Here is a 72089-nt window from a genome sequence, read left to right on the forward strand (position 1 = left end):
GTTTGGATAAAAACAAAGGATTGGCGAAAGTTTGAAGCACCTAACTAAAAGATGGAGGACTATGTGTAGCGAAATGGCTGGCCGTGTGGATGAGAGATATCTTATCTTATCATTTATCAATGCTATGTTTCCAACCAACCTATTGTATATCCAAAGTTTCAGAGTCAAGAATACGATCACAATGACTGAATTGCGAGAACTTCAAGAAGAATATATTGCTCTAGATGAAAGGAAAAATGAAATGGAATCATACCCAGTTGCGAACACCAGTTCATAAGCAGCGAATGCAAGCTTATTACCCAAACTAATAAACATAGTTGCGAGCACTTCGCAAATACAACAAGAGAAGGTGACGGACAACAATCAACAGAAACTGGTGGCTATGGGAAGCCGAGATCAAGAGGAGTATGAATGAGAAAGAAATTTCTACAATCGTGGTGGAAATAACAAGATTCAACGACTCGATCAACCGCAAGAAACTTATGGAGGTCAAAGACAAAACTATAATAGCGGACAAGGAGGTCACAAGGTAGTATGGGAAGAAATCAAGATGCCACCTCTAAATGCAAGTGTGGAGAAAATATGGGAAGCTATAATTTTGATGGAGAATATACCAACACCATGGAACATGGGAACGGAACCACCTCCAAACCACAGAAGTCATGAGTTTTGTTCTTATCATCATTTTCATGGACACACTACAAATGATTGCAGAAATGTAAAAAGAATTATTCTGAGAATGATAGATCAAGGAAAACTAAAACACTTTTTGATAGGGAACCCACAATCTCAACCACTTCCACCACCACCAGAGCATCACAAAGTAAACACGATGAAAAAGAAGGAAACATTCTTTATAGAAGTTGGTACAAAAGCAAAGAATCTATTCTGTCACTCTATCGTACATTCATACAAGACAATTGAAGATTTTCATGACAATGTTTTGAGTAGAGTGTTCGCAAGAGATAATGATGGAAGAGAAATTATGAATATTACGAAAATCTCGCCACTAGAGGAATGGCAGAAACAGATTATTTCTTTTACCGCAGAAGAAATCCCCGAAGGTGAAGAGGTACATGATAATCCATTGGTAGTAAAATTAGAAATTAATCCAAAACCTAAAGAAGATGAGGATGATGAAGCTGAAGATTCATGGGCAATTAATAGGATTCTAATCGATACTAGAAGCTCCATGAACATCTTATTTTATCATACTTATAAAACCATGGGAGGAAGAGATGATGATCTTATACCATCAATATATAAGATATATGGTTTTAATGGTACTGCCAACAAGCCTAAAGGGGAGGTTACTATGATAATTCCATTGAAGGGAATATCTTCCGAAATCCTGTTCTATGTCGTTGACGTAGAATCACCCTACAACGCATTAATTGGTCGACCTTGGCTACATGGGATACTAGGTGTAGCTTCAACTTTCCATCAGTGCATCAAATTTCCTCACCCCAACGGTGTAGGAATCATAAAGGGAGATTGGGTTGAAGGAAAGAAGTGTTACAAAACTGAGGTAGAATCCTGCGAAGGAAGAGCAAACAAGAAGGAAAGTTGGCGACACAAAATCAAAGAGACACAAAGAAGTGACAAATTGATGGTGGATGCAATCGAACAAAAAGAAGAAGAGATGTTGCGAAACTAATGCTAGCTCAGAATAAAAAAAAATGGTGAACATACCACTACCAAGGAAGCAGTAGCAGAAAATAACAAAGAAGCTGAGGACGACAATGGTAATAAAAATAAGAAATGTATGAATGATTAATTTGTTGCGACACTCTCGCAATAAAAAAAATTCTCAAAAATACATTTTATTGAATGACAAAATTGAGATTGAGAAATGCAAATACGATATGATGATGTGCGAGAATCTCGCAGAAATAATGAATTCTACAAAAGACAATCAGAGAATAATGACAACAGAGAAAGGGGCGAACCTTTATGGCGTACACCCTAGTTCGCTAACAAAATTTCGCAAGAGGAAAATGTAAGACCTAAAGTACGTCATATAAGGGGGTACCTGTTGCATGGATCAGGGAAAGGCTACACCGCTACCGGAATCTGAGTCATGGAGATTCGGGGTCAATAAAGCCCATCCGGGAGAGGCACCTTGGATTCTCAGCTTAAGCATATGACTTAGGTTGGGCGACTAAGGTAATAAGGACTCTCCCAAGGAGTGTAGAATATGATCAAGGCTCCGAGGTACACGGTTGAGTCAAGAGTGCCAGGGGCGTCTGGAGCGTACCTTGCCATTCTTGACAAGTCTTGGCGTATACTGCACTCGGCCTGAAGAAAACCCCACTTAGGGTGCAGTCTCGTAACCATAAACCCTATAGGTAAAAGGGATAAGAGGCTGCGAAAACAACTGGTTGTTGTTAAGAATGGATGGGAGGAGCTAACCTTGTATGGTAGAAGTACGCCTCCTTGAAAGGGAAACCAGGGGGAGATAAGGGCGGAACCCTCCATTAGGGAGATGATAAGTGTCTTAAGACGCAAATGTCATGAGGCTTTTACTCGCAAGGGTATTAAGGCTTGTCAGATTTATGAGACAATCCTGAAGAGGCAATAATACAAAAGAAAAAGATAAGACGAGATCAATGGGTTTTCGCATGAAAGTGCGAAGACTTCCTGCGATTTCGTCGCAAGACGGCAATGTCATGGGGATTTATTTTTGCAAGAATATTTAGGCCTGCCATATTGTCGCAACATTCCTGAAGAGGCCATAATACAAAAGAAAAAGTTAAGGCAAGATCAAGGGGTTTTTGTATGAAAGTGCAAGAACGTCCTGCGATTTTGTCGCAATGACAAGAGGTGGCATAATAAGACCTTTAACTAGGAAGGCAAAATAAGACCACACAGGAATGAGATTTTGAAAAGAATCAAAGTTCACTTCGCATATGATTGCGAAAAATCTCTCATTTGGATACAAATAACAGAGGCAAGTAAGGGAATGAATGAAATTAGAAAATGTTAGTTGCCTCCATATGATAGATTTACGCAAAAATTCAGAAATTAATGATTATGTTGATTAACTGTATTGCAAGGAAGAATTGTTTTAATGAATGCAGGTCAAAATGAAAGAAACTCATATATTAAGGAATATGGGGAATCAAAAGAATTCTCAAATATACAGAAAGAAGGAATAAATGTACAAATATTACAGAAGATCAAAGAAAGAAACAAAGACTACTTCTTAGTTGATCCTTCATCATCTTCATCAGAATTGTTCCCTTCTTCGTCTGCATCAGAACTTTCATCACCATCAGAACCTTCATCACCATCAGATTCTTCATCATCAGCTTCGCTATCAGATATAGTTAGACTAGGAATGTTCTCTGGGATCTCCTCCAAGAGGCAAGGATAATCATAGTGAGGAATACTATGGTCATCACAAACCATTTGAATAGTTTGATTGCGAAAATGTAGAGCGTCGTTCTTAAAGTTCGCAACAATGATCTTGATTTGATTCTTTAATCTAGAATACTTGTCGTTGCGAGAAGAAAGATTCTTTGCGAGTTCCTCTTTTTCAGCTTCAAGTTCCTCAATTCTTTCATGATATTTACTTTCAGAATCTGCGAGCAAAAGGCAATCAATTAATAACTTGATGGAAATTCATAAGAAACAAAAGATTAGTGAAGAAGAACAGTTAATAACCTTTTCTGTCAGAAATTATATCTCTAATCACGGATGTATGCTCAACTTGGAGACTAAGATTTACACCTAAATATTTTCTGGCATCGTCTAAGATTTTCGCAGCCCAAGCGAATTCATCCTCATTACTTATAAGAAGACGAGAACGAATTTGGTTTTATCTTTCGTAGATCTCGATGTTCTTGCGGTTAGCTTCATCTAGTTCAAGTTGAACTTCAAGAAGGGTCTCTTGGAATTTCGCCAAAGCCTTAGCACCTTGATCAGAGATGCGATCCTTATCATCTATGAGACCGCTAATTTTGGTTCTTAACTCATTGATTTTCTCTTTAGAATTAAGAAGGAGACGGTTAAATCGGTTGGCTAAGCCTAAACTAGATCTATGGTCAATTTCTAAGAGGAGAAATTTGGATATTAGTTCATTCAGAGAAAGAGATGAAATTTTATCATTTGAGACACTATTTAAAGATTTATTAAGACGCTCAATAAGGGTATCATTATCCAAGGCATTAGGAAATGAACGAAGAATGGTAGCTTCATCAGAAAGACCATAAATGTCTGCAAAAAGGATCAATTAAATAAGATAAAACAACAGGATGAATGAATGAAGGGAAAGGAGAAAAGTAACATATCATAGAGTTGATTATTAGATTGCTGAAGACTAGAGATTTTGTTCTTATACGAAGAAGAATCAATTTCTAGTTGTTTGTTCTTCTCGCGAAGACATTTGACTTCAGCTTCCAGTTCCTCATTCTTTGTACGAAATTGAAGATTCTTCTTTTCAAGAATTTTGCGTCTACTCTCCAGATCTGAGGCAACAGCGAAAGAAGCTTTTCCAGACTGCGAGAAAATATAAACAGTATTAAAATACAAAGAGATTTTGAGTTACAATAATGAAGAAGTAAAAGGATGAAAGCATACCAGACTATTAAGAGAATGCAGGAAATTGGGAGTCACTGATCTAGAAACTCCACGAAGAGAATTATCACCATCCAATAAAGGAACATCGCAAATTGTAGCGAGAGATTTGCAGGTACGAATTGACTATCTCCCGTTCCTTGCAAAGAATCAGAAAAGAGGCCAGAGAGCTTAGCCATAGAAGATTCAGATGGAGAATCTTCATTTGGAGCAAGGTCATCATTATTCTCATCATCCTCGTCACTCTCAGAGTTTTCATGAGAAGAAATATTTGAAGGAGAGGAAGAACGGATTTTTCTCTTCTTTGAAGGAGGAGCAGTTGGTTTTTCCCTGCGAAGAGCACCTTTGCCTTTATCTCCAATCTTCGCAATATTGCCAGGCTCTTCTATTTCAGCAATAATCTACACACACAGATAGAAATAAGAAATAGAGGCAACAATATACTGTTTAAAATCATACGAGAATATTTCTTACCTCATCAGTGTATGAGCGAAGAGGTAACAAGGTACTAGCCTTCCCAGTCCCGTGATAGCTATTTTTCAGTTCTTGGATCTGTAGAATTTCGCAAGAATCAGCGAACAAAAGAATAAGGATAAATAAAGAAATGTAAAGTGAGCGAAACTAGAAGAAACATACCTCTTTCTCCTTCTCGGGCCAAGAGAATACCCAAGGTTGATAGGTAGCGCGATTCTCAAGAAGAACATTTGACCCAGCAATGTAAGGTCCTTTCAGCATCAAGGGAAAAACACACCATTTATCATCTTTGGATTGGCGAGGAGTTGTGTTCTTACCATAATTCCAATCAATGTATTGCATGAGTATTTTATCTTCATCAATATTATCTTTCCTTTTCAAGCGAATACCCCAGCGAGTATTCTCATTCTTCAAGGAGATCAATTCATAATTTTCAAAGAAACTCGCTACTGTGTATTTTTCAGCAATTATCTCCAAGTCTGCGAATTTAGGATCCCTAAGTTCTTTGGAGTAAAGAGATCCTTTACCAGCACCACGGTTAGCGAACTCTAGGATCAGACGGATGCAATCCCCACTCGATTGGAAGATAGCTCGCGAAAATCCTGAGTGAGCGAGAATTTCATAGAACATAGGAATATCTGGGTCATAAAGAGGAATGGGGAGACCTGCGAGAATTTGAGTTGATCATAGAAAAGTTTGATAGAAAGAATTGACTTGGCACTTTCACTAGGAATGGTAGAAAGTGTGAAACCTTTCTCAACAAGATCTTTTTGGACGTCTTTTAAGTTTTTCTCATGCTTGTGGCCACTTGGAGGCATATCTGAATATAGAGTATGGGAATGAATAAAAAGTAAGAAGATTGAAGAGGGAAGAATTACAGTAGCAGAACTTACGGAAGAACAATAGAGTTGCAGAGATGAGAGAATAAAAAGATAAGAGAAAGTAAAAAGAAAATGGAAAGAAGAGTAAGAAGATTTTTTTTACTCAAAGTGATAAACACCATTAATGTGAAAAGACGTGAGCGGTTGAAATGCACCGGTTATGGAAGACGTGTCAAGAAATGGATGGAAGAAAGAATAAATGCAGAATATGAAGAGATGAACAGCTGCGGCATTTCTCACATCATTCTATACTTCGCAGAAAAGATATGAGAAGAGGCAAGATGTAGGATCAGAATCTCACAGCAATAATGCCTCAGCGAAATTATCAGCAACACAACACAACAGCGTCGCAGAACAATTTCAGAAATGACATAATAAACGACGTCAGCTAAAATCATGAGAAAAATGTGACGGTCCTGCGAAAATTAGAGAGTTTGCGAGAATAACGTTTGTAAGGATGCGAGAATGTCGCAAGATATATCCGAAAATAAAGGACAGATTAGCTGTCATCCACTATGTAATTCCCTATAAATAGTCGCTCAGTTGTAAAGGAAAGGGAGAGATCTTTTTCTACGTGAGAAGCAAGTAAATAGGAGAGAGAAAATCTAAAGCAGTGGTTATTCTTGATTCCTTTATCTTTTCTTGTAAGATTGTTCAAAGATATATCAATAAAAATTAAGATTGTTAATCTAAAATGAGTTGAATGTTAATGAAATCTTATGAGGGGTGTAGTGTAGGATTTCCTGCAACTACACATATATTTTGTTATTGTGATTATAAAGTGAGTTTTGTTACCAAACAATTTATCCTTTACTGTTTGGAATACGATCCAAAGGAATCTTGTCTGACTGAGAGATTGAACCATTAAGAAGATATATTAGAGTTACTCCTAAAGAGAACATCTGTTCTCATAGGATATCTAATATCAAATATATATTGAGAACTTCAGTTCTGCTAGATATTATCAAAACTAATATCTATAGAGAACTTCGGTTCTGCTAGATATTATCAAAACTAATATCTATAGAGAACTTCGGTTCTGCTAGATATCGTTATAACAAGAATAGTGCTAAAGCTGAGTAACTAGGATTTTAGTCTACTTAGTATTGTCTACATGAAGATGCAGGTTTACTTTTGTAGCTTCTTAATTCAATTGAGTATTCAAAACTGGACTAGGTCCCGGGGTTTTTCTGCAGTTGCAGTTTTCCTCGTTAACAAAATTTTGGTGTGTGTGCTTTACTTTATTTCCGCATTATAATTGTTTTTATATTATAATTAAAGTAAATACACTTGTACATTAATTTGGCACTTGATATTTATCTTATAAGATTTCAGTTATCAAGTGAACACTTTGTTATTGTATTGTCTCGATTTCATATCCATAGACGATCACACAAAGTGTATTGGATTTCTCCACTTGACTTTGATATTCTTACTTTGTTAGGCCAGTCCGAACTAACCCTATTTCAAGTGGACACCGTGTTGAAATATTCATTGAGTGATTGTTGCTCCAAGAGGTTTATACACGTAGATATTGAATAGGTTGTGGTCAAATAAAAAGATTGTGGTGTATTTGGGTACCCTCGTCTTTTTAGAAACCCTAATTCTTTGATCATCACCAGAAAAACTTCAAAACTAAAATTAAACCTCAACCCTTGCTTCTTCGTCTACCCGTAACCCTATTTTTCGTCTTCTAGGTCTTCAAACAATTAATCAAAACTATAAACCCTAACTTCATGTTTCTCATCAATCCATCGTTTCTTTTCATTTAAAGCTAAACCAACTTCAACATCAACACCAGGAATCATCCCCTAATTTTTTCCCTAAGTTTCCGATCTCAGAATCTTCAAAGCCTCTCACAGAAACACGAACGATGAAGAACAGATAAAAAGAGGAAGAAATAAGAAGAACGAGAAAGAAAGAGAAAGAAGAAGGCTGAATGAGTTATCTGCTCTACTGGAGATGATAAGGCCAAAGACGAATGATAAGGGTACTCTACAAAATGATATGGGGAGCCCATGTCGGCTAAGATGCAAAATGACTATTCTGCCCTTCTCGTAATTTGATGATATCTTATTCGTACAGTATCCAATTGACACGTTCGAGCAGTCCATTCCGCATAACTTTCCGAGATCTATCCAATGGTACTAGTTTCGTGCCTAGATCGTTTTTAGATTAATTTCTATTAATTAATGTTCGTGTTAAACTAATCGAGTCATTATCGGCTAATACGTCTCTTGACTAGTCTAATAGCATTGACGAGCTTGAGGGTCCTTACACGCAATATCGGCGTGGAGTATGCTTCACTATGCGGATCCCACAGTGAATTTGCAGCTCAAGCTCATTCCAACAAGCGAAATCCTTACAAAATGGTTGTGGTTGTTTACATTATTATTTTATCATTAACTTCACATAATAAATATTTTACTAATCTCTCAATATAAACGTCTTAATAAGTATATTTTCATTAAATAAGTAATAAATTTGATAATAAACATTAGGGATGATCGTGGTGGTCGCTGTGATGGTGGTTCATGGAGCCGGTGACGATAATGCTGATGGTGGAAAAGGTAATGATGATGGGTGATTCTGGTGATGGTAGCGCAGGTGCTCAGTGTGTTAGTGGAAATTTTTATTCTATGTCGCTCGGACACAAGTAACATTATTAAGAAAGTTGGGGTTGATTTTTTTAATGTCAAAATAATATGGTTATTAATACAAAAGAAACAATTTATAGGCTGTCCACAATTTTTCCCAAAAAGAACTCGAGAAAAAATCAATGATGAATGGGATAGAAATTATTTTCAGTTGGTCCCACTACATGTTTCACCCGGTAGTTTTTTCGAGACAAATATTTAAGTCAACTTCCGGAAAAAAACATAGCAATTAAAAAACATGGAGAATAATTGTCATTTTATATAGAGCTAACAAAAAAATGACAAAGGTTAAAATTAACTTAACTTTTTTTATTTACTATGGAGGTCGTGCCGTAACGTTACGGCACGGGTGAAGTTCTAGTAATCTCATAACAAAAACCGGATACAATCGGGTATAAGTATAGCAATAATCTAGATTACCAAAATTATTACATGGACCCAAGGGAATGTTTTAAGTTATACAAAAATATTCTTACAATACCGACATTTTAACACTAATTTTATTATGTTTACCGGTGAAATCTCTTCTTGTATTCGAATTAGTCTCAGAAAAAGAAAGTAAGGAAAATTCTCTATGAAGGTACGTAATTTTAGCAGCTTATTTTGTACACAACATCTATCAACTGAAAAAGAAAGTAAGAAAAAGATATCGGACATCTGTTGTAACTTCGTTTTGTTCTCTTCTCATGACAAGATAATCCCTTCCCATGCTAACTGTGTTTTGTAAACTGAATACTGAGCTTAGGCGTAGCTGCGATTCCACAACATAAATTCAAGTTGGCTAAATTCTTCCCAATTAATTTTACCTAAGGCATAAGAGGAAAAGTCACGATTAAGCTTTGTTAGTTGTGGGCTTTACACACTTTATCATTGTCATTGCAGAGGTTACCTATCCGTCCTCATGAATTTCGGACCTTCGAGCCCCATGACTCCCTTTGTTTACACTTTATACTATTGTTTGATAGCTTGAAGATTAAGATTAATAAGTATAATGATCTACGCTTCAAAGCATTTGTTTTAGAGTTTGGGACGATGGAATTTCTAGAACAAAATCTTAAATCATGTATATTAAATAAGATACATAAAATTTGCAGAGAAAATGACATTGCTTTTGATATGCAGTTCCTTGGTATCAACGCTTTTTTGCCACAAATATGTACATATTCCCAACTGTGATATTGATCATTGTGCTTTGTCCTTAACTAGCATCAGGCTTGACAGTAAATTTCATTTTTTTGGGTTTCATTTGCAGAGGGCGCAGATTGTGGAGAGAGTAGTTGAGAGTCACAAATATGGAGCTACGGTTGTTTTGTCGAGAGCAATAATGGCTGCATTGTACACACTGTGTTCAGTATTTTACTGATGATCTCCTGCAAGCTTTGATGGTGGTGGTGGATGAACTTTGAGCAAGGAAATTGAGGTTAGAATCTCTTTGTCTCTAGATTTGTGCATCAGTTTGATTTCTTAGTTGCAGCCTTATAATTTAATTTCTTTGAATTCTAAGATCAGTTAAAGCTCAGTTTATAAGGATTTCCTTGAATTCTAAGATCAATTATAAGCTCAGTTTATAGGATTTTGTTTTCTCGATAATGCTTTGACTGCTCTCACTATATATGACTAATATGTTTCCTCAAATGCATAGCATCTAGCATTAAGAGACAAATTTGTGATGTTCCGAGAGATATCTTCTGACATAATACTGACAAATTTAGGATGTTAGTAGATCGGACATTTTTTTTGTGGCATCGCTGTTCCGTTTCAAAATCTCTAAGTAAGAAAAAGATACCCTGATCAATCACATTATTAGGGTTTACCCTAAGCCTGATAATGATTGATCTAAAATGCAGAATCATGCAAAAGGATTTTAAGGGTTTCTCATTTGATTTTTAGGTTTTCTATTTTGATTCTCTCTTTATATTGTTTGATTCATTTGAATGCAATTTTCAATTTCACTTGGGTGTTAGAAGGTAAAATTCCATGGTATTGCAACTCTCAGAGCAAGGAGATGGAAGATTAATTGGGGTGTTGCTTCCCCTGCTATAGGTGTGAAATTCAGTAGTAGCTTGGTTTATGTTGCTTCTTTAGATTTTTGTTTTGATTTTCTCATATGCAGTTTTGGGTTTTCTTAATTTAGACATATTCAAAGAAGAGGAAGATAATTCCGTGCTTCCATCTGTTTTGTGTTTTTTCTTTGATTTTTGCACTGAATGTTCAGTTTTCTTTCCGTTAAATCTGAAGGTGATGCAACCAAGTATGATTTGGGGGTTTTATGGATTAACTTGTAGTGAGTCTCTTGCTTTCTGGAAGGTCAAAACTCCAGTTCCCATCTCTTGCTAATGTTGTAATGCATTTCAATTATGTGGTGTTCTTTTTTAGGGCTACTAATATGTAGTGATGGTTGTATTCTGTTTTAGGGCTACTAATATAAACTGATAGATGTTTTTTTATGCGCAGACCTAACAACTTTTGAATTCTAATGAACACTCTTGAAGTTTTGGGTAATTGAATTTTAATTTTGTAGATTGATTAACAACTAACGACAATAAATATTTGGAACAAAAGAGTTTTTTGGAAGCTTTGCGATTTGTAAGAGCATCGGAATCCACAAGGAGGGGTAAACATGCTGAACGTGTTGAATCATTTAACCTTGAGGGTTTTTTCAACTAATTTTGTTTCTCAGTACATGTCTTATCTCACATGGACAACAGACTAATGGATAATTTCTGACCGCCCTTGTTTGTGCAGGAAATTTGTTAGTATAGGAGGTGCTCAAAGATATTGCTATTGAATGCTTACCAAGGAATTCAAGTTAGTTATTAACATGAGTAAGAAACATAGATTTCGAGTATATATACCAAAAACTATATCTTTTGTTTCTTGGTTTGAGGTCATCTCATCAGTTTGCTTCTAATTTTTGATCCGCACTATTTTTTTTTTTCTCTTTTTGGATCACCAAAACTGTAGCATTCTTATTTATTCTTATTTTGATGAATTATCAAATCAACGTTGGGCAAAGTTGTTGAAGTGTTCTATAATGCTACATCTATTACAGGTGGTCCAAAACCAAACTTAGTAGATATTTCTATGGGGGAGCACATCCGCTAAGGTAATTAGTATTCAATAATAAAAGGATAGCTTCAAGGCGTAGACTACTATCTGTGGTTGAAGGCATAAAGCCATAAACTACTGTCGGGAATTTTGGTTCAAGTTGAGTGCATAAATAACGTTTGGGTTTAATGATGTGCTCAAATGTTTGAGGATCAAAACGAAATAGAAGAAGTGATTTTTTTATCATGTTCATCCTGTTCCAAAATTTTGTTAAATGTATACATACTATATGCAGTTAATAATGATTCATCCAAAAATTAATGAAAGGCTAATTTTTTATCGAAGCAAATACAATGGGTTTTGGTATGAGCATTTGTAGTTCTGAAATAATTTACTAAAATTGGACCAAAAGCAGAAGAAACTAATACAAAATGCTCACCTAAAAATTGATCAAGGTTTATTCATTTAGACTGATGTATAACATGATTCTGGTTTTGATTGTTACCTACTCATCTGTACACGTAGTACACCGAAATCGAAAAACGCGACGGGGTGCGACGAACTGTGATCGGAAAGAGATAACAAACACCAAATTAAAAAATATATCGGGGCGAGGCGAAGCCGGGCCACACCAAATCAAAAATGTATGTTGAAGGGGTGAGGCGAAGTCTAGAGACACCAACTCAAAAATGCACGACCGGGCTAGCCGAAGTCATATCATACCAAATCAAAATTTTATGACTCTCTTTAGCCTCTAAATACCTATATAATGTGTTGAATAGAATCTTCTAGAGTAGCAAAACCGTAAACGAAATTTGAGTTATATTTCATAAAATGGATTTCTCGCGGTGTTACATGCACAGTCATATAACATGAATTTTCCAATGTCTGATTTTTTACACACCTGTGAGTGATATTCACCTGTTCTTCTCAAATCGGGGCGAGGCGAAGCCGAGCCATACCAAATCAAATCGGGACAGGGCGAGGCGAGGCCAAACCGAAGCCGATCTTTACCAAATAAAAAATATGGTTAAAAAAAAAGATGCCTAACAAATTAGTTGTTTAGGAAATAATAAAAAAGAAATGTGTGTGCATGTAGCTTTTTGACTTTAGAAAATAATTTCAATCGCATGATGGTGAATGGTGAATGATGTGCATAAATGTTTAGGAAATAATAAAGTCGGTTCATCAACTTTAAGATGATTGGGTTGTAGTTGGTTAGGTGGCCCTTAAATTGATGCGTCGGTGGATGTTGATACATCTGACACAGCAAGTTAATATGAAATTTACACATCCAGGGGTTAATGATTTAGAGAAATGAACTACTGTGTAATGAATTATAAGTTCTTAATCAACCCTAATAAGTTATGTTGTCCACGTTATCATTTATATGATTCACTCCCAAGTTCTTTCTGATTTCAATGTGTAGGAAAGGATGACGGTAGCTATTACTGGCATGTGAGTGATATTCATCTGTTCTTCTCAAAACGGGGTGAGGCGAAGTCGAGCCACACCAAATCAAATAGGGACGCGGCGAGGCGAAGCCGAGTTTTACCAAATCAAAATATAGTTAAAAAAAAAATGCCCTGGCGTAGCACGTGCATAAAATATAGTTAATAGTGTAAAAAGAATGATGCAATTCTTAATTTTTTCCTCTGTAGCTCTCTGAACTTCTCCCAACTCTCCGTAACTCCTCTTATCAACTCTACTACCCTATATATGTCACACAAGACCATAGTCGTGTGTAATAACTCCCCAAATCTTCACCATAAAGAAAATATTTTCTTTTCTTTTTTTGAGACCACAATCACGTGTAATAACTCCCCAAATCTTCACCATAACTCTGTCAGTAAAGAAAATATTTTCTTTTTTTTATTTTAAGACCACAATCAGCATAATAACTCCCCAAATCTTCACCATAATATTTTCTTTCCTTTCTTTTCTCTGCCACTGCAAATCAGTGGCTTAATTTCCTTTTCAATTTCTAAGTCCATCACGCGTTAACTAGTATCCCAACTCAGCAAACATGTGCAGTAAGAGCTTCTCCAATGGTGCTTGTGTGTATTTCCTAGGTGGCAACCCAAACAAGACATCTTCATTCCAATTTTTCCTTAAATTTAGGGGGGGAAACATTTCATCTCCAATGGTGTTGTTGGTGGTTTTTTATGAATTAAATGCATTTTTTTATTTTTAGTAAATTTTAGATTTTATTACACCTAAAGATGGTTATTTAATATATTGAAATTAATTTTAAGAAGCAAAAGCTTACTAGGATAGCTTGACATTGTCAAGGTGAATGTCTAAAACTTAACATTCACCTTGACAATGTCTAACAAAAATTAAGCCATGTCATCTTCACATTGATTTAAAAAGTTGGGTTTGAGAAGATTTTTAGGGAAAATGATGTCTATCCTATGTGGACTTTGACATTTATCTTCACATACATTCCATTGGAGAAACTCTAAACGTCCGAGATACTCGCTGTAATCCGTGAAAACAGAATATCCTTTGAATATCTCGGGCACGGATATTCTGTCCCAGAATTTACCTGTTTCTTTATCCCCGCCAATAAAAAATTGACATGTGTTTTAGTTGAAACTAACCAAATCAACTACTTCCCCTGTTTTAAAAGACCGTCCTCTATTCCATTTTTCGACAGTTTCAAAATTGTGTCCGGTTTCTGTTTATAATCATTTTTTCCTAACAAACTCTCTAATATATATTCATAAATTCATTTATGACGGGACCCAATTTAAATCAGAATTTCACAAACAAATTCTGTTATATTACATGAAAATGGAGGGGCCCACCATTTGACGCTAAAAGTTAAAACACTATCGTTCCCAAACGTGATAATTTACCTGGCGTCATTAGGGGCGACTCTGTTAGAATTAGGGGCGACACAAAAAGACAAAAAAGTTCATCCAAACCTAAAATCAAGCCACCCCTTATTAAATTCTTTTCGAAATGACAAAAATTCCCTCCATAATCGGTAGACAATACTACAAACGGTAGTTTATATTGATGTATGTTGGTTTGTGTTACGAAAATTATAACCGGTAGTTAAAATGGTAATCTCGTGATGTTAATTTTCTACCGATTATGGTAGTAGTCCCAAATTCAAATTTTTCAAAAATCAATGAAATTTTGAGTTTCTCTATTTTCACAATCGGTAGACTCGGGATGTCTATTGTCTACCGATTGTTCAATCGATAGTCTCGTGATGTTAATTTTCTACCGATTATACAATCGGTAGTCTCATGATGTTTTTTACCTACCGATTGTGCTAGTTTCCCAAAATTCAAAATTTTCAAAAACGAATGGAATTTTGAGTTTCTCTATTTTTACAATCGGTAGTCTCGTGATGTTAATTTTCTACCGATTATACAATCGATAGTCTCATGATGTTTATTACCTACCGATCGTGCTAGTAGCCCCAAATTCAAGATTTTCAAAAACGAATGGAATTTTGAGTTTCTATATTTTCACAATCGGTAGACTTGTGATGTTTATTATCTACCGATTGTACAATCGGTAGTCTTGTGATGTTCATTATCTACAAATTTTTCTAGTAGCCCCAAATTCAAAATTTTCAAAAACGAATGGAATTTTGAGTTTCTATATTTTCACAATCGGTAGACTCGGGATGTTTATTATCTACCGATTGTACAATCGATAGTCTTATGATGCTCATTATCTACCGATTGTGCTAGTAGCCCCAAATTCAAAATTTTCAAAAACCAATGGAATTTTGAGTTTCTCTATTTGCACAATCGGTAGTTTCGTGATGTTTACTTTTTTACCGTGATGTTATTTATCTACCGATTGTGGTAGTAGCCCTAAATTCAAAATTTCCAACATCAATGGAATTTTGGATTTCTCAAGGAAGAGAAGAACATAGTCATAATCGGTAGATAAGAAAGTCATCATACACTACCGATTATGAAGGGACATATAAGTATTTTCATGTTATTTTGTCTTATTGGTCGCCCCTAATTCTAATGGAGTCGCCCCTAATGACGCCAGGATAATTTACTAGCTGTGTGATTTAATGATGAACTACTAAATCACGGAACATGCCCAACAAATAAATTGAGTTTGTATACGCCCACCATTAATCTTCTATTGGACACTCAAAAGCGAACGAAAATGTTTGGTGTACCGCAGCTTATCACAGTGATGTGCACCGAGGTTTTGGTGTGAGAGAGAAAAAAGGTGGTGGACCCCACCATTAACCCCACCCCTGCAAATCTCCCCCAGGGATTCCCTAAGAGTCGTTGGATCATTTTGGGGTGTAGATCACGGTACATAACTGTTGTACGTGTATCATTGCTGAAAAGCGAATAGCCACGTATAACATCATGTTCCTATATGTTTGAAAATGGTTAGCCACTGGCATAGTTGGCATGAATCGCATTTGTAGAAATTGACGTTTAGTCCCAGAGTTGTTGGGCTTTGTACTGGTTAGTCCTCCTCTCTCAAGCCTGGTACATATTAGTCCATATTTTTCAAAAGCGGGGACAATTTAATCCTTTTTTGTACGATTTGGTCCAAATTTTCACCGATCCAATAATAACCGGTCTTTGTTATTACCCAAAATACCCCAATGATGTTTCTGTTTTTATCGAAAGTCAGAAGAGAGAAATAGTCTAAAATTTGTAGATCTGAGATTTTGACAAGAGGCAAACAAATTTTTGACCGAGAGAGATGCGATTTTTGGTTTTGATTCTTCATCAGAGATTTCTAGGTAAGGTTTTTGATCTTCTGTCATGTTTATTTCAGCAATATCTTCAATATTTTCTTCGATTTATTTTCTTTGATTTGGTCTGATTGGATTTATTTTTCAAAATGGAACCTGTTTCCATGTCTTCTTCACATGATAAGTTTATTTTTGGTTAAAATCAAACGCCAATTAATTGTCGAAATTCAATATGATTTTTCCACGTTGGTTAATTTTTGTTGTTGCTTCGTACTCATACAGACTTAAATCGTAGAAAAACATTTCACCCTTCCATAAATAGGAATATGTATTCTGGATATTGACTAGCAGTCATGATAAATAGTTAACTGGACTATGTTGCTTTGGGTATAATCTTTACAATTTTATTTACTAAGAAAGAATGTGTTGCTCAGTTTTATAATGATGGTGTTCTTAATAGACTTTATAGTTTATTTATGGTTAGTGGTGGAAATTATTGGCAGAACATATCATTTAGATTTTAGTAACATCTCAAACAATCTAATACTATTATTGCTTGTAGCCTAGTACAATACTAGCCACCTCATGATTTGGCTACTACTGCTATTACTACTCCTAAATTGAAATGATCAATCTCGCCTTTCAAATACATCTTTAGTTACAGATATATTTGCAACTAGTTATAGGGGTGCTATAAATTTAGGAACTAATTTTAGTTGGTTGAGTCCTTTTATGTGTGGTGTGGGTAAGGAAGCAGCTCAAGAATCATGCACCAAACTTACTTACACCACAAAATGGACAAGTCCAGTCCACCTTGAGATAGCGACCGTGCAAGTTGCAAGCACCAAATTTGGGTATAACTATATATTAGAATTTATGAACCATATACAATATCAGTAGCAATATTTGTCTTAGTTAAATTTAGCATATAATATCAGTTGCAGCTCCATTTGGGCAGAAAACGAAATATAATAATGGTATCTTTGGAAGATCTTTATGGGTCTATGTGCACGCAAGATGGAGAAGTTTGATGCTAAAGGAGGCAGTAAAGGAGAACTAGGCTTGCTGGATTATAACTATCGGATGGAATTTAAATATCCCTACATCAGATGGACATTTTAATATCCCTGGACTGGAGATAATTGATGAAGCTAGGATGGAATTCTCTTGTAGTTTCTAAAAATGGGATTGTCATCCCTTGCAGGTATTAAGCGCATGTTGTAGTCATAATTATCAAGTATGTATGTTGTTCCTGACATCTCTTTTGCAATCATAGGCTCGTTATTGTTGCGTCTGGAGCATCTTCGCGGAAGATTTTGGAGTGTGACGTAGGAAGGTCTCGTGTTTTGTACAGACATATTGCTTGGTGGTTGAGGTAAGATATTTTCTAAAGTTGTATTTGTTATCTGTTCATAAAGTTGTACTTATTTCATTTTGTCATTACAGTTTGTATGCTAAATTGAGTTATTTTCTGATGCACTCAAGTTGTTTTTTTTATCACAAGAGTGGTATATACTCTAATTGGTGATTCATCATTCAACACAAAACAAAATACTTGCATTTAGTGATGAAGTGTGCATGGTGTATTTGGCCGCAGGTAACAAACCAACAACTTCTCCCTTACTTGTTTTCTTTCAATAAGTATTTTATAGGCAACAAAGGTCTTAGTTAACGTATCTGGCATATATTTCGTAAGGGGTCTAAAAAAAGTTCTACTAGCCCGAGTTAAATAATTAAATCCCTCGTTCCAAATATCATTTATACTTTAAAGAGCTCTTCTTAGTCAAGTGTAAGATCCTCTATCATTTTTTCCTAATTGGAATCTGTAATATAGCTTTCGATGCTATAAAAATATATTGCGGTAATTAGAGGTGGGTTCAATACTAAAACAAGATAGGTGTATTTTCTTGTACACCAGTTATATACGGTGCACATAAAGGTGCACAGTTTTTTCTTTTTATATATATGGAACTTCATAGTTGGCATTCCTAATAAGAGGATTTGATGGCACTTCATGGTTGTCGGCTATGGATTGCTATTCACCTTCTAGTGAAATATGATATTTCCTGGAAAATGAACTTAGTCCGTTCATATGCTGCAGCTTCAGCACTAAATGGTGAAATCTATGTATTCGGCAGTGGAGATGGTACTTCGTGGTATGATACAGGTACTACTCATTCTTGTTCTTCTTAGACTTTTTCTCTCCTATTACATTATTTATTTCACTTTGTATGGGATTAACTGACATATATGTTTATGTGAAGTTCAATCCTACAACCTACTAAGAAAGGTGTGGACTCCACGCCCTTCATTAACCCATAAAAAAGAGATGCCTAGGTGGAGTTGCTTTTCATAATAAAATATTTGCAACTTGGGGTGGAGGTGGAGTTAACTGTTACCCAGATGTAGAGATGATTGACCCAGTTGTTGGAACATGGATTTGTGCTCAATCAACGTTACATCATGTGCTCTTTCCTTGTAAATTGTTTACTTCAAGCACAGAATGTACGGAAACCTAATTTATATTCGAATTATTTTTAAAAGTGGTGATCTGATATATACTTTAAACACTTGCCTTATGAGTTTGGGCACATTTTTTTTCTATTGAATTGTTTATGTGTACATAGTTGTACACATGTTGATTCTTAATGTGCACATAATTGAACACATGTTGATTTGTAATGTGCATATGGTTGTACACCTGTTGATTGTTAATGTACACATATCCCCATTGTTCGTTAATGTGCACATAATTGTTCTCCTGTACACATGCTATTTATTTTGAAGTCTAAAAAATTAGGTAAGGCACTAATGTGTACACATTAGTGTACATAGTTGTATTCATTAAGTCAAAGAAATTAAGGAAAGCACTAGCTGTACACATGCTATTCATTTTGAAGTCTAAGAAATTAGGGAAAACACTAATGTCTACATATTTGTACACACATGTTACGTTATTTAGGTGTAGATAGTTGTTCACATGTTGATTATTTTAGATGTAAATAGTTGTACACTTGTAAAACTATAATTTACGTATACAAACCGAAAATTAGGGAAAGCACTAATGCGTATAAGTGGTGGTTTTTTTTTATAGATTTTTACATAATTGTACCACATTGTGCTTATTACATGCATGTTTTATGGTATAAATGTTGGATTGTTGTAGGAGCATTATTTTACACCACTGTGCTCTCTCATAATTGTATCGCTTTGATGTTTTATAAGTGTGTACATAGTTTGTACACCACTGTCAAATTTCAATAATATGTATGACCTGTTTGGTGGGTATATATGTTGGATTTTTTAATAAGTGTGTATATAGTCATACACCATTGTGCTATCTCAAATAATATATGCATCTTTTGGGATGTTGGATTTGTTAGATTTTTTTAATATGTGTACATAGTTGTACACCATTGTGCTAATTAATAAGAAGATGAAACAAATTGATCATCTATATTTTTATTCTCTTTGTAAAGTTATTGTCATGCAAATGCTATTAAAGCGAAGTATCAGTATGGCTGAGGAGGCAGAGGATGAAGGGATCAGTTCCTTGAAATCAAAAAAGGAAGAACATTCGAAATTTTTCTATAAACTTCTCTTGATTGATTAATTGATTTAGAAATTATTTGAAATCAAAAAAGGGAGAACGTTTGAAATTCGTCTATCAACTTCTATCGTTTGACTAATTAATTTAGATATTCCTTAATTTAGTGCCCTTAAATATCTAAGCCACATTTAGTGGGTAAAAGAGATTTTAGGATTGTAAGGGATATATACATCAAATCTTATTAAAGACAAAAATATAAGACAATAGGAGTTACTTTCTTTATTTTGTTTTCAATGCAACACATACGTTTTTCATTTCCTATAAGTCTTGGTATGCTAACGTTTTCCTTAGGTTTTGCACCATATATTGTTTAATTGACGAACCTTTTTTTCGTACATGCTAGGTTGCTTGCCGAGAACTCCAAATAAATATTGATTTCCAGGGTAAGCAAGCTAATGAATTGAGATGAATATCTGCAATTATCTCCGCGGAAGCTCTGATCCTAACCTTGATGAAGCTGCTCAAGGTATGTTTTTGGTGAGCTGAACTCATATTGTGATTGCCTAATCATGTACCTTAGCTTTGTATGCGTTAACAGCAAAATAGAGGGCCACTTGGATGGTTAACGAAATCATGTATATCTGGATTAGTGCTTAACTTTTATTGAAGAGTCACTGACTGTTTGTTGTGACGGAATTACATGTATACATATTGGGTATGTGTCAGAACTCAGACACCTAAAATGAATTTTAGTGGAGTATTTTTCTAATAAACATTAAATCATGTTAGAAATCAAAAACCTAAAAGTAACAATACTTATGCTTTTAATCATGGTTTGTTTTACTCTGTTGAGAATGTATTCAAAATTGGGAAGAAAAAACCCTAAGTTAAGAAAAAAGACATGCAACTGACGTGAAGCAATATGTTGAGGTTACATTTTGGAATTAGTAAGCTGCAGGACACCATTTTGATTTCACCCATATATTATCAGGTACATGTTGAGCAAAATCAATCTCAACTAGAACACTTGCATAAAACCCGAATTCTTTCATCACTGCGACTTCATCTACTTTAATTGGTTTTTCCAGAGTTTTACACATAGCTAACAAGATCTTCTCAGTCCAGTACTCAAGAGTTAAACCTTTAATCTGAACCCAAACCATTGCAGCTGTGTATTTTTGCTTTTCAGGATCAAAATTAGGAACCCATTCTTGAGGTCTAATGCCGTGAAGCATACCTTTACCCATCCTATTGTCATGGGGACCATTTCCCTTCATTTCTTTTATTGATAAGTGTTATGAGGATCACTTTCAATGATTAGTTCTCTTAATTTCCTTAATTTTTTCTAAAAACAAAATCAGCCTATTAAAAAAAACGGAGGGAGTAGTATGTAATCTTCTTTGCTTCTGAATTTGATCGATTTGTTGCAGATTTTGTTTTGGATCGCGGTGCCTATCTGGATTGAACAAGGAAAGGAAACAAATACCATTAATATGATAATCCTTTTATCGATTTTTAACTACCTACCAAAAATCTACCACGTTTTGGTTATACACGGCACAAAAAGGATGTTCGCTTTTCAAAGTCTTCTGTGGCATATATTGATTAATCTATCCGGGCTTGTGATGGTAGCCATTATTGCAGGCACTGCACGATATGTCATCACGATTCAGAGAGTTTTAGCATGTTTTGCAGAGCAATTTAACGGGGTAGAAGTAGAACGGGAACAGTGTCCAGATGTTATCTGCACAAATTTTTCCTTCCCCTACCTGAAATCATGTTTCGAAAATACCAACACCACAAGTTTATATCCCAACCACACACCTTTCTGCTTAGAGCCAGAGGGACCATTTGCGTATGGCATCTTCAAATGGGCACTTTCGGTTGTGGTAGACAGGCGAATAGACGTCAAAATAGGTGATGGCCTCAATTGGGAGTAACCTACGACCCAGAGCCCAAAGGTTGGAACTGGGTTTCTCCCTGTTTATAAAGAACGATCACTACAAAACGGAAGGCCTCTAGGGACGGTCATAAAAACATCCCAAGAACCTGAAAGCCGTCCCAAAAAGCTATTAGGGGCGTTTGTTGCTGCGTCCCCAGATCCACCGTCACTAATACTTCTAAGGACGGATTTTGCTTCTAGTGACGGTTCTGAGTGGCCGTCAGTAGTACTATTAGGGACGGCTTCATCTTCTAGGGACGTTTCTTTTGGGCCGCCACTAATACTTCTAGGGACGGCTCCATCTTCTAGGGACAGTTTTAAAACCGCCAGAAAAACAAGATTAAACTGGAACAATGGGGACGGTTTAAAAACCCTCCCTAATATCTGAATATTCAAGCTCTGTTCCCCTGCTTTAATTGGAAGAATGCCATCCCCTCATAGGATTTGATGCCATACATCCACAGAACAGAGACAACTAGAATGCCATACATCCACATAACAGAGACAAACTCATAGAAGACTTTTTTTTGTATGGATACTCAAAAACCAAGTTATTTGTTTACAAAAGAGACCCAACCATTCTCAAAAAACAAGAAAAAGTTTAGATGTTCATATAATATCTACAGTAAATGGTGTCTCATCTGTTAACTAACCTTTCCTACACCTTTTATCATCTGTCTATCATCTGTCAAAATCTGGCAACTAACCTTTCCTACACCTTTCCATGTCACATTTCCTGCAACAAATTCATAATGGCAACAATTAGTTCTGAGATTCTAATGGAGACTGTTCTTTTCGTCAATTAAAACAACATAGAGCATTAAGGTAAATTTAAGACATAGGGTCATAGGCTGACTTTAAGTCACAGCGCACATGTTTCTAAGCCACTCCAGATATTCAATACTTACTCCCCAGTTCTTAGAGACCATCATGAAGCCTAAACAATGACGCTTAAGGCATAGTTGAGAACCTAATTTTGTGTCAGGTGGCCTAAGAGATAGTGACTTAGATAACACGGAAGCTCATACATACGTAAATAACCACTGAGTCTAAGGTTAATCATATCAATTCAAAAATGGCAACAATCAATAGTTGCATTCTGCCAAAATATTTCCACTATTGACTGAAATTGCATGTACAAGAAAAAAAAAGTGAATGATGTACGATACCTCGAGTCCTTCGTTGTTCTGATTTGGTGGTAATACTGCAACTTGAGCCTCCAATTCTGCAACCCTTCGTTTGAGCATTGCATTTTCCTCTGTCAATTGAACGACTTTACTTGATGATGATGACTCGCCCCAAAACTGTTTCGGCTTCACAGTGCTGCCAAAGCAACGGACCCGACCACGCCTATCTGGTCCCATTACAGCCGCAAATGCATCATTTCGTCCACCTAAAACGACTCCAGATCCAGGTTGGTTAGCCTGGTTGTGTATTTCCACCATTCGATCCTACAAGTAAATCAATCTCGAAAGTTAGGCCAATTCGAATTACAAATGCAAAAAACAGATGACCCGAAAGAAAACTTAAAAGTATAAAGGTATACGTATTGTTCAGCAGCAACAGGATCCATCACTTCTTCATTTGGATCTGATGTTTTCCTTTTCTTTGTCCTGGTCCTACGAAATATCTCGTGTCGTTCAGGGAACCTTCCTGTTTTGGCTAGCATCTGTAAAATGAAATTTTGTGATGTTGGTTGCATATAACATACAAAACATCCTCACCAAGATCAAACTGAACAGAAGCTTTACCTCTTTTGCATATTCCATATGTGGCTTGGAGCCACCAGTGTGTTGAATTGTTTGTTTGGACCTATTTTGTTTATTCTTAGCCGCCAACTCCTGTTTCAAAACAAAATCATAATAACAAACGACGCTTGCTGTGAGCCTTGCGCTAGTGGGAAAATGATAGAAGGGCTAATAAGAGCATGGATAACAACAAATACGTACTTTATTTTTCTGGGTATTCCACATTTTAACTAACGGCGCCCACTGACTTTCCACAACATCTGCAGGTCGGTGTGCAAGATTTTGCGCCTCACTTCTGTTCGGATCATACCCTGCTGATTTCATTGTATGTTTGTGATCCCTCCAGTAATGATTAAGCCTACTCCTGAAGGAAGCATCAAGTTCTTGGGGGCAGTCAAATACATTCTGTCATTAAATACAAAAACAACACAATTATTAGGAAATGAATGGCTCCGTCAATAAATTTGATGGAAACTTGAACAAAATGAAACCAATTAGATGTCAACTTAAACTACTATCCTGAATTATTACCAAATAATTTGAAGGGCAACGAAATTCACCTTTATATCATCCAAAGCTTTCTGAATCCGATTAGGCGCCATATACTTCCAATTGGATACGGACAATGGCAGCATGTAACCATCTCTAGCTAGACGGCCGATATAATGAGCTAGATCTGATCGGTGCTCCCCAGAAGGCTGACTCGTGAAGTTTTCCACTGGTAGCTTATGTCCCTCTTCGACATCTTCTAGGAATAACAACTTTCCTTTCCCTCGAACGCCCTTTCCTTTTGTACCTTCTTGATCAGTCATCCTACAACACATGGAAACAAATGACGTAAAGGGAACCAATGATGTTAGTACAGAAAACAACATCAGGTCCCCTGCATTTCTTGCTAAGGAAATAATAAGCACAAATCATAACGTAGTATAATAAGGACAAATAATAATGTAGTATTATAAGCACAAATTGGTTCAAAACTTGTACAGAACTAGTTCGCAAATAGAAAATCCTAATTAAGTTACAAATGATGAACTTAATCATCATCGATTCAGTTGTTCAGGTCAACACTATCACCATCATCTTCACTATCGTCATCACTATCACCATCACCACCATCATCATCACTATCACCATCACCACCATCATCATTATCTGTAACCCCATCTACGTACTCTTCATCTTCTGATTCTTCCTTGTCCCCGACGTATTCTTCTTCTTCGTCATCTTCTTCTTCTTCAATGTTTTCATTAACACTTCCGTTTTCTACACCTTGTTGACTATTAACATTCCTTGCTGGAGCATCAACAAACACCCCACTCCCTTCATCTCTAACAACGCTGATATCATCATCTTCAATACCGACTTGCTCAGAATCCCTTCCAAATGGATCAGTGTCAAGTAGTTCATCAACATTACCCTCACCCATGTCAAAAACATCCCTGGGTTTATTCCTTACCACCACGTGCCAATCCAAATCTATAGGATCTTGAGAATAAAAAACTTGCCGCACTTGAGAGGCCAAAACGAAAGGTTCTTCTTTCTGTGTTGGTATGCGATGACTGAAATTTACGAGAGTGAACCCTAAGTTATCTACCTTCTTACCTCTGCCTGATCCACTAACAACATCAAACCAGTCACACTCGAATAATACAAATTTACGGCCTTGTCTATAAGTCAGCTCAATTATGTCTTTAACTTGTCCATAATATGTGAGCTCAGTATCATTGTTCGGGTTCTGATCCGCTGCATTTCTATAGAAAGGTGCTGTTGACTCTACTAAAATACCACTGTTCTGTGTCTTTGCTCTAGAATCCTTACTGACTGTTCTGAAGCTATAACCACGAGTAGTATAACCGGTGAATCGTCTCGCAGTTGTGAATGGACCTTCAGTTAGCACGTCCAATCCTTCTGCAAATGGTAATTTAGCTTGACCAAGTAACATGATATGGTCCCTGAACCAATCAGCAAACTCATTTTTGTGTTTCCGTTGGCGCTGACATTGATTCATTTTAGGGTGTAACATAGCCAGAGTGGCCTTGTGTTGCCTACATCAAAGAAATAAGAAATTAATTAGAGATAACTTGTCCATAATACATTTAATTAGACTAGCAAATACCTAATTAGTTATATCATTAGAGATCCAATTACAGAAAACAGAAATCTTACTCTGCGTATGTATCCACGTTAGCATCATTGAAAAGGATATAGTCGTGCAACAACTTTTTTTGATTTCCACCTAGAACAATCCGCGCAGCCTTCCCAATGTGTGTATCATCCACGTATCTAACTGGTCTGTTTATTCGTGACTCTACATCTTTGAGGTACCTCGATAAAAATGTCACACATTCATCAGCCAAATATCCTTCAGCAATGGATCCCTCCGGATGAGCTTTATTCCTGACATATTTCTTGAGAGTGTACAAATACCTGTTGAAGAATGCAAATCGAATAATCCTTATTCCAATTCTATGATGAATTCATTGATGCAGGAAACGAAATTCACCGATGAATGATGACTAAGAACTTATGCAAAAAGAGAAAAAAATGAAGATGTACAACATTCAATCTAAAAGGTAACAAAGAACCAAATTTGAATGCCAAAAAAGAAAGAGAATAAGGAGACCATATACCTTTCAATCGGGTACATCCATCGATACTGAACAGGTCCACCAATACCCGCCTCTGTTGGAAAATGGATAAGCAAGTGTACCATAATGTCAAAGAAGGCAAGAGGAAATATCTGCTCCAAGTTACAGAGAATGAGTGCGATGCGCTTTTCCAATTCTTTGAAGTCTTTAGGCCGTGAATTATTGGAGCATAGTTCTTGGAAGAATGAACTTAACTCAATTAACACAGAACTAACTCTATCTGGCAACGTCTTTCGAATTGCCAAAGGCAATAGCTGCTGCATTATCACATGTGAATCATGACTCTTTAATCCAAAAATCTTACGTTGTTTCATATTCACACATCTTGCAATGAGTGAAGAGTAACCATCTGGGATCTTCAAGTTCTTCAAGACACTAAGGAACATCTCCTTTTTAGCATTATCCATAAAGTAACATGCATTTGGTAAGAAGAATTTCTTCCCATTTGGAGTCATAATTGGGTGAAGCTCAGGTCTGAGATTTAGGAGCTGAAGATCTAACCTTGCCTTTAGACCATCCTTGGCTTTCTTATCCATATCCAGCAGAGTACCAATAACGCTATCGCACACGTTCTTCTCAGTGTGCATGACATCTAAATTGTGTTTGAGTACATTATCTGCCCAGTACGGCAGTTCATAAAAAATACTCAATTTCTTCCAATTGCCCGGCATGTTACTCGTAGCTGTATTTGATGCTCGTTCTTTTCTCTTGCGTGGACGATCACCCATCAGACTATCCTCAAACTGTTTTCCAAATACATGTGGAATGTGTTTTAGCTTCTGCAAGATATCTGGCCCTAACAATGGGTTTGGTGGTGAACCGTATTCCACATTACCATTGAATTCCTTCGTTAGAGAGCGAAACCTGTGACCCATTGGAAAGAAGCGTCGGTGTCCCATGTAGCAGGTTTTTCTTCCATGCTTCAACCTCTGATGCCGTGTATCTTCCTGACACGTTGGACATGCCAACTTTCCTTTGGTACTCCATCCTGATAGCATCGCTAGTCCAGGATAATCACTTATAGTCCATAATAACCCCACACGCATATTAAACATTTCATTTCGTGAAGAATCATATGTATTTTCCCCTTCTTCCCACAACTCCTTAAGCTCGTCGATTAAGGGCCTCAGGTATACATCAATATCGTTACCTGGGGAATAATGATTTAAAATAATTATAAGTTGGCTATTGACCTGACTTTTTTATATACTTTCAACAGCAATATAAGGAATATCATATACAGATTTTAAAAAAATGACAAGTCAGAGATAGAGAAAATGGCATACCTGGACTATAGGGGCCTGGTATAAGCAAAGACAAGATCATGTTAGGTTGCTTCATGCACAACCATGGGGGCAGATTGTATGGTAAAAGGACCACAGGCCATGTACTATGCGGATTTCTGGTTGAATGGTATGGACTAAAACCATCTGTTGCTAAACCTAGTCTGATATTCCTCGGTTCAGCAGCAAACGTCGGATTCATCTCATCGCAATGCTTCCAAGCTTCAGAATCAGCTGGATGTCTCATTTTACCATCCCTCGGACGCCCTTCAGCATGCCATCTCATATATCCTGCAGTCTTAGATTCCATGTACAGCCGCTGTAGCCGAGGTCTCAAAGGAAAGTGGCGAAGAATCTTAGCTGGTGTTTTGGTTCCATCTTTGTAACGAGATGCTTTACAAACAGGGCATGTTTCCCTATCGGCGTACTCCTTATAATAAAGAATGCAGTCATTCGGACACGCATTAATCTTATTGTTAGTCAATCCTAACTCTGAAAGTATTTTCTTGCACTGTGTGAAATTTTCTGGCAAATTACAATTATCAGGAAATGAATCCCTCATAAGTTGAAGCATATCCTTGGCTGACTTCTCAGACATCCCTCCAACACATTTATAGTTCCAAAATCGGACAAGAAAAGACATCACTGACATTTTGTCGCAGCTAGGATACAATGGTATCTTTGACTCCTCGAGAAATTTATAAAACCTAGAAGCTGTACAATTACTTGGTAAACCACTCACTCCTCCATCCCCACTATCCATATCTTCATCGTCATCCATATCATCCATACCTTCACTGTCACCCCTATCATCCATACCTTCATCATCACGCATTGGTATTCCACACACAGCTCGCAACATGCCAAAAAGGTCATCCCCTGGTCGTTCATCGTTGTTATTTCTGACCTCAAAACATGTATCTTGTGGTGCGATACTTGATGAGACCGTTGAGCTTAAACTCTCACCATGATGAAACCATGTAGTATAATTTCTCATCATACCGTGCAATATCAAGTCACTGAAAATTTCACTTCTAACTTTGTAATTAACATTATTGCACTTTCTGCAAGGACATTTCATTTTACTATCTTCAGTAACAACCCCTTTCTCGAATGCATGGTCCAAGAATAGCCTCACGCTATCTTCATACTCTTTACCCCACCGAGCTTTGTGAACCCAGCTCTTATCCATGGTTTTACACAAACTGACTAAGGAACAAACTTATGATTAACGGAAACCACTAGTCACACACGCACACATATGCCACAAACCCAACAGAAAGAGGAAAAGAACGCAGGACAGACATGAATTAGTAAGAATTACTTGGTGATAGTTACACTAAACTTTACAAATTTAACAATTCCATTACCTTTATAAGTTAATAGCGAGGGATGATTATGAGCATGCAAGCCATAGAATGATCCTGCGATGAAATGAACCCAATCGCCAACACCAGCAATATGCACCTGGCGCAACACACCTTAAGTCAATGAGTAATGTACATAGATGAAATGATCATGACCACCAACCTTTAAGTCTACGTTGTCTTCTAGTATATTGGAACAAATGTCAATTTCCCTATCAATTACCACCTCTTTTATAGAGAGGAGTTTGTATATATTGCACCAGTTAATATAATCAATCAATCAAAATAAGACCAAGATCATTGAATTGGACCTTTCAGACACACATGCTCGATTAAAAAATCTATTCTATTGGCATGGAATAATCACAATTACATTTGTGGATAACATGACAAACACACAAATTAATGACATACTGAGATTATACTGGTTTTGTATCCAATTTCCACCGACAGTTTCTTCCACCGACAGTTTCTACTGAATAATTGCATCCAGTAACAAGTAACCTTATACTCACACTTTATTTAAATTCCAAACCACTGCATCCAAGACCTCGCCGACTTTTATGAGTTTGGAGGCAGCTGTTGGATCAGGTATGATTAGCCGTCCCTTCCTGTATGTCATGAGGGATAATAGTTATAGAAAACATGACCCCTAAAAGAAGAGCTTGGGAGATGCCAGATAACCTAAATCAGTTGAGATTGGCGTTTCTCAATTAGTTGGAACCCCCACAGTACACCTTTTGGTACAACTACCAAGCACTCAACTAACTCAATTTCAAGTGGGATTCAATCCCTGATTCATTCTCGTTATTAAAGAAAATCCTAGATTCCGTAATAAAAATGAGAAAGGGGCATGAAGCAACATTCCAGCTAATTGGAATCACAATCCAAGTGAAATTGGAGCCCTTAAACCTAACTCTGCCAGTATTTAAATCCCTAATTTCGAATCAATTACATGATATGAAAAAGCATAAAACTATGAGCAGACATATGTCACATATCAAGCAAAATAAAATAACGCACATCACTAATTTGTTGAAGAAATCAGTAACTGAAATTTGATATAAAACTACCTGAATTCCCAAAATCGATGGAGATGCGGAAAGTGTGCTCTTGTAATTTGCAAACCCTAAAATCAAAAAACAACAACGTGAGGTTTTAAAAAAGAATTCGAAAAACCTAAAATCAAATCAATGTAAGACTGAAAGAGAAGGACGAAGAATGCAAACCCTAAAATCAAACCTAAAATCAAATCAACGTAAGAATCGCTTCACTCCGAACGAATTTGAGATCTCACAGGGGAAAATCACGAACGAGATTTTTCAGCAGGGGAGGAAGAATGTGAAGAGAAACTGATCGAAAGAAGGCCGATATAACCAAGAAAAAAAGAGAAGGAAAGTTATATTGTGCTTTTAGGCATAAGATAAAAAAATTACTGATGACGCAATCACAACCGTTGAAATCCTATCTATTGGGACGGCTGAAAATAAAACGTCCCCATTAGTTGACCAATAGTGACGGCCAGACAGGGACGTCCCAAATAGACAGTTCTAGAGACGGTTACAGCCTAGTGTCCCAACAACTAACCTTTAGGGACGGTTTTTTTAGAAGTGGCCGTCCCTAGAAGCCTTCTTTTTTGTAGTGGATTTTTTGGGGACCATGATTTTTCTTGAAGGATCATGGTTTTATTTTGGGTAAAGACATTAAAAGTAAATCTAGGTCACCCCTTATCTCGATATTTATATTAATACCTAAATTATCCTCCTGATTAATTTTGGGTGATGATTAGCTAGTGTTAATAATAGTTAGTTTAATGATTAGTGAGATGATTAAGTTAAAGATAATTAGTGAGATTACAAAATTAGATGAGTTTTTTCTTTAAAGAAGTAGAATTATTGAGAGAGTAAAGTTAGAGAATATGAAGAAGGAAAACATGAAAAACGATGGATTTTACCAACCACAACCGGAGGAAGGGTATTTGGGTACCCAGGAATGCTTCAAACTTAGATAATGTTGGTTGAATTGCTCCAAACTTTCAAAAACATGAAATTTTTTATATAAATTTGGGCCAGTTCGGTTAACCATATGTCAACAACATGTAACCGAACAAATCTGAAAGTATAGTTCGGTTACCATATGTCAAGAACATGTAACCGAACACACCTGAAAGTGTAGTTCGGTTACGTTTTCCAAACACGCAAGTTACGGAACTCGCTTGTTAATGGAGGTTTTGGTCGTACAGTGCAATGTTCGGTTACCTGGGATAAAATGGTAGGTAACCGAACTTTGAACTTGACAATTTATTTGAGTACATCTTGTGTGTTCGGTTAGTTCGCAAACTTCAACGCAACCAAGTTCCCAACCGAACTTCAGGTTAAAAGTAACCTAGTGTTAGAAGTTCGGTTGGTTCGCAAACTTCAGCATATTTTGCGAATCAACCGAACTGGGCTTATAGGTAGAGTTCGGTTACAAAGAAAACTTAATAATTTTGCGAATGAACCGAACTTATGGACTTGTATTGTTCTAATACAAGGAGTTCGGTTAAAAGTATTTTTTTGCGAATCAACCGAACTTTAAGTTCGGTTAAGAAAAAAATAATTTGTGATAATCGAACTTTTTACTGAAAAAAACTCCATTAAACCTCGCTACAACTTCCATTTTCAACTCATTTTGATGATTAGTTCTCATTTATTCAACCAAAAACGAATGACAAGTAATGGGTTTGTGAGAATATCTTTGTTAATGTTTTAAATTAAGCTATATATATAGTGGTGGTGGTAATCGAAGGTGGTGGTGGTAACCGGTAGTTGTTGGTGGTGATAAATGGAGGTGGTGGTGGTAATCGGCGGTGGTGGACGGTGGTGGTAATCGGTGGTTGTTGTTGGTGATGGGTGGTACTCGGTGGTTGGTGGTGGTGGTAATCGGTGGTTGGTGATGGTGGTAATCGGCGGTGGTGGGAGGTGGTAGTGGTTATATATATAGAGAGAGGTGGTTATTGTGTTGGTTTTAAATTAAATTAGATTAAGAATAGGTTAGTCATTTCAAAATTCTAGGACACCCCTTATAACTATAAGGAAGGTGGCTTAATAAGACCATGGTCCCCCAAAAAAACCATGGTCCCTAAAAAAATCATTCTTTATAAACCTGAGTGGGCTTTTTATACTTTCTTTGTTCGTAGGAAACATTCAGGTATGTATTATTCAATTCAATTTTGATGATTCTCAATTCCATTTATTTGAAACTAATCTTTGAAAACACTTTGTTTCAGGCGTCTTTAGCTAAAAGAAGGGACCAAAGACGGACCCTGGCAATAGGGGAACCGCAGACAAATGTCGAAAAATCAACTGAAAAGACAACCATTATGTTCCAAGAAGTCAAGGGGTTGCTCATGGAGATTAAAGATGACAATGTCAGTATCAAAAAAGAAAATCAAGCGCTGAAATATGACTATGATGGCCTCAAAAAGGACATTCGAGCCCTGCACAATTTATCAGCCATTTTTTTTTACTCAGATTTCCAAGCAAAAAATTACTGCACCACAAAGGGATTGGGGTGATACAAGTAATGTTGGTCTTGCGAATCAGGAAGCAACATGTTATCTCAACTCTCTTCTACAAACTCTCTACAACATTCCATATTTCAGGAAGGCTGTGTATCTTATGCCAACAAGTGGGACTGATATTGCTTCAGGAACAAGCTTTTCATTTGCTCTACAAAATTTATTTTGTAAGCTTCAGTGCAGTAAAGATAGAGTGTCCACCAAGGAGCTCACCGAATCTTACGGGTGGAGTACACATGACACTTTCATACAACATGATGTGCAGGAACTTAATAGGATTCTATGTGAAAAACTTGAAGAAGAAATGAAGGGAACGTCTGTGGAGGGTACGATACCTCACTTGTTCGCAGGTCACCATATGAACTATATTGAATGCATCAACGTGGACTACAAATCTACTAGAAAGGAGTCATTTTATGACATTCAACTTGATGTGAACGGCTGTCGGGATGTTTATGCTTCTTTCGACAAGTATGTGGAAGTGGAGCGTCTTGAAGGTGATAACAAGTACCATGCTGGTGAGCAACATGGTTTACAAGATGCGAGAAGAGTGTCCTTTTCACTGACTTCCCACCTGTTCTCCATCTCCAGCTAAAACGGTATGAATACGATGTTACGAGGGACACTATGGTAAAGATAAATGATCGCTATGAATTCCCCCTGCAACTTGATCTTGACAGGGAGGATGGCAAATACTTATCCCCAGAGGCTGATAAGACTGTTTGCAATCTGTACACACTCCATGCTGTTTTGGTTCACAGTGGTGGGGGACATCGTGGACACTACCACGCTTTTATAAGACCAACACTCTCGGAGCAATGGTTCAAATACAATGATGAGCAGGTAACAAAAGAAGATATGGAACAGGCATTAGAGAAGCAATTCGACGGGGAGGAAGAAAGCTCCAATGCATATATGCTCATATACATAAGAGAGAGTGATAGAGATCATATATTTTGTAACGTGGATGAAAACTACATTTCTGAACATCTGAGAAATAGGTTGAAGAAAGAACAAGAAGAAAAGGAGCTCAAGGAGCACAAGGAGAAGGAACGAGAAGAGGCTCACCTGTATAATACTGTTCACGTTGACAAGAAGCAAACCTTCGGTGCTGGCGGACTTATAGATGGGGACATTATTTCCTTCCAGAAACCCACTTCAGCTGACGGTATGATACTATACCGCTTTCCTGATAAGCAGGTTGTGCATTTCCGATCTTTGGAGAAGCCGATGGAAGATGATTTTAGTTTAGAGCTGTCAAAGGTATTAACATATGATAATGTCACTGAAAGAGTAGCTCGCCATCTTGGTTTGGATGACCCAACCAAGATCAGACTTACCCGTCATGACTGTTGCTCTCAGAAACCTATACCCCAAGCTATTAGGTACAAGGGTTTTGAAAGCTTGTCTCGTTACTATCAGACAACGGATATTTTGTATTACGAAGTCTTAGAACATCCCTTTACCTGAGTTGGAAGCTTTGAAAACTCTAAAGGTTGCATTCCGCCGTTTAACAAAAGATGCTGCGGTGGTTCACAGTATCACACTTTCAAACCAAAGTACAGTTGGTGATATGATTAATCATCTGAAGACAAAGGTTGAGCTATCTCATCCCGATGCGGAACTTAGATTGCTGGAAATTTTCAACAACAAAATTTGGAAGATTTTTCTGTTTCGTGAAAAGATTGAGGACATTTACTGCAAGCTGCTAGCGGAAGAGATTCCAGAGGAGGAGAAGATGGGTCCTCAGGATCACTTGATTCCTGTTTACCACTTCACAAAAGATGGATATTTGGCACGGAATTTTGGGGAGCCATTTCTGATAATCATCCATGAAGGGGAGACTTTATGTGCAGTCAAACTGCGCATACAGAAGATATTGCAGGTTCCTGGCGAGGAATTCGCTAAGTGGAAGTTGGCATTTTTTTCATCACTGCGTCAACCTGAGTACCTTCAAGACTCAGATATTGTGTCCAGCCATTTCCAGAGAAGAGATGAATCAGAGGATTATGGAGCTCGGGAGCAGGAACTTGGTTTGGAGCATTCTGATAGTTGGCCGAAAAGAACATACGCTGCCGTTAAAAATCTAAAAATAGATTAAATAAAAAGACAGGTCATGTTAGTACTATGTAGATACTGATATAGATATTAAGTTAATTTTCATCGAATTTACTATAAGATGTAATTCCAAACTACTCAATGGTAGAAACAGTATTTGGATCTAGTTTTGTTAGTTTATGCATAACCCAACGCTTAGAAGGACTTGGATTCAGAGCCGATCCCACACAAACGTGTTATAGAACTGTCAGTCTGGGAACCTATATGGCCAAGTGTTATACACGTATTTTTATTCGTTGATTAACTACTGATAATAGACTTCTAATATCTCTATGACAGTCTAGAACTATTGTTACAATTTGTATATCAGGTTTTTCGGTTGGGAGGTGAAGAGTAGAGCTGTTCAACAAAATTGTAATCTTACATCTGATAGGTATGTAGTGTTCTTCCAATCTTGGTGTGAAAAACTCCAATCTGATAGGTATGTAGTGTTTTATTTCCAATCGTGAGCAGAATCTGAACAAAGCAGGAGCAGCAATAATCCCAACTCTAGGTAACAGATTACACCTTAGCTTGCTGTAAACAAAAGAGAGAAAAATTACAAGTTCGAAAATTAAATCAACAAGAGGCACGAGACTAATTAACCCAAATTCAAGTATAAAACAACAAACCTATTGTACTTCTTCATCAGTAATCACAAATACGAAATTGATATTTAGTTTTATATCAGACGATCAAAACCCTAGATTATAAAATTAACCCAAAATTTATTAGTTTCCTACTTTCCTTACGTTTAGACATGAAGATTAGCTCTCTTGTTTCCAAATTAGTACAGTCTCCATTAAACTTCAGGAGTTGTATAAGAAAGCTCGAAGATTTCTTAGAGTTCCCGACTCAGTGGGTCAACCGATCCCATTGTCCCGTGAATTGGTGATGAGGTAGTGATGTTGTAAAGATAGACAGATAAGAAGGAAAAAAAAACCTATAGCAAATTTTCCGGTGATGGAGATAGAGAAAGCGGAGGACGAAGAACAACCAGAACTTCTAGATTGTTTTAACACTTGACCAATATATCCTCAAAGCACTTGTTGGCTAGGACTGATTGAAGCTTTAACTCCTTTCGATTTGAATATTGATTCCATGAAAAAAACAGGAAAAACATCAAACAACATTTTCAAAAATTGAGAGATGAAGGGAACAATTTTAGGTACAAAATAGATTGACTGGGTTTCTGTGAGAGGGACACAATTTCTAAAATCATCCAAGAATATAAGCTCGATCACTGTCACTAAATTTGTTCTAATGCATAATGCTGTAGAGAGAGATGGAAGCTTGTAAAAAGAGGATAAGGAATTGGTTTTTCTTTTAGATTTCTGGTTATTTTCCACGTGTTAATCATGCTTACAGGGTCCTTGCCACGTAAAATGGTAGGTGATCACCAAGACAAGATCACATAAGACAAGATCACGACTTTGCTCCAACCAAAATGATCCCAAACACGAGAAGATAATAGCTACTAAGAAATCAGGTGAAGGATGATTACGCGAACTAAAAAGAAGCATACGAAGAAGAGTAGGACGACGGAAATAAGGCAACAACTATCTCACACAGAAGGGAAGAAGAGTAGGACGACGGAAATAAGGCAACAACTATCTCACACAGAAGGGACGCGAAGAAGAAAGTAGCAGCGCGAAAGCCTGACTAAGAGATACTTGTCGATATAAGGGTTCAAGTGATAGAAAAGAGAGAGGTTCGCTGAGTGAGTAAGTAAGTAAACCACTAGGAGAGAAACAAGTTTGTAATCTATTTTTATCTTGTATCTCTCCATTGTTGTATGAAAACGGATGCGTGTCGTAACCATAATAAATTAATTATTATTTTTTCACCTAATTACTAAGTAATATAGTGTAGTCAAGTTCATTCCCAGGAGGAGCAAAAGATTTTTAGTTGTAAAAATTGTCACGAAAGGGGGTTTGTTTTGAAAAGCAAAAGAAAATAAACAAAGCAATTAAAAGTGTAAGTTGAAATCAATAAGAAAGATTAGATCAAGGAATCTTTCTTCGTTGCAAAACAATAATTCAAGTTATGTTCTTTTCTACTTGTTATTAACCATAGATTATCACCAATCGTAGGATAGCAGCTAGCTCAGTGCTAACCCCTAAATCCCTTGTATCACCGGATAGAGAAGTTCTCGCCTACCAGATTCTATTTACCAAACCACCTAGTAGTAGATCACTCAAGATGTAATTTAGTTAAACGCAGTAAGATTTATGAATTTATTAGGTTGATATTAGTAGTTAGACTCTTAGCTCAAGATCTACTTGCTAACGTTGTTTTCACACACAATTGCTCCACGGAATCCCTCCGCAAGGTCTCGTGTTTTCTACTTGTGTAAAGAGTCAAAAAACGATTACTTATCCCCTAACTTTCACTAGCTTTAGATTAATTAACAAATCAATTTAGTTGACCACCTAAAAATCTATCAATGAAGCATAAACATTTTTATTGGTAAAAACAAACGATAATCATATGAAAAACTTCAAGATAGAATTGAAAACAAAACTCAAATCATGTTAAGAACTAGAAATTCATCCTCAATCAATAAGAAAATTAGCTACTCATGTTTTGAAATTCACACCAATAATTAAAAGAAGAATTTTGAAGTTCACACAAATAATTAAGAGAAAGATGTGAAAAGCAAGCAAAAACACAAGTGTTATGTGTGTAGAGGTGTGCAGGTGTGTAGAGAAAAGTAGAGAACTTCTCTATTTATAGGCTTCAATTTATTTCCAATCCTCTTGAGAATAGAATCCCTTTCCTTTAGCAATTCAATTTCCAAGTTCAAGTCTTTCTGAAATCCTTCATCTTCTCTTTCCAAATCCAAGCCAAATTCTTCAAACCCATAAGTCTAGATGAGTTTAAAAAAAAATTCACTAGTTGAGTCGCCGGAACATCACTGGTACCACCGGAATCCGGCCAGAAAACTCCATGTGGAATCTTCATCTCCGCTGACAGAATATTCCGTTCAGTCGCCGTTAAGTTAACGGTTAAAATGGTCGAGCTGTCAGTCAACTGGGTCAGGAGAAGGATAGTCAGCTAAGTCAGCTGATCTTAGTTAGGGTCTGAGTTAGCTTAGTCGGCTGATTCTCCGAGTTAGGTTCACCGAGTCACTAAGTCGAGTCATTTGAGCAGAATTGCGGCAGAGTTCTGTTTGTTTCTAGGTGTTTCTCCCGGCCAATTTCAGGCCTTTCTTTCTTCACCTGTTAAGAACCTAGGCATACATCTAATCACAGTTTCAAGCATTCATCAGCTGCAGCATCACAGCACCACCCATTCATCTTATTCTGATTTCATAACAGCATCACCAGTTCAAGCAAACCTCATAATCATTCCAAACTCGAATCCCAGTTGAACCCCAGCAGCAGCATCATTTCTCAACTATCTCTGTTAAATCATCGACCCAGTCTTCAATCGGCTCCATCGTTTTCTTTGTCTGTTCACGGCTTCACTGCAGACATCAATTACTTTTCCATTTGTTTTTCTTCAATCTCAATAGACCACCAACAGCACCAGAACCCATCTTCAATCAATATCAGCACTATAAATATTCCAACCTCTCTTCTCAATCGAACCGTAATAATGATCTGCAATTCAGTATCAACATCAATCATCAATAGCACCATCTCTTCTCTGAGATCTTCATATCAGAAACACTTCATCTGATCGAACCCTAGCTTGAATTCATCGTCGATTTATTCTCTCTGTCTCAACAATTACTTATTTCGATCATCTTCTTCATCTCTCAATTTCGCTGAATTCATATTCGAACAACATCTGCTATTAAATCCCATCTTAATCTCTCGGATTCTTGTAATCATCCAGCCACTGATTTCTTTGATTCAAACAACAACAATACATCAACTTTCAGATCTCATGGCTACTGCGCAGCTTTTCTTTCTTTCCTTCTCAATTTCTGGGACCACAACAACAGCCATTGTTTTCCTTTCGCTCTCTGTTTCAGGTGTAAAAATGGTTGAGAAGATATTTTCTCGATTTAGGGTTATAACTGAGTTTGGATTTAGACACCCAGCTATATAATAACCACCCAGATGGCACCCCCCTTCACCACAACCGGTCTTTATTTAATACTCCTCCAAATAGAGTTGCCCCTTAACCTTGACTGGGCTCCAGATAGTGCTCGCCCATAAAATGACAAGTTTACTCTTTTTGCTCAAATTCCGTGATTTCTTCTTCTTTTACACCGTGCGACTCTAGAATACCTAATAACTCAAAAACACGCGTAAAATACATAATTTAAAAGAAATATGCAAAGAAAGTATAATCAATAGATATTAAATCAAGGTGTATTCTACACCTATCAAATTCCCTCACATTTAGATTTTTCTGGTCCTCGAGCAAATCAAAACTAAAACATACAACTTCAAAGCTTTCCAGCGCCGCAAGCATTCAAAGAGCTATGAGGACATAGAGTTTCTGCATGCTAGTAATAAGAAGTTAGAAATACCAAAGAACATATTCTCATTCTTAAGTGTTGAGTGAGAAATAACCACACCATAATGAGAGAACGCGTGTTTGAGAGCGATCAATAAGCATTTCGCCTCGACTTCTTCCTTACTTAAAAGGATCTTATAAAATTGCACTCAAAAGACGTACTTTTATGGTTCTCACATGTGTGCAGGTAGGAGTGAAGAGAGAAATCCTGCAACACGTTGAATGGTGGGAAGGACAACTTCCGAAATACTTTAAAAACCACATCTTTTAACATTTTGAAAAACCATTTTTCTGACGATCTCTAAGAAAGGAAATCAACCACTATTATTGAGGATGAGATTACTTACTCACATTCACATCTGATTGCACTGATGATAACACCACCCTCACAGCATCCAATAGAAACGTCTTCTTTGGATCCGCGTTCTCAACTTCAATTATTGATGATAAACTCTCAAACTTCGTAGATCCTTGACAATTTGTAACTATTTTCCTTAAATCCTTGTCGCTTGAAACTTCTTCATAAATTTTCCTTCCCCCGGCTTACCAAAAGTTTCTCTTGTTATCATTTTATTTTTTTTTATTTTATTTTTTAACACAAGAGAAATAAAATACAAAACAATTTAAAACAAAAAATGGTTGTGGGAAAAGTACTTTACCGCTTGATTCTTCACAACTTGTATTGTCTCGATATCATAAAATTCAATAACTCTCACCTTTTGATTTTCTTCGCTCTTGTAAATAAGTCTTCATACTTGGATATAAAATTATGCTCATTGTATTGTAAGTCTTCAACATGTATGTATAAATATGCTCCTTATTTTGTTGCTTTACTTGAATATGAAATTTGCTTTTTTCTTGGTCCGTTGCTTGTAAGCCTTTAAACGTTTTCAACTTTTCCAAACTTGTGATGCTCCACTTGTTGATGATGGTGTGTTTCTATGGAGCTGTTGTTGTCGAGAGAATGATGCTAACTGCAAATCAAACTACAAGAGGGAGGTTTTCATCTATAGACTTCACCCTCATGATTGACAAAATTAGGACTCAAGAGATCAAAAATAGTGCTGAAAATTGGTGTGAAGTTGGGTAGCTCACCATTCTACCCGGAATTAATGTACGATGACACGTACTCAAAAGAAAGCTCTTTAGTTATTTATAAAGAAATCTGGTCGGTGCCTCACATGATTTAAATAAGGATAGTCTCCACTAATTATTGATCAGAAACTCTAATAATGCATTTCCTTCTGCTCCTCATTTGCATCAAGGGCATGATTAAATCCATTATTTAACACTCTAACAAGTAAGAAATCCGAACGTATTTCCCTAAAACTATAAAGACCCTCAAGCTCGTCAACGTTATTAGACTAGTCAAGTGACAAATTAGCCGATAATAACTCGATTAGTTCAACAGCAACGCTAATTAGTAGAAATTAATCTAACAACGATTTAGATACGAAATTAGTATCACTCGATAGATCTTGAAAAGTTAGGCGAAATGGACTACTCGAACGTGTCATTCGGACATCGAACAAAAAAGAAATCTGTTATTTTAAGTGAACTGGTTGTTTCTCTACATGATCAATTGCATGATAAAAGTTTATAAGAACAAGATTCTCATAAAACTCAGTAATGATTTCATTCTCAACTTCCTTCTTGCACCTTTCCATAGTTTGCACCATTAACTCACAAGAGTTTTGTTCTCCGTTACCGAACTAGTATATACCAAGAAAATCTTCAAGATATATATATATATATATATATATATATATATATATATATATATATATATATATATGTATGTATAAGATACATATAGGGAAACCCTAGGGTTATCAGGTCGGTAATGGGTCAGGTATGCAAACGCCCACAGTTATGAACCAGGTTCAAAAACCGTCTAAGCACGGAAGCCTTATAAAAAGGCTTTGTCAAGGTACTTTTTAAAAGGAGGAGTACTGAAAAGTTCAGTATTTCAACAACTCATGAATTTCTCAAGAGTTTTTAAGGATCAATTATGTTTCATTAAGAAAGGAAAGCTAGAGTAGAATTCTTCTTAGAAAACATCAACCTAAAGAACCAAACGGAAAAATACAACATCCATTCAAGACGAGTTACATCTTGAATTCTATGTGCATTCTCATGAAGAAAACGAGAATGCATAGTGAGATTGGTCAAGTTGTAGACAGAGTGTGTAACTCATCATCGTTTTCCTTTTCTGAATTACAAAGGAAATTAATTTCAAAAGAATTATTATACGGAGAATAAGGCATACCCGAAAATGCTTTCTTCCTCAATTTTTGATTTTCCGCTTAATATTATTTATATTGGTTCTTAAGTCTGAAGCATGATTGTTGATGTGTATGTGATCGAGATTCGATACTTTGGCCGCCGTGTGATCTTTGTCGGCCGATGATATTCCTTCTTTACTTAAGGGATCCTTCTTCCTTTGACGTCTTTTTCTCTTTACTGGAGCATCAAACGTATTTTTTGTCCATACCACATTCTTCCCTCTATGATTATAGAAGGATTTAGTATCATATGAATAACAAGGGCAGGACTTATCACAGTGCTCTTTGGGATTTGAGACTGTGATCTTATTCGTCCAGGGAGAAACAGGCTTGATTACTTCCTTTGACATCCATATGAGAATGTTATGAAGTTTTTCATTCCTTATCTGAAAGCGACATTTCCGTTCAACATGACCTTTGTTTCCACAATAGTAACAGTTGAAGGTAGTATTTTTAACGGCTCTCCCATGCCCTGCCTTCAAAGAATAACAATCTTTGTTTACTGGAACATCAGCTGTGATAGGTGTTTCTTCACATAACAAGTTGTTTTTAGCACAGACAAAATTGATCTTCCCAGTGTTTGGAGCGTCTATTCCTTTATAGCCCAGACCACGTGTGTCAAGATGTTCTTTACATGCTCCTAACATGGAAGATAATTTTGTAGAACTAGTATTGAACCTTTTCAGATTATCTTCTAGTGATTTTATCTTGCTGACAGTTGTAGATAGATCATTCTTCAATTGACTTTCTTTGGCAAGAAGAAGGCTTTCTCTGTCGTTATAATATTTCTGTTGAGAGTCAAACTTTGCCTCAGACTCAGCAAGTTTTTCTTTCAACACACATAAACTCTTCTAAAGTTTTTCACACTCCGTAGTCTTTCAATGGACTTCTTCTTCTTTGTCTTTAAGTATTGATTGTAAGAGTTTATAGCCACTATCAAATCCTCTAAAGAGTTTCTTTAGTTTCCTGTTTTCACGACAGAGAGGAAACAAATATTCTGCCAGATAGGCAGTCAATCCCTTTTTTTCTATGATATCGTCAAAGAGTATGATATACTGTGAGACTTCTTCATCAATACTCAGTCCCTCGCCTGAGTCACTTTCATCTGAAAGTTGATCCAATTGATCATCTAGGCGGTTTTACTAGTTGACATAGGTTTCTGACAAAGGGAGAGATATAACAGGATTGTTGGAAGTCTCAGAACTCTGTACAGTATCAAGAGGATTCTGATCTGGTTTTGTGCAGTCAGAGATATCGCTATTGCCCATAGAGTCAGATCGCTACAAACACAGACTTGTAAGGTCTTTCAATGCGTTTGCCTGCTCTGATACCAATTGAAAATGCGGGGGTCTAACAACCTTACCCAATATTTCGATTAGCAATCTGTATGGACTAACTCTAGTATACTTTGAAGAGAATCAACTAGACAGTCAGACTCAATCGTAATAAAAAGTATATCAAGGAGTTAATATCTCTATCTCTCAATTTGATCTTTACTCAAGCAAATAGAAATCTGCGAGTCTTTATCAAATACAAGAGAGATATAAACTTGGATGGTACCAAAGACCAATATCCAAGTATCAATCAATATCCAATCAACAACCAAAGGTTGGATTTCACAATTGATCGATACAACGCACAACCTGTGATATTTCAATTATATAACCAAATATAATGGGGAATAGAAATAACACAGACACCAGAAATTTTGTTAACGAGGAATCCGCAAATGCAGAAAAACCCCGGGACCTAGTCCATATTGAACATCACACTGTATTAAGCCGCTACAGACACTAGCCTACTACAAACTAACTTCCACTAGTGGAAAACAGAAGTTCCGCGACCGTCAGGACAAGTCATATATACGTGTTATACGACTACTTTCAACCGTCTCTGTTGGGGTCTCTGATAAAGCGTCGTTGTTTCGTATGACCCTAAGCCACGAGTCTCAAAATAACGACGTATTTTAAGGATAACGAACTACAGACCCTTAACCGTGTGTCTGAGATTTAAATTATAATATAAAAAAAATATAGATTCAGATTTGCTGAAATGCCTGAATGGCTAAATCTGAAATAATCTGACTGCATCAAAGTCAAGTCAAGTCAAATTGAACTCAAGTCAAAGTCAAGTCAAAGTCAAATCAAATGGAAGTCAAAGTCAAGTCAAAGTCAAGTCAAATGAAACCCAAACTGAAATTCAAATTTAAACTCAAACTTGAGAATTCCACATTCATTCATTTTATCCATTGGGTTTAAAATTACACAAAAAAGATGAAATTTTGGTTCAAGACAATACATGTCCAAACTAGCTAGCTAGTAAGTTCTAACAAAAAGATGCTAATAGACAATAAGCTAAAAAACATGTTAATCAATAAAACGATTAGCTCCTCCGATGAAGATGAACTTAGCCAATACTTCATAAATGATATCAAGTAGAGCATCCATATGTTGTGTCCCTGGTTCACATACGACAAAGAATGTCGTTCCAGCAATGCAAATCAACAACAACACAATGACTTCGTTCAGTTCATAATACACGGTAGAACAAAATAAGTTACTAGAGTATACTTCATATTCTTTCTTTTAGTGTTGGAAGCACGTGTGAGGTAATTTGAGAAATTAAACCGAGATCTGGTTCATGTAAACAGCAGTTGGCTCATCAGTAGCAGGTATACAATCATGCAACAAGAGTGAAAACATAAATGAGGAAAGCAGGGAATTCAGGAAAAGTAAAGGACTATAAGGGAATTACTTTTGTGGAACGCTTTTGATATGCAAATACTAATATCACAGGGGAATAATATTCAAGTTCGTATCAATATGCAACATGTTATATATATATATAGTGGAATATAAAAGGTGCAGAATATAACCCAAGATTCGGCATGCTATTCACTATAATACAAGTACTAGTAAGTTGAAGGTTTATTCAAAGATGTGCTACAAGTCCTTATAAATTCAAAATTTCCAAAAACAAGGGCAAACCAGCAAAATGATAAACTTCCCGATGATGAACTAAGCCCAACAATTCATATATTTGGTGCACCTGCAGCAAAAAAAATAAAAAGGGATTCAGTTGACACTTCAGTCGAAAAGGTACACAGAAAGGGATTTAAATCAATATTCTATGACGCATAATGGAAGAGTCGAAAGACTACAAGTCCAACATGGAACAACAAGCACCAAAGATCAAAGTCTATAAAAATACCCCACATACAGTTCAACAATGTTTTCCAGGAAATCTACACAACTTGTCATTGATAACTCGCGTACCACAGGGATAAAATATCATTAATTGGAGTCTCCTCTAACCAAACCACCAACTGTAGTTCTCTAGACATAATGCACTACCTGAGGAGAAATATTCATAATCTCATATTCTTTCTTAATCATTCCTAATAGATCCATCACTGCTAAACATAGACCACGCCAAAAATTAGGTTTCAAAAATCACACCATTTATAAACCCATAATAAGAAAGTGTATCATACTATGTATATAAGCATTTCTTTCACAGAATATTAGTAAGATACAATCCAAAGGGCTCTGTCAGATAAACCTATTAAGCTAAGACATAACTCGAGACCTCAGAATGATAACTACGTTGCCGATTACAAAGCAAATAAGCTAGCCTACGTTTCCAAACCATTCAAGTTGGTTTTCAAACAAGGAACCAAGACTCCAAGTTAATAATTCTAAATATATAAAAGAAAGCAATAGACAACAACTACTTTTTTTTTCCAGGCTTTATATCAAGCACGGGTGACAATATTTGGTTCTTGAGAAGATGAGCTTACACAATTCAAGTTATAAATTTCGCAGAAGCACCTTCCTCAGATTGTGCTTTCTGAAACCAACAACATGATTGAATAGTTATGATATGACATGAAGCACGTAAGTAGTACAACAACTACATAAGTATAATGAGTAAAGCAATTAATACACAAACATTTGACATGAACAGAAATAGCTTTTACATGAATTGAATTGCTTTCTAATACACGTGACTTCATTCCATATTCTTCAAGGCAAAAACATTACATGAACTCAACAATTTTGCTTTTCAAGGAGTTCATGATCTACTACATAACTTCTGTAATGTAGTAAATTAGAAAAGCCTTACTGGACGTCATGCCATGAGAAGAATTTGCTAGACCATGTAGTAAATTACAAGGCAAAAACATTACATGAACTCAACAATTTTTATTTTTAAGGAGTTCATGATCTACTACATAACTTCTGTAATGTAGTAAATTAGAAAATCCTTACTGAATGTCATTCCATGAGCTGAATTTGCTATACCATGTAGTAAATTAGCAGCACAGTGAACACATTAGTTGATGAAGGAAATATACCTGATTTCAGATCCTTTAGGCTCACGAATCCTGACCTGAAAGATGAACAATGACATTTTAAAAGTTAAAGTAACCCATACAAACAGAACGTTAATAAAAAAACACCTGTTCAAAAACCTACGTTACCCCCGTTAAGGATTTTCACTTTTGCCAAATGTACGTGCAATCAACATAAATATAGGAATGCCACCTTTGCCTGTATCTGTGACTGAATTCTCTGAAACCCTGATGTCCTTCACATAAAAAATCACAAGGCATCATTGTAGAAATAGAGAAAAGCATTCAAGCAGCATATGCTATGTAAAAAATTATGTATAACTAACAAGTATAATGTAGCTAATCATTAACCAACATGTTGGTACTCAAGCAAGCCAAGGCATCCAAAAAATGTACCAACAACCCATCTATTCTTATACTATCTGGAATGTAATTCTCTTTTCAATAGAGTGGAGAAAATAGGTATGTGCTAGTTTCATATTCAAAAGGGACTAAGTTAATTAAGCCCAATGATTAACCATTTAAATACAACCAAGATTATCTACCAGTAGCAGCATCTTCACCAATCTATGACCAGAATTCATAACAATGTGCTAACATACATACAACAAAGAAGAATAAGAAATCCCTCTGTTGCCTTTTCCATTATTATAAAACTTATCATTACTCACATCAAAGATATCTAACATGTAAGCTAATAATCATTTGATGCAAAGAAACTGCTCATAGCTATCTAAGTGTTTCCCTTTCAAAGTAGTGCTCTTGAAAACTAATATGTAGCTAATTTGAATTCTAAGTAGGAATTAATTAGTACATGAATTCCACTTGCACACATTACCATTTCATTAACTTATTAATAGAGTCCAAAATTCAGGGAAATGTTGAGATTACTTAACTTGACCTTTGATGGTAACTGACCACCAACCTTGCAGCACTCATTGGGACCTTTTTACAAACACCTGGAGTGCAGAGTTGAGATCCACAGTGAGAGAGATTTCTGTTGTTGGGGTAAGGCTCACATATCCTGCAAACACGAATTCTACAAGAATTCCAACAAATTTAGGCCTTGATAGCACCCACAAATGGAAACAGAAAAGAAAAAAAAGAACACAATTGTTTCCAGAAAATTTAATCCACTCATCATCAACCACACAATAACCATTTATCAGGATTATGTTTAATCAAGTTAGACAAGAATTATGGCTCAAACCTGCAACAAAAACACAACAACCAGTTATTAGATTAAAAAATACACAGATTTGTAATCAAACAATGGTGATAGAATTAAGAGGTGAAGCATGGTTCTCAGCACTTCCTTCCCAAACCAAGTACCTCAATTATTAGTCCTTCCACCTGCATTTTTGAGAAAATTATCACTTATCACTTACAAAACAGAACTTCAGAAAAGAGTTCATTCATCAGACCACATAGTACAAATTTTTTTGGACGAGCACCAACACAATAATAACAAACAACTTAATTCAGAATCACCACCAATTCAAGAAAACCCCTAAAATTAAAGGAGAAGAAAAGATAAAAACCAAACCTCATATCTCTTCGACATAATCAGTAGAGTTGCATGCTATATGAACCCTTTTGTTTATCACATCAAAGTGAACTGGTGCATAATTGTTCAGGAGAGTTTTACTTTCCTACAAAAACCAAAATAAATCGTTAAATTTCAATTTCATGAAAAACCCAAAAATAAATTAAATAAAAATTACAAGCAACATGGTAGAAATAATCATAAAACCAACAATCAATTTTACCTTATTTCTGGTAAATCAGTTGATTCTTCAAATGTTGGTGAAGCCAAAACCCAAATTCCCCTTAAAATGTTCGAGAAATTCAACTGAGGATGATAATTGGTCTTCTAAATAAAAATTCTACAACAAAATCAAAATAAATTCAAAACCCTAACAATAACAAAATCTACAACAAAGAGAGAAAAGGGGGAATAAATGGTTTTACATAGAATATTGCAAATGGAGAGATGATAAAAATGGTTTTTCATGAAGATATGTTGGTCTAGATAGCGGATCTGGGAGTGAAAAAGAAAATGATTTTTCTTTGAGCTCGGCTATGAGAGAGCTTCAGAGAGTGAGACGATGGAAGAGGAAGAAAAAAAAACAGACAACAGGTTTGAGATCTACTTGAGGGATTTCCGAGGAAGAATTAAGATAAGGGTTTGCTAGCATGTTTGATTTAACGACATCTGGGGTTATTAATCAGAAGAAGAATCAAGAGAAGGGATTTCCATGGAGCTCACCGATTCGCTTCTTCTGTCGACAATAGCAGAAACCCCTTTTTAATCATCATCTTCTTCTATAATTGCAGCAAACTCATCTCCTTCCAACCCCAAATTGTCTTCATCTTTGTCTTCAAGATTCATAGAAAACCCTTTCTCCAATTCCATCACAGACTCATAATTTCAGATTCGGAAACCCTAGAACACCCTAAAACAAACATCTTTAGCAGTAATCATCCATGAGATGATTATTTATTTAGTTAGAGATTTTGATAAAACTCTAGAATGATAGAAAAAAAACTTGGATTGAATCTGTTCCCATCAGATTTGAGATTTAAAATTGGACAAGTGAGTTGAGGGATTTTATAATTAGAATCAAGAGAAGGGTGGGTTTTTATTAATTTGGTTGAAACTACATCTAAGGTTTACTGATTTCTCCATTTCCATGAAGCCAGTTCCTTAGGTTAGATAGGGAGACCGAGAGCAGAAGAAGAAAGAGAAAGAAAAAGACTGGAAATGGGTGAGAGAAAGAAGTATTTATATGCTCCATAAAATAATAAAAAATTATCAAATGTGGATCGGTTTGGAAGGGTCGCGGGATCGGCAGTAGATTTAGGGTAAAATAGTAATTATTCAGAGACGGCTATAAATGCTCTCGGAATTTTTCCTTGTTTTTATCATATCAGAGACCGCTATCTTTGGTCAACGGTCAAACTACCATTACTGGTGGTCTCTGATGTGGGTTGCTAAACACCCATTTTTCACTAGTGTTCTGTCTGGACTGTAGCTGAACCCTAATCAATCTCACACTGATTCAAGGTACAGTTGCGCTCCTTACGTCTCTGATCCCAGCAGGATACTACACACTTGATTCCCTTAGCTGATCTCACCCACAACCAAGAGTTGCTACGACCCAAAGTCGAAGACTTGTATAGAAAAATTTGTATCACACAAACAAGTCTATAGGATGGATAAATCTGTCTCCCACAGATAAACCCAAAGGTTTTATTCCGTCTTTTGATAAATCAAGGTGAACAGGAATCAATTGATAATCCTAACTTATATTCCTGAAGAACAGCCTAAAGTTATCAATCACCTCACAATAAACTTAATCGACTAGAGAAACAAGTTATTGCGGAATCACAAACGATGAGACGAAGATGTTTGTGATTTCTTTTTATCTTGCCCTATCAGAGATAAATCTCAAGCCAATCTTACAATTGAACTCGTACGATAGAAAGTGGCAAGATCAGATCGCTCAACTGCAAGAGAAGTAGTTTCGTCTGGCTTCACAATCCCAATGAAGTCTTTAAGTCGTTAATCTACAGGGTCTTCAGAAGAAACCTACGATTAAAGGAGAATCGAATCTAGCAAACTAACTAGTATCACACAGGAGGTGTGGGGATTAGTTTTACACAGTTTCTAGACGTCTCGTTATATAGTTTTCAAATCAGGGTTTGCAATCTAAGTTACCTTGGTAACAAAGCGTTCAATAATCACTGTTAGATGAAAAACCTGATTTATCCAAGCTAATATCTTTCAACCGTTAGATCGAAACTTAGCTTGTCACACACACAAAGGAAATGCATTCATTTAGGTTTGCGTAAACGTACCTGAACGTGTACATTGGTTGGTTCACAAATGGTTGACCAATGGTTATCCATATGAGTGCTTTCATATTTACCGTATTCATATTTCTCATAACTAGTTCAAATGACTCATAAGAACTAGTTCAAGAGTTGTTCAATTGCTTAAATATTTATTCAATACACAATTGAAACAAAATCAGTTTGATTCATTTGAATCAATTCATGAACAATATAGCCACGGTTTGCAAAGATTGCATTCCTTATAATTGTTTTAAGTTCATGAACTACCGATTTGAGAAATAACCAGCTTGGGTATACGTACGGGTATGCGTACTTTAGCTTCCGGATTTTGAGTTTGTTTTGGTTTCCAAACTCAGCAGAATTTTTCGGGTGAAAAGTTCCGCCAGTACGCGTACGTACCTAAGGTGACTGGTTTTGAGTTCGTAAACTCCAAACTCAGCAGAAATTCACGGACGTGAACTTCCGCCAGTACGGGTACGCGTACCCAACATGTATCCTTTACCAATACCACATGCAAACATATGCACGCACTTGGTTTCCGGTACATGGATTTATACACTAATGTGTGAACACACTATATGCTTATATCCATAGGTGGTTACATATTCTCAACTCTACATTTCAATCATTGAAACATTCTTCTATAATGTTATAACAGTCGTTAGACATAAAGAATCGACTATCGTCATCAAATCTACTTTCAAGATTGAAACGTCATCATGACTTTCGTCACGGGTAAAGATGAAAATGGTTAAAGCATAAGCTTACCAACATGTATTTCGAGAGAAAGATAGGCGAGTAAACTCGGCTCGAAATAAAAAATGTGTATGTATGAAAACTATCATACTTATACGACTTTTGTATCAAGAGTAGGAGATAGAGTAGATAAACTTTTGAGTGACAAGATGAGTTCAAGTCTCCACATACCTTTTAGTCGGATGAAGTTCCACTGGTTCCTTGAGTAGTTCTTCGTCTTTGCAAGATAATCGCCATGGAGTCTGGAGCTCAACTATTCCTAACTATCCTAGACCGAGACTTCGTCATAAGTATGCTAGAAATCAAGACATATAGTTTCGATCACTAACATTGACAAACATGTTTGAGATAGCAACGCATGCGAGTTCGACCGAGCAATGCTCTAACAAGAATATAAATATACTTTCCAAGTGATAGATGAGTTTCAGTACCCACATACCTTTTGTTGATGAAGTTCCACAAGCTCTCCTTAGTAGTTCTTCGTCTTCAATTGATGAACGTCGTGAAGTATAATGCTCAACTACACAATCTATCATAGTCGGAGACATCACTATAGGTAGACTAGAAATCAAGACTTATAGTTTTGATCACTAACATTGACAAACAAGCTTGAGATAGAAACGCTTGTGAGTTCGACCGAGCAGTGCTCTAACAATCTCCCCCTTTGTCAATTTTACAAAACTATCAATACATATGGATTACAAAATAAATAAAACTTTGTAGTTTCTCATCCAAATGCTTGATCTCCTTGGTTCTTCAACATTACTAGAAATATTCGTCACTTCCTAGTACTCCCATGATTCCATAGATGCTCAATTCAGCATCATAGTTGTTGAAGATCCGTAGCAATAACAATGACAAAACAGTTGCTCTCAACCATTGTTATACAGTGTCATAGTATTATTACACCGCATCAAAGTCCAATTGTATCACAACTTTGACAACAAAACTAATGTGATATGTATCACTCCTCCTTAGTCAATACTTCATCTCACAATGAAAACCACTTCCCCTTACATAATGATCCGTAAACTATATGTATTTGTAGTGTGAACTACCTTAGTTCTTCCCATTTATGTCAATATAAATTGGCAAAGGTACGAAAACTAGTGGGATCTTCATGAAATTTTCATAGAGATTCTTCATGACCAAGAACAACATACCAACTTGTTTCGATAATGTCACATAGTCGAAACTTTGTGTATTCATTAAGGAGTTTATAAAGATACAAGATAACCCCTCCAATATTCCACAACCGCACCCCCCACAAAGATTTGGCAAATAAGCACAAGTTCAAAAAAGAACTCCCTCCCATAAAATGTCATTCCTGAAAGAATAACAAGAGCGACCTTACTTTTACAAGAAAAGAAGGATTTCTTTGGACATTTACAAATCACATAAGAATATGCATTTGTATCCAAAAATCTCAATTGAATTAACCACAAAGAAAATGATCAATTCAATTAGTCATGCTCAACATAAGATAACTTACGGAGTAACACAGTACATACACAAAGATGTGGATCAGGGAAAGACCAATATTATGGAATAATCAAAAAACCATTCTATTTTTCATCACTATTTTCACAATGACATATAATAGACTTAATCTTTGTGAACAAAAGTTTATCCTTTCTTCCATCAATATTTGCATAATGACATAAAAGGCTTAACTTTTGTAGTCAAAAGTTCATTCTATCTTTTATCAATACTTTCATATCGACATATAATAGAGTTAACTTTGGAACAAGTATAAGACAGTCAAGGTTCATGGACGTAAACAACATATCCCATAACAATTTCCAATATATATAACCATAAAGATTAATATTGCAAAAATCATCTTCCAAATAAACTTTAGAATTTAAACCAATAAATCTAAAAACACTGCAAGATGAAAACGTTCGCAATAGCTATGTGTACTCATAATAATGGCTATTCCAAACCCTAGTTATCATTCTTAAAACACGAGAATAAATTCTCATAAGAAGTTTCCTAGACATTGTAGAGCTTTCTCAGGGCATCTTCTGAGAATTCCTTCTCATTAATGAAAAACCCATTGATAATGAGATCATTCAATTCCCCCAGATCTTTAGAGATATCAGTTGACTCACTAAGTTCTCTTTTCAGTCCACATAGAGTGTTCTTTGTTAGAGACAACATTTGTTCATGGTGAGATATTTGTTCCAATGATGAAACGATTTGAGATTTTAAATCATTTCTTTTTCTGATGAAATCTTTCACCATAGCCCTGAAGTTATTATCATAATGACAAACAAACAAAAGGAAGTTAGAGGAGGAACCTGAATCACTGACCGTAACCTTCTCCTTTCTCTTCCTTGAGGACATGATTCCTTCACATAGATACAGAATAACAGCTTCTACTGCATCTCTTTTTGTAGTACCTCAAGTTATGGGTGCCATGAGACTGTATCTTTCAGAGAAAACAAGGTGAAGTACAATTCTGATCACAAATGAACATAAACTGACTTATTAAGAAAAGTAACCCTAAAGAAACTTTGATAAAATCTCCACAATTCACGTTCTATTATCTATCTTAACAACAAAATATTCACTTGCTCAAAATAACTCTTAGCCATAAATGAATATAATGAAAAATAACCCACATATTCTAGAGGACTTGAGAAACCTTGATGTGACCCTTATTTCAAGTCAACAATAAGGATTCATCATATTACTATGATTAGATAGTAATGGAGTAAACAAAATGTTCACATCTTCTGTCACAAGATGACATATCAAGGCTTGTTGGGGAAACAGACTTACCTCGTCTAACTCTGATTCTTTTAGACATCTTCTTCTTGTACTCAGACGTTTGCTGATTCTCCAGAGTCAGGCTCCTTCTTTGCATGTCATTTTGAAGTATGGTAATTCTTTTGTTGTTTCTCTTGACTTTCCAACACTTACTTTGACCATGACTTCCACTTCCAAAAAAAGAGCAAAATAAAGAGGAGTGTTTACTTTGTAGAGATGACTCATGTTTACCACAACTTAAAAGATCAGTTGTTCCACAACTGGCCGGAACAAATGAGTTGATTGTGCTCACAGTATAGTTTTTGAACCCTAAACCTTTTGTGTTTCCAAAAGCCGTTTGACCAAATAACATTGCTGAAATTTTGTCGGAGCTTCCTGTCAATCTTTGCAGGTCACACTTGAGAGAATTAATCTCTTTTTCTTTCAGAGATAGGGTTCTGGTGAATTCATATTAAGACAGTCAATCTCAAGAGATTTCACCTGAAGTGATGATTCAAGTTTTTCCAACAAAACTTTTAGTTGAAGATTTTCCTTGTAAATTTTTTCACTTTTATCTTGGAAATCTAAAATCTCAGTGTTAGACTCACATTCTGAACCAGAATTTGAGTTAATGGAGTCTTCTGCCGAGAGGGATGAAAATCCAGAACATGCTTCAGGAGTATGTATATCATTGACACACTGAGACTTTTCTTCTTAACCTGAATCACTAGAGAGGGAAGGAAGTCTCTCAGATCTCTTGTTTTTCTTCACAATCTCCTTGATATTTTGTGTCATCAGTGATCTGTTAGGATCAGATTGATTAGAACAACACTCATCATCCCGTGACAAGTTAGAAGCTTCACTTGTAATGGTCACAACATTGAATGCAGACGTTCTGACTGTACTCTGATCATGATCAAGTAATTTTAACTTTCCAACAAGAGTATTTCTGGAAAGAGTTGCAAGGTTATTACCTTTAACGATGGCATGCTTTTTAGAATCGTATCTGGATGGCAGCGATCTGAGAATTTTCATCACAATGTCCTTTTTAGGAATAGTATTACCCGGTGCAAAAGATGCATTAAAAATTTCACACACTTTGTGATTAGACTCATCAAATGATTCTTCATCTTCCATATGAAGGTTTTCCTAATAATAATTTAATTTTTGCATCCTAGCTTCATTTTCACAGGTATTCCCTTCAAATTCGGTTTCTAAGATATCCCAAGCATCTTTAGACCGACTGTACGTAGTCACATGGTGCTGAAGATCTGGGGTAATGGCATGAATGATAGCATTAATTTTTCTTTGCAGCGAGAATCTTGGAAGGTTCATATGCACCAATATCCTTTGGAATAGTTGCATCGCCTTCTGCGACAACCGGAGGATTATAGCCATTAACTACATAAACCCATGATTGAAAATCACGCGCTTGAAGAAAGGCACGCATAACAATTTTCCACCATAAGTAATTTGAGCCATCGAAGACTGGTGGTACGTTTCTGGAGATAACACTTCTGTCCATATTCAGATCGCTACAAACATAGACTTATGAGGTCTTTAATGTGTTTTCCTGCTATGATACCAATTGAAAAAGCGGGGATCTAACAACCACACCCAATATTTCATTTAGCAATCTGAATAGACAAACTCCAATATACTTTCAAGAGAATCAACTAGTCATTTAGAGTCAATCTAGAGAAAAGTATATCAAAGAGTTTTATATCTCTCTCTCTTAATTCAATCCGCAATCAACAAATAGGAATTTGCGAGCCCAATTGAATATAAGAGAAATAAACTTGAACGGTACCAAAGACCAATGTTCAAGGATCAATCAATTTTAATCCACAACCAAAGGTTGGATTTCCCAATTGATCGATTCAACACACAACCTGTGATATTTAAATTATATAACAAAATATAATGCTGAAAAGAAATAATACAGACAACAGAATTTTGTTAACGAGGAAAACCGCAAATGCAGAAAAATCCCGGGACCTAGTCCATATTGAACACCACACTGTATTAAGCCGCTACAGACACTAGCCTACTACCAATAAACTTCAGAATGGACTTTACTTGAACCCTAATCAATCTCACACTAATTCAAGGTACAGTTGCACTCCTTACATCTCTGATCCCAACAGGATACTACGCACTTGATTCCCTTAGCTGATCTCACCCAACACCAAGAATTGCTACGACCCAAAGTTGAAGACTTGATAAACAAATCTGTCTCACATAGAAAAGTATATAGGAATAGATAAATCTGTCTCCCACAGAAATACCTACGAGTTTTGTTTCGTCTTTTGATAAATCAAGGTGAACAGGAACCAATTGATATACCTGACTTATATTGCCGAAGAACATCCTAAAAATATCAATCACCTCACAATAACCTTAATCGTATGGTAGCGAAATAAGATATTGTAGAATCACAAACGATGAGACGAAGATGTTTGTGACTATCGGAGATTAAATATCGAGTCAATCTTAAAGAAGATAGGACTCAAATACGACATAAACAGCAAGATCAAATCACGCAACTACAGAGAAAATAGTTGGGTTTGGCTTCACAATCCCAATGAAGTCTTTAAATCGTTAGCCTACAAGGTTTCGTGAAAAACCTAAGGTTAAAGGAGACTCGACTCTAGCTTATACGACTAGTATCACACATGAGGTGTGGGGATTAGGTTTCCGAGTTACTAGAGTTCTCCTTTATATAGTTTTCAAATCAGGGTTTGCAATCTAAGTTACCTTGGTAACAAAGCATTCAATATTCATCGTTAGATGAAAACCTGATTAGATTCAAGCTAATATCTTTCAACCGTTAGATCGAACTTAGCTTGTTATACACAAATGAAATGTAACCTCATTTAGGTTTAGTAACCGTACCTAAACCTGTACACCATGTTGGCTCAACCGTAGTTAACCGAGGTTAGCTATATGAATACTCTCGTATCAACCTTATTCATCTTAAGCATAACTATTTCAAATGATTCAAATGAAACTAGTAAAAGAATTGTTCAATTGCTATATTCTCATAGAAGTATACAAGAACACAATCGAAGCAAAATCGGTTTGATTCACTCGAATCAATTCATGAACATTATAGCTACGGTTTGCAAAGAATGCATTCCTTAATACATAAATGTATTAGTTCATGTCCCAACCGATTTTAGAACTTTAACCACTCAAGTATGCAAACGGGTACGCATACTTAAGTAGCCGGTCTGAGTTTGAGTTCGCCAGTATGCAAACCGGTACGCATACTTAGTTCACTTCCAAAACCCAGCAGAAATTCCCGGACCTATACCTCACTCAAGTATGCGTACCGGTATGTGTACTTGGTACACGGAATTTCACAACTTCAAGTACGCATACGGGTATACATACTTTAGTTCCGGATATGGATCACATACATGCAAGAATGCACAATATGTTTATAATCCAATGATGGTTAAGTATTCTAACCTCTTTATATCAATCATTGAAACTCTCTTAGAGGATGAAAATAGCCATTTTCACACATTATTAGCATTAAAGCAATTTTCAAGATATATTAAAATAATCATAACGAAACATTCTAAGTCTATATCAAATGATTGTATCACACAAACCATGTAAGATGTTACTCGGCGATTTTCACATTATAAGATGAACTTGGTTGAAGTGAAAGCTTACCAACACATATTCCGAGAAATATGTAAGCGAGTTAAACTCAGCTCGAAATCTCAAATGTGTATAATGACAACTATATAGTAAACGACTTTTGTCTCAATATAGGAGATAGAATAGAAATAGACTTTCCAAGTACTGATAAATGAGTTTCAGTCTCCACATACCTTTTGTTGATGAAGTTCCACAAGCTCTCATTAGTAGTTCTTCGTCTTCAATTGATAAACGCCGTGAATTCTAATGCTCAACTAAACAATCTATCCTAGTCAGAGACATCACTATAAGTAGACTAGAAATCCATACTTATAGTTTTGATCACTAACATTGATAAACAAGCTTGAGATAGCAACGCTTGCGAGTTCGATCGAGCAATGCTCTAACACTAATTACTCTCTGAGTGTGTTCCTCTTCATCTAAAATTGGTATTTTTAATTCTCTCAATTAATTTAGAAACCTCACCAACAAGTTTCCTAGATGACATTGTAAAGAGAAGAATAACAATAACATTTATGATTACCAAAGTATGAAGTCGATAAAACCTGAATAAGAGAGTATTTAAAGAGCATTTGCATGAATTCGTCTTGGAACGATAAAGTGTCTCCCAATGCTCTCACACACATCTTAAGAGGATTTCAAGTGGATCTCCTATAGCCGTTGCTTTCAATACCGGTGGATTTTTCTGTGCGCGAGGGTTTTTTATTAAATCCGAACTGCGGATTGGTGCACATCAACATTAAAGTAGTTGCAAACATTTCCTCGTGAGTTTCCATATTATTCATCTGATTATTCCAACAATTCTTGTTTCCAACGACATGTATTCAGTTGGTGTTATGATAATACCTGTTGCATTATGCAGGGGTGTACTTGGATTCCGTCCTTCATACATGGCTCTTTCTAACATAGGGAATATTCCTATTTCACCAAGACTAGACACTGGGTATATGCTTTTGTTATATTTTTTGGTGTAAGTTATGTATATGTCACGATATATATATGTCCATTTTTTCGAACATAATGCGGGAATCCGGTGGAAGTATCTCTATGTGTTTTAAATAATTCACTTAACTAAAAATATTTGACAATTAATGGCCGCCTTATAGCCCCCAAAACCAGCGACGAAACCAGGAATTTATGTCTAAGGGGTTGGAAAAAAAATTAACAGCAGATGAACCATGAAGTTAAAAAAAGAATACGATAGCGCGGAAAGCGAATTTTTTTCTACCTTCCTTCTCAAGTCCTACGTTCTTCTCATTTTTTTTTTTTGTTTGATAAGATATGTTCTTCTTAATTCTATGTAAGATAACTTTTGTAGACATCTTCAATAATGAACACGTAATAATACATTAAGAAATAATGAACCATAGGTATAGATTGATGCAACAAAACACATTCTTGATGGATACACAAATTGACTGGTGCAAAATTACAACCTATATGAGATTGAATTAAACAAAATAGAGAAATCCAGCTTTGGGTTCAGGGATACATGGTGTATCAAGCACTTACTTGACACCTTGGCTAATCCAAAACAAAGATTAATGAAAGTTGAGTGAAACTATTTTGAGTTCAGTAACACAATTTATCAAACACTTGAACTACTGAAATTCCTAATCACAAATAGTATACTTACTGAGATTGTTGAGCAGGAAATTCTTCAAACTTCCAACTCCGATAAAGGAATATATATACTGGATACGGTAGGGATTAGAGAACACAAATGTAGTAATACTTGACACCTTGGCTAATCCAAATTCTTACCTGGGTTAATTTTTTTTTTTAAGAAATACAATAGCCTAAACAATTTTTTACTCGTTTAGGGGTGGGCTACGGCCTGGGTAAGCCACCCCATGCTACCGTCCCTGCCCAAGACAAAATCATGAACATGATCATGTTTCATGAATTTTTATACATACTACACATGAATTTGTGCACATATTATGCGTCGCCGACAGCTATGTGTAACTCTTAACTACACATTCTATATGCATGTACAGCCTCCAATTACTCAAGACAGATACATATGTAATAACTAGTTACACAAGCCAAGCAGACCTTATAACAAAAAGTTACACATGTCAAGGATACAGGCGTATATAGATATATAACTAAAGATTATATATGGCATATGCATGTGCAATGTGTAGCAACAGATTACACATGCATTTTATATTCGTAAACAACTCGTCAGATCAAATAGTCCTAACAACCAAAATCCCTCGGAAAATTTGCAGAATCGTTGAAGATATACTGGGCTCAGGAAAACATCTTAAAGTGGTCAATTTCCGGTGAAGAAACCTAAAAAGGAGCAAATGATGCCGCTCATAATCTCGCTAAATATGCTGCTCAGCCAATATCCACGAGTGGTGGATATCTCCAAATCACACCCTATCTTCCACCTTTGATTTTTTTCGTAGGTTTCATTTTCTATATAGACAAAAACGTAGGTAGAGACAAATTTTATAACCAAGTCGATCATAGTGCACCACATATTGGGAATCTTGGGTAAAGCAACGAGGACATTCTGGAGAGATCACTGACGTGACCTGAGTTTTGAGCATGTACACAAAAATGATATCTTGTTGAAATTCATCGACTCAACAATGTCTTGTGATCTTAATGTCACCTTCAAGAATGGTCTTTGAACAAGCTTAGTGGAACATGCAAGGGGATAGATCATCGACCTTCTTTCGCGATCACATGGGGACTTTGGAGGATCCAACAAAGGAATTTATTAATAACAAAATTGGTTAAAAAGACCAAAATCAACAATTCCTGGGTGAAATGGATAGTTAGATTTTGATACTGTTTAAATGGACAAAAATGTAAAAATAGGCAGGATGTAACCAGTTTCATCGTGCCCATTTTCAAATATTTGTTTTTATTTTTAATTTACACAGGATGTATCCAGCTTCATCCTTGCTATTTTTTAAATTTAAGCTATGATGAAACCAGTTTCATCCGTACTATTTTTTTTTTTGGCCATTTCACTCAAACTATTTTGTACTCGTCCATTTGAACCGTGATTTAAAAATATTTGGACAAATGACCCATTTTCCGGTTATTAAAGTATGGCGAATTAATGTCATGTGTCATCTCATGTGACGTGTATGTACAAATGTGTTTGGGTTGCATGTATCAAGAAAAACAAACTGAGTTTGTCGCCGCACAAGAAAGAAAAAAGCGAAAGAAAGAAATATCAAGAGGGAGAGAGAACCAGATGTTGATTGTGAAACTGTGTAAGCTAGCTCCATAGCTAATAAGAACATCATGGCCGACCGAGGAAATTACACTGTTTGTGTAACAGGAGGTGCGGGTTTTATCGGTTCTTCGATTGTTAAAAAGCTTCTAGAGAAGGGTCATAACGTTCGCGCTACATTAAGAAACCTAAGTATGCATCCCATTTCCTCTCTCTGAATTAATTTTTTTCCTCAAGTAATAATAAGCTTGATTTCTGAACTATAATTTATTTATTGTACAAGGTGATGAAAACAAGGTTGGGTTGTTAAAGAGACTAGAAGGAGCAGAAACAAGATTGGAGTTATTTCAAGCCGACATTTATAAACCGGATGAATTCGATGTTGTTATCAAAGGTTGTGATTTCGTTTTTCATGTTGCAACCCCTTTGCAGCACTCCACTGAAAACTCACATCAGGTAATTAATTCGTGGCTCTACTTGGTATAGATCTGTAAATAATTTCAATCTTGAATGCTTAATACTTATTGCAGTATAAGAACACAACAGAGGCAGCATTAGCAGGAGCCAAAAGTATTGGAGAGTCCTGTATTAGATCAGGTACAGTGAGGAGACTCATCTATACGGCTTCTGTGTTTGCTGCGTCGCCGTTAAAAGAAGACGGGTCCGGATATAAAGATGTGATAGATGAATCTTGTTGGACGCCTCTTGGTCATCATTTCCCATATGCTAATGATATTGTGGAGGTAATACTGTTATTTATCAACCTACTAAATTCTGTGGACTGAACTACACTTGGATAATATTGACATATTCCTCTTATTTCTATGTCACCGGTTCACCATATAGTATTCCTGTATTTTGTAGGCCTACATAGATTCAAAGTCATTATCAGAGAAAGAAATCTTGAAGTTTGGCGACAAAGATATCAATGGAGGAGTAGAATTTGAGGCGGTATCTCTAACTTGTGGACTCGTAGGAGGAGATACCATTCTTTCTTACTTACCTGATAGCATAAGTATACTTGCGTCGCATCCTACGGTAATTCCAAACCATGCTCCTAAGCATCAAACTCTCAAGTTTTTGGAGGCAGTAGTAGGCAAGGTTCCAGTTGTACACATTGAGGACATTGTGGACGCACATCTCTTCTGCATGGAACAAGCTTCTATGAATGGTAGATATTTGTGCACAAATGGATATGTGACAGTAAATGAAATCGGGGATTACTTCCGGCAGTACCATCCAGAGCTCACTATAGCACAAGAACAAGAGTAAGGCAGCTTAACTTTTGATTTACCTATGTTTTTAGTTGCATTGAGTAATCGGTTTGATTTGAATTAACATCCAAATTTTGTGTACATTTTGATTCAAACTCTTGTTAAGTCAACTTGTTGTGTGGAAATTGCATTGCAGGTGCGAGGAGGGTGAAAAGTTGGAAAGAAAAATCCATTGGGGATCAACCAAGCTGAATGGTTTAGGTTTTGTTTACAAATGTAATGTCAAAAAGACATTAGATGACAGTGTTAAGTGTGTAAAGAAATTTGGTGATATCAATTAATCAAGGGCCTTTTTTTGATGTATCCTACCTCCAAATTTAAATCCACGTTGGGATTCATAGAAGAGATTATGATGAGGTAACAGAAGGACTGAAATGAAGGAAAGTTGTGGCTAGCGAATTGTTCTCTCCTAAATATAAAAGAAATATAACTTGTGATTATTGAGAGCCGAACCCTTGACGTTTCATACATGGCGACATATAAGAATGGGCTTGAGTTTATTAGTCCCATATCCCTCAGTTTACTAAAGGAAGGTTGGTTTAAATAGCTCGAGCTTCACAATTAGCTCGTCCCTTCGGGGACATCCGATAAAATTGGAACGATACAGAGAAGATTAGCATGGCCCCTGCGCAAGGATGACACGCACAAATCGAGAAATGGTCCAAATTTTTTTGACTTCTTTTTTTGCTGAGAAACATACCGATGCATTCAAAAAAGAAGGAAATTACAGACATCAATTATAAGTTCTTTCCTCATCAAACTATCCAAAAAAGAAGGAAAAGAAACCCAAATATCTTTCAAACTAAATTTATTAGCCCGACGTGCAAGTCGGTTAGCTAGTTTGTTCTTAGAACGCTTAATATACACAATCTTAAAACCAAAACAAATAGAAAAAGAAACCCGACATTCTTCCAAAATATCACTGCATCTCCAATCCACTACACCATTGCCTCCATTAACAAAATCCACCAGATGTAGGCAATCACTTACGAATAGAACTTTAGACAGATTCAACTCCTTAGCCCAGGAGATTGCCAAAATTAGCGCAGTTGCCTCAGCACCAACCGCGCCTGTAATCAGCCCAAAGTCCGATGTAGACCTCTTTACTCTACCTGCAGAATCACATAGAATAATACCCACACCCATGTTAAAGTTATTGAATGAACCATTAATGAACATTACATAATCACCAACCTGACTGGAGGTTTTAACATCCATTCTAATATTTTTTGAAAGCTGAGGAGGCTCAATATAAGTATTGATCAATCTCTTAGTATCTAATATGATTATATCCATATTTATTGGAGCATTCCTGAAAATCACATCACATCTTAATTTCCAGATACACCACATCACAATAGCTCTAATACTTGGCCATTTAACTGCATAAGGGGAAATCCCTAAGTCTTTAACAAACCAGCATTGAAAAAAATCTTCTATCCAATTATAATCAAAAGCAATCAGATGTTGGAGAGATAAAGCAAACCAAATATGAGACACAATAGAACAAAGAATAAACAGGTGCATGACAGATTCAATTCGTTTCTACATAACGGGCAGCAATCATCAACAACAGGATTATAAAGCTTAAGGGTAGAGTTCACGGGCAACATTTGAGCAAAAACTTTCCACGTGAAAGTTTTAATTTTTGGAAGGCATTCTATCGACCAAATCTTTTTCCAAAAAGCAACAACTTCAATAGAACTGTAATCATTCATATAAACTCTATAAGTTGTCTTGACAGAGAAATCACCGTTCATAGTATGACTCCACAAAATGTTATCCTTTTCACTAATATTAATTCTAAGAGACCTAATTCTAATAACATCATCAGGATCAAACAGTGTGGTTAAGAGGCCAATATTCCATGAATTATGTTGAACATCCATAAGCTCACTAACAAAAGTATAATCTTTAAAATTCGGATTAATAGAAATAGGTGGTGAACTACTATAAGGTAACCAGTTATAAGATCAGATTCTTGTAGATTTGTCATCATTTATTTTACTCCCAATATTCGCTTTTAAGAAGACCAAACAATTAACTATACGTTTCCATATCCAAGAAGAAGTATCAGCCGCTTTATCTATTTCTAGCAAGTTTTGGTTAAAAAAATACTTATCCTTTAAGAAAGTAGAAACCAACTGATTTGGATTTTTACAAATCCTCCAACCCAGCTTAGCAATCAGCACCCTATTAGTTGTATAGGAATTTCTAATACCAAGGCCACCACTTAACTTAGACTTACCAATATCAATCCAAGAACGAAAGTAAGCTGCTCTTCTTGGATTTTTTTAGACCACCAAAAAGTTCTTTGAATGGAATCAATTTTTGAAGTGATCTTTTTAGGGAAAGGAAAGCAAGACATATGATAGACATCCAAACTTGAGAGCACATGTTTAGTAACAACAGTTCTACCAGCACCATTAAGATTTGATATTTTACAATTACTTAATCTAGCATAGAATTTATCTATAAGAAATTGAAATGACTTCGTTTTATCCCTTTTCACAAACAAAGGCGTACCTAGGTATTTCTCATAACTACTCAAAAACTTAATTCCTAGAGTTTTCGATAAAAACTTTACATGCTTATGATGCATTTTAGCGCTAGTAAAGAAACCAGATTTCTCAAAATTGATTGCCTGAACAGAAGCTTTTGCGAAAGTATTTATTATCTTCATAAGGTTTCTAGCATTAGATAAAGAATCTTTTGAAAACAGCATACAATCATCAGCGAAAAATGAGAGATAGAAGGACTATTTTTCTTTAATTTAAAACCATGAATTAATTTATCAGTCTCACCTTTAAGCAATAATTGAGATAAGACTTCCATACAGATAATAAAGATGTAGGGAGAAAGGCAATCTCCCTGCCTAATACCCCTATAAGGAAAAAAGACCTCACCACGAGAGTCATTTACCAAAACTGAATAAGACACCGTACTGATGCATTGAAAGATTAACTGGCACCAAATATCAGAGAATCCAAGTTTTTTAAAGACTGAAATAATAAAATGCCATTCTAATCTATCGAAAGTTTTTGAAAGATCTAGCTTAATGGCCATAAAACCATTATTATTGTTTTTCCTTTTCCTATATTTAAAAAATGCGAAATTTCATGGATGATATTATCTTGAACCTGCCTATTTTCTATAAGAGCAGATTGATACGGCGAAATAAGAGAATCAAGAAGAGATTTTAATCAATTTGTTAAAATTTTTGAAATTATCTTATAAACTGAGTTTGTTAAGCTAATGGGTCGAAAATCGTTAGGAGAAGATGGATTATTTACCTTTGGAATAAGCGTAATGATTGAGTGGTTTAACTGGTTGAGTAAGAACTTGTTGCAAAAGAAAGATTGGACATGATTGATGACCTCAGTAGATACTTATGCCCAGTTATCTCTAAAAAAACCCTCCCGGAAAGCCATCAGGCCCCGGAGCTTTCCAAGGTGCCATATTAATTACAAATGAATGAATTTCTTCAATAGTAGGAATTGCTACTAAGTTGATATTCATTGCATCTGTAATAATTGGCTTAACATCTTTTAAAACTTCTTCAATTACAGCATTACTCGGCATTGAAGAAGTATAAATACTTTTAAAATGATTCGTAAAAAGAGAAAAAACCCGCTCTCTATTTTCCAACCAATTACCCTGACTGTCTCTTAAAGTGTGAATGGTGTTATACATATTCCTAAGTTTCATAGCGTTATGAAAGAAGTTCGTATTCTTGTCATAATGAAGAAAGTAGTCAATTCTCGATTTTTGTTTATAGAAAGAGTTTTATATTTCATACCAGAAATCCAGTTGCTTTGAATAGTTCAGAATATAACTACCTATTGAAGGAGTAAAGGGCATAGATTGAAGCTTCTCGGTTTCAGAATTTAACCTAGTTACAGTTGTTTTAATATGACCAAAGGAGTTCAAGTTCCATTTGCTGAGATCCTGCTTAAGATTTTTAAGCTTGCCAGCAACAATAAAACTTGGAGAACCTTTTATACCTTTTTCCCATGAGTTTATAAGAACATTCTTAAACTCTGAACTCAACTGCCAACATTTTTAACGAATTTAAAAGGAATAAAAAGACTTTTTTCTTGATGAAAACACTTAAGAAGTATATGTGTAGTTGCAGGAAATCCTACAACACACCCCTTGTAATAATTTGTAGATCTAAACATAAAAATGATGATAAGAATGCTAAAATTGTAAAAAGACACAAGGTTTACGTGGTTCAATCAATTTGATATACATCCACGGGGTTAGGTTTTACTATGATTATTTGTAATTACATCTTGATTACATGGAGACTCCATTAATGAGTATTTGGAGCTCTAAGTTCTTGAAGGAGGAAGAAGAAGGAGATAATAAATATACAACCAATTCTACTTTCCCTCTCTACAGAATGTATCCTCTCCTAAAGTGTGGCTCTCTTTCTGATTATCTATCCCCTTTCTCTCTCTTGCCTTTCTCTTTATATAGGTGTTTACATAGTGGATGACAGCTAATGTACAACTAACATTTACCCTAATTTCGGATCTGGCTTGCGGTATTTTCGCAAGATTACAAATGTAACATTTGCAACATTCCTAATTTTCGCAAGATCATCACACTTTTCTCATATTTAAGTTGATGTCATCTGTTATGTCGTGTCTGAAATCATCTTGCAATGTCTTCGTGATGTGTTGTTAATAATTTCGCAAGCATACTCTTCTGTGCGATATTCTGATCCTACATCTTGCCTCTTTTTCCTTGAATATTGCTTGAAGAACGATCTTTAAGGAAATATCCACTTTGTTGTAGTTGTTGGAGGAACGAGCGAAAGAATATTGGACTTGAAAAGTACGTACGTTCCTCTATTCTTTTGTGAAGTTTCAGAATGTTGCAAAGTAAATAAGAAGTATCATCTTTTGAAGTATGCGAAGTATCCTTGAAGAAGTACTCAATCCTCGAAATATATAAGAAGTATGAAGTATGAAGTATCCTTTGAGAAGTATAAGAAGTATTCAATTCTCGAAATATAAGAAGTATCCGTCCTTGAATGAGAATAATAAGTATTGCCTCTATTCATGCGAAATTATTACTCCATTTTTGGTGATTCTTTCCGAGAAGATAAAGAACATAAAATGGTTTCTTGGTAATCCATAGTTGCCTCTGTTCTTTATCTATGAGGGTAGAATCTTTGAGAAAATGTTGAATGTGCGAATTGTTGCTTCATTCTCATCTTTCCTCTGTCTCATGTTATGTGCTCATGCGATAGTATAATATCTTCAAGTTGCTTATAATTGTGTGAAATAATTGAGCGAAATAATCATATCGTTCGGAATAATCACATTCTGCAAATAATCACATTCTGAAAAATTCGGACACACTCTGCGAAATTCTGAATACTCCTGCGAAATTCTGAATAGTCCTGCGAAATTCTGAATAGTTCTGCGAAATTCTGAATAGTTCTGCGATATTATTCCGTAAAGTTTTGTAAAATACTTATGCAAATCTAATGCTTATGTAATGATTATGTTATAAAATGTGTATGCGATGCTTATGCCATGAAATGCTTATGCGATTCTTTGATGATGCGAGTGTGATGCTTGTATGATGAGAATGCTTATCTATTGCAATGTATGGTCAATGTTTATGTTACTTAGCTCATTTTGCCGTCTAAAATTGATGTAGCTCTAAATTGCTTCCATTCTTCATTTCTCTGCCTTTTTATTTAGTTATGCATTCTTCTTCGTGTAGTTATTGTTCTTCACAAGTTCTTACTTGTGTTTCATATTTCCTATTTCCTTCACTATTAGTATCTCATAACAGTATGATCATAATATCAAGTCTACGGCATTTTCACTGCCTCAGTTTCATTTTCATGTACATATTAGCTTGTTTGCTTACATATAATCATTCTCGCAAGCTTACTTGCTTACTCATTTTCTTATGTGGTCTTATTTTTCCTTCCTAGTTAAAGGTCTTATTTTGCCACCTCTTGTCATTGCGACAAAATCGCAGGACGTCTTTGCACTTTCATGCAAAAATCCATTGATCTCGCCTTAACTTTTTCTTTTGTATTATTGCCTCTTCAGGATTGTTGAGACAATATGACATGCCTAAATATTCTTGCTAAAATAAAGCCCCATGACATTGCCGTCTTGCGACGAAATCGCATGACGTCTTCACACTTTCATGTAATGACCCATTGATCTCGTCTTATCTTTTTCTCTAGTATTATTGCCTCTTCAGGATTGTCGCACAAATATGACAAGCCTTAATACCCTTGCGAGTAAAAAGCCTCATGACATTTGCGTCTTAAGACACTTATCAGATCCCTAATGGAGGGTGCCGCCTTATATCCCCCCTGGTTGCCCCTTCAAGGAGGCGTACTTCTACCATACAAGGTTAGCTCCTCCCATCCAGTCTTAACAACAACCAGTTGTTTTCGTAGCCTCTTATCCCTTTTGCCTATATGGATTATGGTTACGAGACTACACCCTAAGTGGGGTTTTCTTCGGGTCGAGTGCAGTATAAGCCAAGACTTGTCAAGAATGGAAAGGACGCTTCAAACGCCCCTGGCACTCTTGACTCAACCGTGTACCTCGGCGCCTTGATCAGATTCTGCACTCCTTGGGAGAGTCCTTATTACCTTAGTCGCCCAACCTAAGTCATATGCTTAAGCTGAGAATAAGGTGCCTCTCCCGGATGGGCTTTATTGACCCCAAATCTCCATGACTCAGGTTCCGGGGACGGTGTAACCTTTCCCTGAGCCATGCAACAGGTACCCCCTTATAAGACGTACTTTAGGTCTTACATTTGCCTCTTGCGAAATTTTATTCGCGAACTAGGGTGTACGCCATAAAGGTTCGCCCCTATCAGCGAAATTTTATTCGCGTTTCTGCGAAATTTTCGCGTCTCTTTGTTTCTGCAAAATGTTCCCGTTTCTTTATTCTCTCATTCATCTTTTCATTTTTGTCATCTCTTTCATTCATTCTTTCATTCTCATAATATCATATCATTTGCATCAAAATAAATATTCAAGAGAAATTCTAATACATGGTAACTCTGAAATCTTTGTAGTTGTGAAATCTTTGTAATTCTGCGATTCTATCGCGTTTTGTAAATTAAATCAAAAATCTGTTTATTCTCTGCAAAAGAAATATTCTAGAGAAATATATAAATTGAATTTTCTCAGTTTTCTGTAATTTTGAAATCTCGAAATCTCTGTAATTTTGAAGTCTTTGTAATCTTGAAATCTTAGTAATCTTTATAATCTTTGAAATCTTGAAATCTTTGTAATCGTGTGATTGAATCGCTTTTTGTAAATTAAATCAAAAAACTTTTTATTCGTTCTTAGTATAATGTAAAATGTTCAAGGAAGTGGTACTTATCTTTCATGTGAGTCGTTGTCAAAGAAGTGAATAAATGCCTTGATATGTATGAATTTCACGCAGCAAAAAGAAGTGTGAGAAGTGAGACTTGAACCCTTGACCTGCTTCTTGGATTTCCTCGCACCATACCAACTGTGCTAAGCCTCTCTTGCGAAATAATCAAAGTTCTTGCGAAGTAATCAAATTTCAACCGTGTGAGAGGCACTTCTGCATAAATTTCGAGTAACAAAAATAAACATGCGAGAAGTAAGAATTGATCGCGTGACCTGCTACTTGCATTCATGCCTCCTGACTAACTGTGCAAGCTTCTTATTTGCGAAATATCTCTGCGAAATTATCATCAACTCCCTTCTGTGCGAAATAATCAAAGAAATATCTGTACGAAAAAATACGCATGTGTTGGGACTTGATCACACGACCATGAACTCATTAACTTTGCAGATGACGAATTGTGTTGCCTCTTGTTTGCGAAATAATGAAACAATATTGCGAAATTATTCATTTTTCCGCTCTCTGTAAAAAAGAAGAAAACTATGTTCGTAGGCGAATTCGAACTTGCGACCACGAACGCACATACTGCTCTCTGGACCAATTATGCATGAACCTCTCTGCGACATTAACGCATAACTTTTTTCCTTATTCTTTTATTCTCCCATGCAAATGAGAAGAAAATGAAAAATATGTGTCTCTGCGAATTCGAACCCGTGACCTATTTGTGGTTCGCTCAGCCTTGAACCATCTGTGCGAATTTCTGTTTGTGACAGAAATCACAACTTCTGACTCTTATCATTATCTTCGTATTTCCTTTGTTTCTTCACAAAATGCCTCTTGCTTTCTCCTGAACATGAAAATCTTCCACTGAAACTTCCATTTTTTCCTTAAATTTCACTACAACAACTAATTTTTTCTCTCACTCTTTTCATGTCTTTGAATTGTTGATGATGTTTACTCCCTGAAAGTGTGATTTCTTCCATAAAATTTCTATTTTTGAACCTAAATTTTGTAGATCTAGAAAAATATGAACAATAGCTAATTTTCATGGAAATTTCTTGAACCAACAAGTTACAGGAAGGATAAATCCTTTACTCGCTCCCTGTTTCTAGCGCCAAAAATGTAGTTGCAGGAAATCCTACAACACACGCCTTGTAATAATTTGTAGATCTAAACATAAAAATGATGATAAGAATGCTAAAATTGTAAAAAGACACAAGGTTTACGTGGTTCGATCAATTTGATCTACATCCACGGGGTTAGGTTTTACTATGATTATTTGTAATTACATCTTGATTACATGGAGACTCCATTAATGAGTATTTGGAGCTCTAGGTTCTTGAAGGAGGAAAAAGAAGGAGATAATAAATATACAACCAATTCTACTTTCTCTCTCTACAGAATGTATCCTCTCCTAAAGTGTGTCTCTCTTTCTGATTGTCCATCCCCTTTCTCTCTCTTGCCTTTCTCTTTATATAGGTGTTTACATAGTGGATGACAGCTAATGTACAACTAACATTTTCTCTAATTTCGGATCTGGCTTGCGGTATTTTCGCAAGCTTACAAATGTAATATTCACAACATTCCTAATTTCGCAAGATCATCACACTTTTCTCATGTTTAAGTTGATGTCATCTGTTATGTCGTTTCTGAAATCATCCTGCGATGTCTTCGCAATGTGTTGTTAATAATTTTTCAAGCATATTCTTCTGTGCGAGATTCTGATCCTACAATAGGACAATGATCCGAATAAATTCTTCCTAGATTAGTGACTCTTGTATGAGGAAGAACCGAATCCCATTTATCATTCATTAATCCCCTATCTAATTTTTCAAAAATCAAATCAGTTGGATTCTTGAATCTTCTATTACACCATGTAAAAGGATTACCATAAGCAAAGACTTCATTCATTTTTAACTGAGTTAAAGAATTTCTAACGAAATCCGGAGGAAAAGAGTTATCAGGGTTTCCACCTTGTTCTTCCGAAGCATGCAAAATAAAGTTAAAATCCCCTAATAATAACCAAGGCCTATTATCTACCTCATTCATATGATTCAAATAGTTCCATTGATTCCTCATACCCATAACATTTAGAGAACCATAAACAAAAGAAACAATGCAGTTTTTTATAATAGGAGTAATGTCACATACAACATGAATCATGCTAAAAGCACTACCTATAACTTATTTCAATTTACAAAATATCCTAATTCCAAACCCCCAGATTTACCGACAACAGGGACAATATTCCTCGAATCATAAGGAAGATGATGAGTGAACTTATTAACCGTTTGAATGTATACCATAGTTTCTAGAAGGAAAATTACACTAGGTTTAAACTTTCTAAACATATTTAATAGATGTAGCCATTTTTTGTCCGAGCAACATCCATTCATATTTCAGCAAAGAAATTTCATGATTTAAAGAGATTAATAAGCAGAGCAAATCAATGCAAACAAGATAATACAAACAGGATAAAAACAACAAAAATTAAAAATCGAGAGAGCGACTAAGTTACTTACTAGGTAATGATCCGAAGAGGGTTCAGCATCCATAGATTCAGAGTCCATCATCATAAGATCGATTTCTTTTTCAAACTCTTCATCAACGATCACAGGTTCAGGAGGAAGAGAAGCTAACGGGACAGGTTCAAGAACTATAGCATCTTTAAATTCATTATTATGATCAACATTGGACGAAAAACCATTATCTGAACTTGAGTGCATAAATAATTCCGACGAGTAATTCATTTCTGAAGTAGAGTTGAAAATGAAACCAGAAGAAGTAAAGACTTTCTGAGCGTAAGCGGTACATGAAGTAGACCAAAACATATTAGCATCAGTACTACCCATACTACTAGTCACTCCTAAGCTAACATCATTGAACGAAGCATCACTAGGAGGATTAACAGGAGGCACCGAAGTCATAGGAGGTCAGCGAGGAGTATGCATCATTGAAAAATAGGATGAGACAGAACTAGATCCAAGGTATACAGACTCAAAAGAAGTCCTAGTTCTTTTTTCCTTTTCTATCATGCATAAGTCTATCAACACCAAAGGAGAGACTATCATAAGGCGAAAGATAACCAGAAGAGTTCAAGCAATATTACGGGTTTAAAACTGAAGATGAACCAGAATTGACAGGCTCCCAAATAGTCAAAGAAGAGACATCATGCATTACAGAAGAACTAACAGGGGAAGTTAAGGAAGAACCCTTATTTCTGAGAGCTGCAGATGGTTGGAGACTGACAGAAAAAGCAGACGGCTTTGAATGCTCATTTGGAACAGCAGTAGCAGTACTGACTTTTGCAGATCCAGCAGCATCAGAACTCTCACCAACTTCATGAGTCGCCACCACTTTTGTAACAGCAACATGAGTATCTCTAGGAGATGGAGCAGGAAAATCCCTGACAAATATTCTCATCTGAATCTCCCTGCACTTATCTTCATCATGGTAAAGTACAAAACATTTCTTGCATGCACGAAAAGGCAGCTTTGGATAAAAAACAGTCATATAATAAGTTCTCTTATTAGTATTAAAAACCACTTTTCTTGTCA

The 72089-nt window shown here is 36.0% G+C and overlaps 3 protein-coding genes, 1 long non-coding RNA gene, 1 other non-coding gene and 1 pseudogene across 5 annotated transcripts; 3 read left to right on the forward strand and 3 right to left on the reverse strand.

Annotated features, from left to right (window-relative positions):
* Positions 1–24510: 24510 nt before the first annotated feature.
* On the reverse strand, positions 24511–27240 carry LOC113338056. Its single transcript, XM_026583572.1, has 3 exons — positions 26211–27240; positions 25747–26007; positions 24511–25625 (listed from the first exon to the last, which is right to left on the reverse strand). Exons 1-3 carry the CDS (start codon positions 27224–27226, stop codon positions 24629–24631), a joined length of 2274 nt encoding a protein of 757 aa, XP_026439357.1. The 5' UTR covers positions 27227–27240; the 3' UTR covers positions 24511–24628.
* Positions 27241–27461: 221 nt separating this feature from the next.
* On the reverse strand, positions 27462–28703 carry LOC113337812. The gene has a single exon (XM_026583396.1). It carries the CDS (start codon positions 28701–28703, stop codon positions 27462–27464), a length of 1242 nt encoding a protein of 413 aa, XP_026439181.1.
* A 3538-nt stretch (positions 28704–32241) lies between these two features.
* On the forward strand, positions 32242–34520 carry LOC113338057 (annotated as a pseudogene).
* Positions 34521–44271: 9751 nt separating this feature from the next.
* LOC113338035 lies at positions 44272–45693 on the reverse strand. The gene is made up of 3 exons (XR_003354550.1): positions 45650–45693; positions 45092–45141; positions 44272–44340 (listed from the first exon to the last, which is right to left on the reverse strand). It is a non-coding gene; the product is annotated as an uncharacterized LOC113338035 (long non-coding RNA).
* A 14162-nt stretch (positions 45694–59855) lies between these two features.
* LOC113337840 (vestitone reductase-like) lies at positions 59856–61505 on the forward strand. The gene is made up of 5 exons (XM_026583416.1): positions 59856–60080; positions 60172–60344; positions 60419–60631; positions 60753–61156; positions 61299–61505. The coding sequence occupies exons 1-5, from the start codon at positions 59960–59962 to the stop codon at positions 61441–61443; spliced, it is 1056 nt and encodes a 351-aa protein (XP_026439201.1). The 5' UTR covers positions 59856–59959; the 3' UTR covers positions 61444–61505.
* Positions 61506–61730: 225 nt separating this feature from the next.
* On the forward strand, positions 61731–61833 carry LOC113338158. The gene has a single exon (XR_003354651.1). It is a non-coding gene; the product is annotated as a U6 spliceosomal RNA (small nuclear RNA).
* Positions 61834–72089: the final 10256 nt, after the last annotated feature.

Source organism: Papaver somniferum, unplaced genomic scaffold (assembly GCF_003573695.1).
Source record: "Papaver somniferum cultivar HN1 unplaced genomic scaffold, ASM357369v1 unplaced-scaffold_18, whole genome shotgun sequence".
Lineage (NCBI taxonomy): Eukaryota > Viridiplantae > Streptophyta > Magnoliopsida > Ranunculales > Papaveraceae > Papaver > Papaver somniferum.

Excerpts from the sequence above, each read along its gene's own strand:
- LOC113338056 (XM_026583572.1), bottom strand. The coding sequence starts at position 27,226 with ATGCTATCAGGATGGAGTACCAAAGGAAAGTTGGCATGTCCAACGTGT. Across the intron at positions 26,008-26,210 it reads TGGATGTACCCGATTGAAAG|GTATTTGTACACTCTCAAGA; the intron begins GTATATGGTCTC and ends ATTCTTCAACAG. Across the intron at positions 25,626-25,746 it reads AACGTGGATACATACGCAGA|GCAACACAAGGCCACTCTGG; the intron begins GTAAGATTTCTG and ends TCTTTGATGTAG.
- LOC113337840 (XM_026583416.1), top strand. The coding sequence starts at position 59,960 with ATGGCCGACCGAGGAAATTACACTGTTTGTGTAACAGGAGGTGCGGGT. Across the intron at positions 60,081-60,171 it reads CGCTACATTAAGAAACCTAA|GTGATGAAAACAAGGTTGGG; the intron begins GTATGCATCCCA and ends TTATTGTACAAG. Across the intron at positions 61,157-61,298 it reads ACTATAGCACAAGAACAAGA|GTGCGAGGAGGGTGAAAAGT; the intron begins GTAAGGCAGCTT and ends ATTGCATTGCAG.
- LOC113337812 (XM_026583396.1), bottom strand. The coding sequence starts at position 28,703 with ATGGATAAGAGCTGGGTTCACAAAGCTCGGTGGGGTAAAGAGTATGAA.